The sequence below is a fragment of the Rhipicephalus microplus genome, unplaced genomic scaffold (assembly GCF_043290135.1).
Source record: "Rhipicephalus microplus isolate Deutch F79 unplaced genomic scaffold, USDA_Rmic scaffold_15, whole genome shotgun sequence".
Lineage (NCBI taxonomy): Eukaryota > Metazoa > Arthropoda > Arachnida > Ixodida > Ixodidae > Rhipicephalus > Rhipicephalus microplus.
The window spans coordinates 4,732,327-4,804,415 of NW_027464588.1; the positions used below are offsets into that span (position 1 = coordinate 4,732,327).

General features: G+C 44.6%; 1 protein-coding gene across 1 annotated transcript; it reads right to left on the minus strand.

Annotated features, from left to right (window-relative positions):
• Positions 1 to 25,528: 25,528 nt before the first annotated feature.
• Positions 25,529 to 56,688, minus strand: LOC142761730 (glutamate receptor ionotropic, kainate 2-like). Its single transcript, XM_075883141.1, has 11 exons — positions 56,300 to 56,688; positions 55,737 to 55,790; positions 54,676 to 54,852; positions 49,520 to 49,684; positions 38,958 to 39,062; positions 36,887 to 37,000; positions 33,878 to 34,081; positions 32,260 to 32,786; positions 30,867 to 31,065; positions 28,628 to 28,841; positions 25,529 to 26,106 (listed from the first exon to the last, which is right to left on the minus strand). Exons 1-11 carry the CDS (start codon positions 56,576 to 56,578, stop codon positions 26,042 to 26,044), a joined length of 2,103 nt encoding a protein of 700 aa, XP_075739256.1. The 5' UTR covers positions 56,579 to 56,688; the 3' UTR covers positions 25,529 to 26,041.
• Positions 56,689 to 72,089: the final 15,401 nt, after the last annotated feature.

The following is a 72,089-nucleotide window of genomic DNA, read 5'->3' on the forward strand; positions in this document are numbered from 1 at the left end:
CAAATACTGCTGGCCAGGGGCCAAAGCAGGAAGGGCAAGATAATACAGTTGTCATACACATTTCAAAACAACATCAATAAAGAGAGTGAAAAGTGGAAAGCGTGACATATTTACACAAAAGCAACAAAAGAAAACAGTGGGGAGGGAAAAGAGGAAATAGTTGGAATAGTTAGAAAAACAACTTCAAATTTCAGCGTAAATAAGATCGGGAGAGTGTAAACTGCTTGCAGGCAAATCGTTCCACTCTTCAATGGTACGAGGAAAGAAGGAAAATTTGAACAAATTAGTATGAGCAAAATATGGTGTTAAAGAAAGTGCGTGTGAATGCCGAGTCTGGCGTGTTCTTAGTGGTGTGAGGTAGGGGTCAGGGTTCAGAGCAAATTTGCGGTTAGAAAGTTGGTACAAAAATTTGAGACGTAAGAATCTGCGTCTCGACTGCAAAGATGTGATACCATTTGAAAGCATTACACTAGTTACAGAACTACCAGGCTTGTAAAGAGAATAAATGAAACAAACTGCCCTCCGCTGAATTTTTTCTAATGCATCAATGTTAGTTTTAGTATAAGGATCCCAGGCAACGCATGCATATTCTAATTCAGGGAGAATCAAGGATTGGTAAGCTAAAAATTTCACTTTCGTAGGAGCATCCTTAAGTTTGTGCCTTAGCATGCATAGTTTGCGGAAAGCTGCGGAAAAAAACTTGTTTGATGTGGAAATTCCAACTAAACTTATTCGTTAGAGTGACACCAAGATACTTGTATTCCTTGACACCAAGATACTTGACACTAAGATACTTGTAAGAGGTTGGTTAGAGAGCGTGTAGTCCGTTAGTACTGGCTTTTTCTTGTTAGTGACACGGAGCAGAACTGACTAATTCAAGTTTAGCTTCATCCCCCATTGATTGCACCATAGACATATATTGTTTAGAGTGGACTGGAGTGCTGCTTGGTCATTAGAACTAGTTATCGAGTTAAACAGAATACAATCATCTGCAAAAAGTCGAACGTTAACAGGTGGGTTTCCACAATTTACTACATCGTTACAGTATATCAAAAATAGTAGGGGACCGAGTACACTGCCCTGTGGGACACCTGAAGTAACCGGCAGAAGAATTGAGTTCTGATTAATAATACACACAAACTGGGAGCGATCAGACAGGTAGTTACAAATCCAGGCTAATAGAAAATTTGGAAGTCCAATAAGCTGTAATTTAACCATAGGTTTATCATGGGGGATGCAGTCGAAAGCTTTGCAGAAATCTAGGAATATGACGTCTACTTGGCCGCCCTTATTAATCACAGATGCAAGAGAATGAATGACTGTACATAACTGAGTTGTTGTCGACAAGCCCTTTCGAAAACCATGCTGTACAGAGATAAAAAGTTATGCTCATCTAGGTGTTTTGATATGAATGTTGTGACAATGTGTTCTAACATTTTGCTACAAGACGATATAATAGAAATTGGTCGATAATTGAAGACAAGAAGAGGGTCTCCCTTTTTGGGAATTGGCTTGACACGAGCCATTTTCAATTCTTTAGGTAACGTTGCAGTACAGATTGAAGCTTCAAAATTGTAACAAGGTATTTACAAGGGCTCGGCATACCGTCGAAAAAATTCGTTCGGTATTCCTTCTGGCCCACCGGAGGATTTTACTTTTATTCTAAGAACCATGATTAAAACTCCCGCATATTAAATAAAATTTCCTGGTGGAGTATCTGCGGAATCATGCAAAAAAGCCACAGGCTGAGAAGACTGACAGAAAACACTATGAAAAAAAGAGTTGAAATGATCAGCAATCGCTTTCGCATCCGTTACCAGAGAACCGTTCACAGAAATTTGTTCGACGTTCTTTTTGCGATCGCTAATGTAGGCCCAAAACTTCTGCGGGTCATCTTTAATAAAACTAGCCAGTGTGGTATTGAAATAAAAGCTTTTCTTGCGTTGAATCGCTTCGTGTAAAGCAGACCGGACTTCACCTAGGCGCTGGGAAGCTGCCCTCTTTTTCCTGAGACGTTCAGCCTTTCGTTTTAGATGCAGTATACGTCTCGTGACCCACGGAGTGAACTTAGTGCGTTTTTTTAGCTTATTGGGAATGAATTTATCTAAACAAAACGTACAGATGTTCTTGAATTTCTCCCAAAGGTGTTCCACATTGTCACCACAAAACTCAGCCCCGTGATCATCCAAAAACTCAAAAATACGCGAATCTTGAGCGTGCGCAAAGTTTTTAACAGCTTTTGTGGTATTCACATCCCCAGAACAGTTTATATTCAAGGGGAACGAATCACTAATCAAACTGTGGTCCGATATGCCAGGGATTAGGGACACGTCGCACTGAGCAATTGATCGGTGTAAAAATACCAAATCAAGCAATGAAGATGTAGACTCTGTAACACGCGTGGGTTCAACCACAACTTGCACAAGATTGGGGTCAATCATAATATCAAACATACAAGAAATATTGACAGAGTCAGAGCCTGCTTCTAATCTTTCCCAGTCAATACCTGGAAGATTGAAGTATGGAATGGAATGGAAAAACTTTATTTCGGTCCTGCAGGACGCGCTTAGCGCGTAGCGGGCGTCTCCCACGTAGGGACCGACAGGGAGTACCTGGCGGCCGCTTCGTGGGCCTGCTGGACGGACCATCGCTGGTCGGCGAGAAGTGAGCTCCTGAGGGACCTCTCCCACTTGCTTGAGGTAGAGTCGGGAGGAGTTGTTCTACACTCCCAGAGCATATGTTCGAGTGTCGCTGTGTGTCCACATGATGGGCATGTGTCGCTGGGGTATGCATCGGGATAATAAACGTGAAGCGTGGCAAGGTTTGGGTACGTGTGTGTCTGTAATAGGCGTAGGGTTAATGCCTGCGGTCGGTTAAGTTTCGGATGTGGGGGTGGAAAAATGCGGCGTTCCAAGTAAAAGTGCTTTGTAATTTCATTGTACGTAATTGGTGCATCCCGATTGGTATCCAACCCAGCAAGATGAGGTTGCCCTGTGGCAGTGCGGTCGGTAAGTGCGCGCGCTGCATCATGGGCGATCTCGTTGAGGTTGGGTAGGGCACCCGGCACCTGGCCGAGATGGGCGGGGAACCAGATGACAGTGTGGTGCTTCAGGGCACTCGGGTCCCCATTGCGCAGGATACGTAACGCCTGGTCGGAGATGACTCCGCGTTCGAAGGCTTTGATGGCCGGCCTGGAGTCGCTGTAGATGAATTCCCGTTTGCTGTCGAGCATAGCTATAGCTATAGCTACTTGCTCCGCTACTTCGGGGTTTCGGGCGAAGATTGTGGCTGAGGTAAGAGTCTGCTGCGCGGATGATACCGCGACCGCAGCGAAGGCTTGGTTGTTGCGATAGGCAGCGGCGTCCACGAACGAGACGTTGTCCGCTTCCATGTCTATGCGCTTGAGAATGGCGGTCGCCCGCGCAAGGCGCCTGCCTCTGTTGTATTCGGGGTGTACATTTCGTGGTATGGGAGCGATCGTAGTAAGGTCGCGGATTTCACGGGGAATTAGAGTCAACTCTGGGGGGTCCCTGGCCCTCGAGGAGAAGAAGCCGAGCTCGCGCAGAATATGGCGGCCCGCCTTGGTTGTAGTGAGTCGGGTCAATTGCACACGTTCCTGAGCTTCGGCGATCTCTTCTAGCGTGTTATGTACGCCAAGCTCGAGGAGTTTGTACGTTGGAGTGGTGATAGGGAGGCCAAGGGCTCGTTTGACCACCTTGCGAATAAGCGCATTGAGTTGATCGCGCTCAGCACGTAGCCACTTGTGTATAGCGGCAACGTACGTAAAATGGCACAAAACAAACGCGTGTACGAGACGCAGCAGGTTGTCTTCTTTGAGGCCATGGTGCCTGTTGGCTACTCTACGTACGAGTCGTATGGCATTCTCGGTCTTAGTCCTGAGCTTGTGTACTGTTTGGGTGTTGGTTCCGCGGGACTCGATGATCATGCCGAGGACCTTGATGGTGTCTACCCTGGGTATAGTACGACCATCTCTGGTGTGGAGGGTGATATTGCGTTCCGCCGGAGGTTTCCACCCTTTGGGCTTGGCACCCCGGCGTTTGGGCAAATATATCAACAGCTCCGACTTCGCAGGTGAGCACCTGAGACCGGTGTGGTCGAGGTAAGACTCGGTGGTGTCGATAGCCTCTTGCAGGGCGGACTCAATGAAGCCATCCGACCCTGTGGAGCACCATATGGTTACATCATCCGCATAGATAGTGTGATTTAGCCCGTCTATTTTTGAAAGTCGTTCGGAAAGCCCGATCATCACGAGGTTGAAGAGCGTGGGTGAGAGGACGGATCCCTGAGGAGTGCCCCGCTGTCCGAGCTCCACTTCTTCCGACACTAGGTCTCCTACGCGGAGGACGGCTCTGCGCCGAATGAGAAAAGAGCGGATAAAGTAGTAAAATCGATGACCTAGGCCGAGGGCTGCGATCGCTTTCAAGATTGACGAGTGCGTTATGGTATCGAAGGCCTTTTCTAAATCGAGACCGAGTATTGCACGAGTGTCCCGAGTGTTTCCGCCATCTAGAATTTGATGCTTTAGGAGTAACATGGCGTCTTGAGTGGATAACCCTGGTCGGAAGCCAATCATGTGGTGCGGGATGTAGTCGTTATCTTCGAGGTACCGACCAACCCTGTTGAGGACGACGTGCTCAGCCACTTTGCCCACGCACGACGTGAGAGATATGGGGCGTAGGTTATCTAGGCTCGGCGCCTTTCCCGGTTTGGGTATCAGAACCGTGTGAGCTAGTTTCCAAGCATCGGGTATCTCACCCTTTTTCCATATCTCGTTGATAGTGTCAGTGAGGTAAGTGACGGAAGAATCGTCCAGGTTGCGTAGGAGCTTGTTGGTGATGCCATCGGGGCCAGGGGCTGAGCGGCCATTGAGCTCATGGAGAGCTCGGCGTACATCTTCAATAGAAAACTCGGCGTCTAAGTTAGTGTTGTTGCTGCCAGAGTAATCAGGGTGAGGGGTCACAGGGCCCGTGGGGAGCGGGAGATATTTTTCCACGAGGTTCTTGACAACATCTTCCGGTGACACTGTTTTTTTAGCCTGATGAATTATCTTCACGATCGAATGACGCTGATTTGTGCGGGTGTTGGTTTCATTGAGGAGGTGTTTGAGTAAGTTCCACGTTTTGCCATTTCGAACCTGACCATCAATCGAATTACAAATTTCGTCCCACTGCTGTTTTGAAAGGATGCGGCAGTGATCCATCATGGTCTTGTTCAGCTGAGATATGCGTTTGCGTAACCTCCGATTAAGGCGCTGGCCCTTCCACCGGGCCAATAGAGACTGTTTGGCCTCTAGTAGGTGGGCGAGACGACTGTCCATCCTTTCGGTTGGAAGGTCTGTGGTGATAGTTTTCGTTGCCTTGTTTACATCAGCTTTGAGCTGGGCCGTCCACGTCTCGAGGCTCGGTGGGGTATCGGGAGGAGGTCGTTCTGCGCGGGTCTTACGAAGGAGGTCCCAGTCGACCCACGTGTACGACTTGGTCTTCCTGCTTACTGTGAGGAGGTGTGCAGCCAATATGAAGTGGTCACTACCGAGATCTACCGCGAGGTTGGACCAGTGGGCGTCGGAGATATTCTTGACGAAGCATAGATCCGGCGTAGTATCTCTTTGCGTGGACGTACCAGTGCGAGTGGGGAAGGCCTTGTCCGTAATGAGAATAAGGCCCATGTCATTCGCACTTTTCCAAAGCTCGTTACCTTTGGGTGTGTCGTACGTGTAGCCCCAGGCGCTATGCGCAGCGTTAAAATCGCCTGCAATCACTAGCGGGTTAGGCCCCGCGAGGCGGACAGCTTTCTGGAACAAGCGTGTGAATCTTTGTCTATGGTGGCTGGGACTACTGTATACATTGAGCATGTATACGCTTTGTTGTGATATGTTTCCAGGGAGGATTTCGACCATAACGTGCTCAATTTCGGGCACATTGAGACTGTGCGCTGTGCAGGTAATCTTGTTAGCGACCAAGGTGGCGATACCGCGTCCTCCCGAGGGGCCGGGCAACCACTGGTATCCGGAAAACGTGGCGGTTGGTACTACAGTCTCTTGTAATAGCATGATGTGAGGTTTGGCTTCGTGGCTACGGAGGTATTGCTGCAGGAAAGCTTTCTTGTGGGTGAAGCTCCTGCAGTTCCATTGCCAGATTCGCAACTCGTCAATTGGCCTGGCCATCTTGAAGCATTAAGAGTTGGCCTGAGCACCCGGCGGGTGCATAAGGGCCGCGTGATGCGGTGGACTGGGCACGGCTGTACGTTGCGACAACGGCTTATCCGCGGCAACGGCAGGGGCGACGACGTGATCAAGATATTGCTCCACTTGGCCCAAACGATTACCGTGTACCGCGAGAGTAGACTGCACGAGAGCCATGCTTTCGCCAAGAAAGCGAAGGCTTTCCTTAATCGCCGATAGCGTGCTCTTAATGTCGTCTAACTCTTTCTTATAGCTGGCTGGTCGTGGGCGACCGCGCGTTTCTTGGGTGCGCTCTCGCCGTCGTCGTTACCAACGCCTACGGGTTGCGGCTGCAACGGAGTGACTGCATTGTCGTCGTTGTCGGTTGGGGGCATAGCAGCGCGTGCGTTTCTGTCAGTTTTTAGTTCGGCAATTGCGACTGTGAGTTTGCGTATTGTTTCTTTCATCATCGCATTTTCCTGCTTTAAGATCGCTATCTCAGAGGTGTTGTGTGTATCATGCTCTGGGAGTGATCCCGACCCTACCTGTGATGTAGTGTTTCCTTTTCTCCGGACGGCGTCCGCCCAAGTGAGAGGTCCCCGCTTATTCTTGCTGACGTTGCCTGGCGATGGTGGTGCCGATGGGCTAGGCGATCGTTGACGCGAGACCCCGGTGAGACTGGGGTGAGGCCTGGAACTGGCATGAGGCCCGGAACCTGAGTTGGAGCCGGAGCGTGATCCGTGTCGGGAACCTGAACGGGAACCGTGACGTGAACCAGAACGAGACCTGGAGTAGCCTCGCGATATAGATCTGGTTGGGGTCCCACTTCGCGCGCTGTGGGAGTGGGTCCGAGGGCGGCTCCGGGACCTCGATACACGCATTGTGCGGTTCCTGGGACGACTCCGGGATCGGGACCGGGATCGGCTGCCATTGGGTCGACCATCTGTAAAAAGCTTCGAGGCCTGGTCGTCGTCAGTGGTTGCATTGAACTCGTTCATTGCATCGTAACTGTTGTGTCGCATCGAGTGTGCTCGCTCCCATCGTCGTCGGCGCACCACGTATGGAATGTGGTAGCGTTCTTTACATTCCCTGTCGGCAGTGAGGTGGGTTCCTCCGCAAAGCTTGCATGTTGGTGTGCAGCGGTGTTCCTTTTCGGGGTTCGGCACGCTGCAGCCTCTGCAGATAACGTCTCCAGGGTTCGGGCACACGTCCGCTCGATGGCCGAGCCGACCACAGGTGTAGCAAATATCTATCTGTCTACGGTATAGTGTACATTGAAGTAGCACCGATCCGTATCGCACAAAATTGGGCACACGATGTCCATCGAAGGCCACGATCACTGCAGTGGTACTTCCGATGCGCTTCGCAGCCAAAGCTAGTGGATTGCGGTCGTTGACAATCTTCGCATCAATGTCCGCCGAACCGTCTTGCACGGGAATCCCTCGAATGACACCTTTGCATGTAGAATGTGGTGCCGCTTCGTAGGCACTAACTTCATAGGTCTTGTCAGCGATGCGAATTTCTTTAACGCGCACGTAGCGATTAGCATTTTCTCTCTTCGGCGTGCTTGCTACTAAGATATTCTGTTTAATATTGGGGCAGAGCGTGTCTGCTTGCTGCTCCGATGGGCTGATACCTGCCGAAGTCGAAATGGCTTCAGCGATTGTCGTTGGGCCAACCCTAGCGATGTTAAGACCCCCTCTGGGTCTAATGATAATGCGGATGTCATTCTTTGGTAGGTGAGGCATTCGGCTTTCTCGAATAATCTTGTTCTTCACATGTTCTCTGTTGCGGGGCTTGTGCTCGTTGCGTTTCAGAGCGCTATATGACGGCACACGTTTGGAGCCTTCATTTTTTGCTCGGCGACACGAGGCGGTCTGCCAGCCTTGGTCTGGCGTGATTTCTTCAGGGTCAATGTCTTCCCCTGTCACTTGGTACTCCATCGCTCAGGGAAACAGTGCGGCTACGGGGCGCGCGAGCAAGCACGCGCCACGTTAGAGCAAAGAAGATACTCGTCAGGGCTAGCTGGCGGCGGGCGAGCGACAATGGCGGAGGCGAAATAAAATGCAAGAAGCAAGCACTCACTGCGCGCAAATTGTGTCGGCAGAGTCCCTGTGTCTTCTGGAAGTCGTTGCACTAATATGACGCTGAAATCACAAAGTGGCGTCGCAAAAACGTTGAAAAAAGCAGGAGCCGTAGTGGAAGCGTTCGCACACTTCGGCTTCTTCTTCTTCCTCCCGAAGATTGAAGTCTCCTGCCAATATTACTTTTCTCTCGATGAATTGTAGCATGTGCGCATGCAGCTTTGTCAGATAATCGCTTGTTGCATCAGGAGCCCGGTAGGCTGCGTACAACACGACATTCTGGCAGCCAAGTGTCACATTTAAACACAAACACTCGAGATCAGGCACATCAAATAGCAACGTAGCTGTTATGCAGTCTTTCAGAATAACTGCCACCCCCCCCCCCTAGTTGCCCTGTCCTTCCGAAAATTTTTGAAACCCAGCGGCACCACATCATCATCACTGACGGAAGTATGAAGCCACGTCTCGGTAAGGACAACTAGGTGAGGATCATTTGCCAGAAGTATAGCTTCAAGATGCTCAGTCTTGCTTGTAATACTACGAGCGTTTATATTTAGTAGTCCTGCACGTTGGTTGTTCATGTGTCATGCGCTTCCATTATCACTACCTTCATGAGCATTGCTCAGAACACCTTCTGCGTTCACTGCATGCGTATGCCGTTTCTTTTGAGTGATTTTTCTACGTTCGTTCGCCGTTTCGTTCCAAACAAAAACTTCTTTGTCAACATGCAGTTTATCGAGAACTAGATAAAAGCAGTTTTCTTTTTTAAGGTTTGCTTGGAATAGTTGTTTTGAACGAATATTTTAGATCCCTTGAGTTTTTTTGCATTCTTTAGTACATCAGATTTTTCGTTGAAATCTTGAAAGAACAAGATGACGGGTCTTTTCGTACCGGGTTTTCCAATTCTATGAATACTCCCTACCGATTTGCACGTGACACGAAGCTTATCTTTAAACGTCGTGTCAATTACTTTCTGCTTTAATTTCGCTTCAGTCTCTTTGGGGCTTTCAGAGATATCAAAAACCACTAAATTCGAGCGCCTACTTCTATCCTCAAGGTCCGTAAGTTTATGCGTCTGAAAGCTAACTGATTTTTGCTTTGTTGAAACAAGATTGTCAATAACGTCTAGTTTGGATGATTCGGTCTTGAGTTCAGTGATATGTTTTTCAATACCATAGAACCGCTGCTTGATATCCACAAACAGGCCCTTAAGGCCACAGATTTCATTGCGCAATTCGTTTTGACCTTCTAAAACCTTAAGAAGTGATTCTTCGATAGTAGGTCCGGGATTAGATTCAATGTCACCCCTCAATAACAACCGCATGGCACAAAAGCATTCGTAAGCAATCACAGAGCACTGGTTGGGGCACGGCAGGACTATAAGAAAGCGCGAATTGTTCTTAAAGAAACCAAAACAAGGACCAACCTGCACAAGGCAGAAGAACGGCTTGGTTAGCGACATGCCGCTGCCATGCCCGCCGTGCCCAATGAAGTTGAAGTTCAGGAGGGGTTCATATATAAGCGTTGTATCTGCTGACGTCACGGTTTGGACAGTGATAGCTGAGGAAGGACGAAGGGTGATGTCGCTTGATGTTGCATCATTTTGCAGCAAATGCGTTGCCGCATAACCTGGTTGTTGAAACGTCGGCGAGGTCGAGTTTGGAAAGTAGCAGCACTGCATAGCCAATCCTGCGCACAAGAGCCCCTGCACAATGCAGAAGAACGGCTTGGTTAGCGACATGCTGCTGCCATGCCTGCCGTGCCCAATCGTGCGCTTTTATCTTGAAGTTATAAATGAATGGTTACACATATAAAGCCATCCTCCTCACTCAAGTCACAATACAAATGACGGTAAATATCTTGAAAACTGAGATTTTTTTCTGGTATTTGGCATTTAGTTGTGGTAGCTTACACCGTCGTTGTAGTATTCAGAACTGAACGTAGCCGGTAACCGCAACATTTGCAGCGGCATTACGGGAGATAGTAATGGTCAGTTTGATTTATTTACGTGATAATCTTGACGTGACCTAGGGTGTGCAATGATTTCACTCTTAAACTTGTGATTTTCTTAACTTACATTACTTTTGAACATACATCCATTCACGACACAGCGGCGTTGTCCCAATGCAGAAAACCAAGATGCGGGAATATTCGCTTGATTTTCTTAGGCAACACTCTACGTTTAACAAATGAATGCCTTGGAAACCATATGTATTTCTGCCATCTACCTTTTATCTTGAAGTTATAAAAAGTGAACAACTTCAAAGTTCGGCTGTGAAGAGAAGTCGTAGGGATAGGCTTAAGTATACGTGAGTGTACTGGGGCCTCATCATGTGGTGTCCCGGACAGAGGACGCCAACCATGTAGCGGTGCAATGCTTTGGCCCCCAAACTCTGCTTTTTTTTCGACAATAAATATTTGCAACTCTCTATCTCTTCTACGTTCAACGCCTGCGTTCTGTCACGCCTGATCCACGTTGTGCTTACACAGCGCAGAAATATTCCCAATCTTTGCCTGTGGTGGTAGCTTCCCAATATTTACAGCTTTCTAGCAACTTACTGCCATTCCTGTTTACCGCGGAAGTTACGTAAATCATCTTTGTGATCCTTTAGTCATTCCATCATGGGAAACATCAAGCCAGGAGTCAGGTAACACGTAAAAACATCAAGCACCACACCGGACGCGGCATTCTAGTTGGATCGGCGCGCTGCGTGTTCACAAGCCTGAAGCATTTGGAAGCGTACTATTTTGGCCCACGCCATACTCGGTTTAGAGCAAAAAGTGTTAAAGCGTAGAAAGTTCGACGTTAAATTAAACGCCACTTCCTACTTTTTAGTGCAAAACAAGGGCTGATATTACTCGCTCTTCTCTCATACATTGTCCTTTCGAAGTTTTAAGCGCTCCTTCAAATGAGCCCGAAACGTAAGCACTGCGTCGAGTGTTTTGCCTAAAGTTACTTCTAAAGTGTGTTAAGTATGCCAGTACTTCGCAGAACTCCGGCAGAGGGCTTGGCCTCAAAATTATTTACGAGCTAAAAAAAACTTGAAAACGGGTCGAGGCAGGAATGTTTACTAGAAAATATAATTTGTTTTCTTTTGTTCGTAACAATAAAAAGCAGTGCTCGAAAACTACGCCACGCAAGGATCACGCTTGCCTCTGCATACCTATCTATAAACTTTTATATCTGATTCGCTGTAAAATGTTTGGATGGCTTTGAAAAAAAGGGCGGGGAAAGTGGTTCATTACTAATTTAACTCTAAACAAAATAGATGCATGGAACAGCCCTAGCTTCGATGACGTAAATTTTGTTATAGGCTCGCGCCAATAGAACAGTTTTGTTGCGCTTCATTGAGGGCGCCAAGGTGTTGTTATTACATATGGGTTTTTTACCAGTTTTAAAAAGCGTACTTTATTTTTAAACCATTCTGGTACTACGGGCAAACTTATAAATTTTTCACTGAACCATATTGAATAGAAAAATCCACCGAGATTAGCTGTTCTCCAGAATTACATTGAACCGACAACTGCAACGCCATTCTACCTGAAATACAACTGCCAGGGGCAAAAAAAGAAGGTGCAGCGTAGGTTTCATTCTTAGACTGTATTCTGGAGTGAAATGGTATCTAATAAGAAGTACTATACTAGAAGCACGTGTTTGGGTAACAATTATGAATGCTTAAACCTTATAGCTGGTTTTGGCCCCAGTGTGGTGCTCTAGTAGCTAAGGTATGCTATGCGGAGGTAAAGAGTGGCTCAGGTACTCCGCCGCTAACCTGCACTTTGCAGGATTGAATCTCGGTTGTGGCGGCTGCACTTTCAATGGAGGCGAGAATGCTTGAGGCCTGTGTGCACAGATTTAGGTGCACGTTAAGGGGACACTGATGTCAAATAAGAATTTAAGTTAGAGTGAAAGCTAAATGTATGACAACATTTAAAACGACAATATTATCAACAACAGTGTCCAAATTACCGAGAAATTGAAATAAATACACAAAAAATAGGGCCTGTAGTAGGACATTATCGAAATAATCTTGATGACATCAGATGAACCACCTACAAATAACTACTAGTAATTGATCTAGCTGCACGAAATAAAGAAGCCTTCGCGCGTCCAGAGACCCAATAAAATGTTGCCTGTTCATTTCTGTTGGATTCATGGAAAAAAGAAACACCGGACTTTACTATGGGGAATGGCGACAGTGGTTAAAAATACAATTTTTACGTAGTTACGCTTGATAGGCAATGTCACCTAGTGCGGTGCAGTTGAATTAAAAAACCTCTGCGATCTCGGAGCCAATGATGGGAAATTCATCAATGGCTGTTGTTGCTGCTGTGGCTCCTGCTGTTTTCGTCTGCTGCTACTAGCGCAGCAAAGCCGGGAACGTTGTGCACGGCAACACTGACGTGAGTCGGCCCTGTCGATCCGCTTCTTGACGCGGGTAATTTGAAGTGTGCTAACGCGATGGAGACCACTAAAAGGTGATTTCATTTCAAAATAGGCCTTTTTTGGCACAAAAAAAACACTACGAGGTTCCTGGACCACTATTTTCAAGCATCAACGTCAATTTCATAGTTGCCTTTATTGTCCTCTTGAAGAACTTTTGGTAGTCCAAATTTCCGGAGCCCTCCAGTACGACGACTCTCATAATCGAATGGTAATTTTGGGATGTTAAACCCTACAAATCAATCAATTATACCTGATCGTGTGGTACTACTTTTGATATAATACCATTCACACGCGTTCGTGTGTGTGTATTTGTGTGTGTGTATAAAACACACACATACACTGCGGTCAGGTACGTGTGTTGTAACACACACAAACACACACACACAGGCACACAGAGAAGTTTTTCCGACCACCGTGCTCCTAGTGAAGAAATGGGCTTGTGCCTCTGAGAGGTCGAAGCCAATATTCATATAGGGGTTTTGGCACTTCAAACCTCACATACCAATCGATCAATCAACCAATCATTCAACCAATCAGTCATTTATTGAAGCAATCATGTAATCAATTTTTCCGAGTTCAACAGCAACGCATTTTAAATACACACACCAACACGTAGACGCACGCACGCACGCACACATGTGCACAAACTTCAATCATTGATCTAGAAAAATACACCGCTGATGCATGTCGACCTGCTTCTTTCTGAAAACCTAATCGGTTTATTGCTTGTACCCCCATGCCACGCTCATTGACTTTTACCCTTGTGTTTTTTTACAGATTGGCTTTTTTCAAAAATTTCCCTGAAACATTTCGCTCATTTATGTTAGATTAGCTTGAGCCCGTTATGCCTCAAGGTAGTGCGGGCCACCCACAATTTTTCTAGTTATTTTTATATATAGCAGGTCAAAGAAGCACACGCACACATGCTTCCCAAGCGGTCCAGTAACGTTTTCCGCATTGTTGGTGTGTGTGTTACACACATGCACGTTCACAGACACAGTGGTCCAATACGTGTTTGGTGTAGTACCATCCGTGTGTGTTCATGAAACGTTTTGGGGGCTCAGTCCCCTTCAGATTAATTCTAAAAGCCAATATTTCACTTGGCTGATTACAGACCCAATGGGCGCCCCGCCGCGGTGGTCTAGTGGCTAAGGTACTCGGCTGCTGACCCGCAGGGCGCGGGATCAAATCCCGGCTGCGGCGGCTGCATTTCCGATGGAGGCGGAAATGTTGTAGGCCCGTGTGCTCAGATTTGGGTGCAGGTTAAAGAACCCCAGGTGGTCGAAATTTCCGGAGCCCTCCACTACGGCGTCTCTCATATTCATATGGTGGTTTTGGGACGTTACACCCCAAATATTAATTAATTAATTGACCCACTGGGCGCGTAACGGCAATGCTTCAAACAATCAGTCCTCTCTTTTTATATCGATTAATGCATGTGAACTGCGGATAACATATGAGACGAGTGACTGAGGCTGAAACCTCTAATTTCACACTTTTCTCGCCAGTAAAAAACGAGCAAACACTTTTTGTTTTACGGCTATATTGTTACGCCAACTATAAGTACTGATTTTTCTCAATAATGTTTGTGTGTTAGAATAAATATTATGCGCACGTACGGTGTTCGACGTGCCTACATAATTCACTTTCGAGAATGACCATAGTATAAAAGGTAAATAGAGATAACTCACTGATGTGAGGCAGTCTTCTCTATTGCTAAATCCTGAATAAGCTTTAGAACCGGTATATATTAATAAAACGCTATCCCACTATATTGGCTGGATCTAATATCCATGGCTTATAGGTCTGTTTTATTTATTTTTGTAAGTAAATGATTTAGAACAATATTTTTTAGGAATTGGAATAAGCTGTGAGTTTTGTAGCAGCTAAGTGATGCATAAGTGCGTTGTTTTAACTGCTAGGATTATATTTAGGCTTGGGCAAACACTATGTAAACTTTACAAAATCATTCCCGACTAACGTGCGAAATGTATTTTCAAATAAAGCGTTAATAAAGAAACCAGCTGTACTACGCACTAGTATCAGTAATTTTTTGTTTTTTTTTATAAAAAGGGGAAGTACAAGAGAGACTGCCATAAATTACAGTGGACGGGCATGTATCTGCAACAATGTAACAGTGGCTCTGACATATGAGCCTTCACACAAGGTATTGCTCACCGTAAACCATGGAAAAAGAAGGTTCTCGCACGAAGGACGGCCACTGTGCCTTTCAGCATTGTTGATCGCGGCAACTTGGAACGCCAGTTTTGCTGCTTTTACTGTCGAAGCAGACGTACGTGGCGCTCTGAGACTGGAACATGTTCTCTCGTCTGACTGTGTCACCTTTCCTCTAGTGCGAATCATATTTTCGTGGCTCTACAAGAAGGCTTACAATCTTGACATAAGAAAGTGTAGTTCTCCTAAGCGGGCTACACGCGCCGTTATTCAAGTGACACCGCGACGCTAGAACAAAGGAAAATTCCTCGAAGAGAGCGTGTCCTCTCTGACCTGCTGTTCTTTGTGTGCAAACGATAAGTGTGTAGCAAGCAAAAAAGGCCCACAAGAGACGACAAGACAACCTGATCAACTTAAAACTTCTAAAGTACATAGTGACAAGTAACGCACAATTTTTAAAATCTTGGAGTGTGATTAGGCGTCAAACCGTCCTGTTTTCTTCGATGGCATTGAGAGTCATTGAACATCCAAAGTTGCTAGAGTCAGTGTTTCGACGAGTAAACTCGTCATCGCTAAGAGATCAAGGCAGCTTGCTCCGATGAACACGAGTGCAAATGTCAAAACATAAGCTTCAGAACCACCCAATTTTTGAGTATTTCCCATGTTTTCAAGTTTACCTCTTCTCTGAAGCTTTGCGCCTTTAATTCAAAGACGAAAGTCTTTCTTGGGGAACCCCGACGCAAAACTTTTCGTCTGTCTGTCTGTCTGTACATTTGTCTGTTTGTCCAAACCTAACAGCACCAGGTACTTGAAATGGTCGACCCCAACCGCAGCGCCCGCCAATGTTGCTAGCATTCAGGCTTGTGCAATTGTCAATTATTAAGCAATTATTGCTCATGTCTGGGGCACTATAACAACCCATATATATTCTCCATGTGCATCTTCTACTAGAAAAGAAATGCACAAGTAATTTTAAGGACCGTAGCGCTTATCACGCGGCGCTGACCATGCAACGCTTGCACGAAAAAGCGAGTGTTTCCAACGCTTTGCTAAGACGAGACGGTGGTGGCACCTACCCGTAGCTTTGCGTTCTACACCTTATAACCTCTGAGACGGGCGCGCACACCCATCTCAGAGCCACACGCTTCGTTTTCCAAGAAAACTACCAGATGGCGCTCATGTCTCACGTGTAACATGACTTTACGCACTCGCTCACCTCCGCTGTTCGCTCGAGGCACTCTAACGAAGCGCCTCCAGAATACAATTCACCGGTTTTCTTGCACAGAACATCAAATTCTCTCTACACGCAAGATTATCATTTTTCGACGACATTTGTAGATTACATGCAGATACGGGACCAATTTTTTTGACTGAATGTGGCACGCACACAAACGCTTCTTAGAAAAAGACAGAAGCAGCACATTGTCTGAAGAAACAAAGAAGGCCTGCCACACAATTCTAGAAATAACCAACATTTTTTTACATTTCACTCTTTCAGCGTCAAGTAACTTTGTCATAACAAGAACTATTTTTAGTTATTTAATCATATTCGGAAAGTGTGAATGTGCTTCTATTAAGGTTGCAACATAATGATGACATTCATTACTTTCCTGTATTAGAGGTTATACCTAAGTTGTAAATGCGATTGCCGGTCAGAAGTATCGTTATCTTTTCTCTTTACCGTACCATGTTAACGGAGAAACGGAGTTTCTTATGTCTAGGTGGCCTACACTAAGGAAGGTTGAGTGCGCGAATACATACGATGATTTATAACCGCTAACATTGGGTACAGAGTCCTATACGGGACAGCTTACGCCTTGGAAAAAAATTGTGTGCGTGAGAATTCGGCTCTATATATTTCATTATATTTGCTTCATTTTACCTGCGGTCACTTTTCCATTCATTGTTGTTATGGCGTATTAAATCAAGCATAACGTGGTTAACGTCTCTGCTTTTCCACTACCTCATGCACTTTTAGGGGCAAAGCTCCTCAATCCATGGATTTGTCAGTGTATGTCTGTGACCCGTTCATAACCACCTATTTGTATGACTCACTCAGCAGGTGGCGTGAGTGACAGACAGACAGACGGATGGATGAATGGACAGATGAATAGACAGACAGATAGACTGACATACAGAAGGACAGATTGACGGACGGGCGGACGGATGGACAGAGAGATAGACGGACGAATGAACAGACAGACGGGCAGACAGACGACAGACAGGCAGGTGGACACTCGTACAGACAGACAGACAGACAGACAGACAGACAGACAGACAGACAGACAGACAGACAGACAGGCAGGCAGGCAGGCAGGCAGGCAGACAGACAGACAGGCAGGCAGGCAGGCAGGCAGGCAGGCAGTCAGGCAGACAGACAGACAGACACATGAACAGACAAACAGGCAGAAGACCGCATGCACGGACGTAGCACGGACGGGTGGACGGAACACTAAGGCTTGGACAGACGGATGAACGCTTCACCCCATTGATCATTCAGGCCGTGGATATGCTGTGATTTTTTTCTTTTTCACTGATTGCTCTCAGGGAAAAAATATCTTGAGTTTACATCATCTTTCATTCAAGAGTTACATGCAACTGCTTGTGCAATAACGTTCCGCAACATAAAAATGTGCAAAGAAAACTACCTGCAACCATGCAGGCGGCTTCACCCAACCACCAGCATCGTTATATGAACCGCGCTAGGCGGAATTCTCAGCAGTTCAAGTTTCGGTTGGTGAAGGGTTTCTTCTTTAGAATTTTTTTTCACTTTTTGCATCGCTTCCTGTTTTCTACTGTGCGACCTCAATAATGACCTCTAATGAGTTTAGTCGGAGGCCATCGCCTAACTTCCGTAACATGGGGCAATTTGGCACCACTTGATTGCTTCAGCGCCAGAAATATGGTAAATTTTAGGTTTTCTTCACTGCACATGAAGGTTTGTAAGCTTACGTGAGCTTAATACCATTTAATGATACAATGAGACGTAATACACAAAAGTACCAAGAACATTCGAAGTATAATAAATGAGTGATGATGTTCCACACTTCAATACTTTCTACGCTGTGGAAATGGCGGTCTAGCGACAAATGAATGAGAAGCAATCATGTCGTGCTGCTTCCATGACGTTCACCTACAAATTATGATTGCGTACTTTAATTAACAAAAAAATCTCTGTGGGACTGCTCGGCTGACGTTGACTTGGAATTAACATTGGTTTCAACAGCATACATGGCGAAATCAGCAGCAGGCAATGTTTAGTTGACCTTATTGCCAAAGCACACGTAGCATTAGCTTGAATAACAAGAAAAAAGGGGCTGTATATTGAAATGTTAACTTCAGGATGAAGCAAGAAAAAGATGAAACCTAAAGACTTCTAAATACAGCTGCAAGAAGCAGGACCGTACTACAGCGCGTGAATGATACGTGACATGCTTGTACAATAAACAATCACCAACTAAAATTTACAAAGAATTACTTGCCCTTTTATATGTATTCAGTATTGTTTTTTTTCTCGGAAAGGCACAAAGTTTGGGCGAAATTTCGGTAAAAGTACACTAGCGGTCATATTGCCAGTCTGATAAGCCCAGCTGCGCTGGTGCTTTGACAGCTACCTCATTTCCTTTCGTTTAGTTCTTTTGCGGCAACAAATAGCACCCAAGAGATAACACACTGGTTCATTCTCATTGCGCTAACGATGTAATCGCACAAAATGCGTGCTGAGACGGCTATCAACATGGCTATCGCCATAGCCAGGCTAAAAGCTTAGATGGCAACACAACCGATTGGTTGGCTTTGTCCACTTAGAACATACGTAAAACTGGCGAATACATTCATAATATTAGTTCACGTAATCAGGCTATTTATTTCTTCGGCTATGAGCACGACAGACACATCAGAAACAGCAGAAGCTAAGTGCCGACGTATAAGAAACATCAGAAACACCAGCGCCGAATCTTCTGAAAAGATCTTAGTTGCAAATTCTATTATAGTTTGGTATTGCTGGACAGACAATATGTTTCCTTGAGGGAACATCTGAATACGTAATTGAACTCGCCGTTTTTATTACTCGGGCACATTTGAGCACCAGGTGCTTTGAATAATCATACGGTCAAGCAGCCGAAAATCTGTGATTCTTGCAAATTACTCTTTCACAGTTCGCTTGTGTCTCAACAGCTTTGACAAACTTTCTCGGAAAGGAAATGCTTTCGAGTCATTACAAATCCTTGTGAGCCTGAAAGTATTCGCATTTGTGATGAGAAATAAAGAGTACTGATTCTCTAACAACGCACAATTAATCAACGAGAAACATGTGTATATGTGCGGTGCACCAAATCAACAGCAACCTTTCTTCTTCTAGTAGTCCTTTGTTGCACCGTAAGCACTCGTATTACATATAATACATGCCAAGTTTTTTTGCTATTTGCTCCATTTCTCGTTTTGTTTGTAAAGTTGGCGTTGTAGCGTTATTCTAAAATGCCAATGCTCGTCAAATTGCAAATCTGTATAAAGCTCAAAGGAATCCCAGAAACGAACAATGTCGAGTTTTCATTTCCTCCTCACTGTACTCACATCTATTACGCATTCGTTTTTCTATAACCATCTGCGCTCATCCACCACAGTTAGAAAAAGTGACGTACGCAATTAAGGAAAGAGGTGCGCTGAGAGTCAGCGTGCCTGCTCAATGCAGCGAAAATTGCCTCACTGCTGGATCGATTCCGTCTTTCCATGCGTTGCACCACGATGTTCACTCATCCCCAGCCAAACATGTCTGTTCCTCTTTTATCTTCTTCGCATTTTTTTACGAACTATCGACGCGTTCCCGAGAGGGTAACGCTGTGTTTAGGTGCTGTATCAAAGGCGCAATGATCTCCAGGAACAAAAAAAGGCTATCTTAAAGAATGAGGTGCTTGTGGCATGGTCACAGCTGTTCAGGCACACACTAATACAAGAGCTTGTAGTGGATTTCTGTTTTTCTTTTTTCTATTTTTATGGGGCCTCCTGAAGTCAAGAACTTTCAGCAAAGAAAAAAAATTCATACTCTGCCGCTTGGCATGTGCGCTTGGTATGTCCATTTTCACACCGAGCAGTAAAACAGCAGCAAAAAAATAACAAAAAAAAAACCGTGTATTACAAACTACCGGTAACTAAGGCCTTCGAAATAGAATCATGCGGGTAAAAAGCAGGATATGCTGAATTGCTAGTGACTGAACTGCTTGAACTCTTCACTCTAGCCCCTTCCTGGTTTCGGCGATAGTTGTGACCTTTCAGCACATATGTGAAACTTCATTGAGGTTTTTTATTCTTCTCGATAGCTTAAAGAAACATCCAGAAAGAGCAAATATCAGTTGTTTGGAAGGAGAGAGAGAAACAGAGAGGCAACAAATGTTGGTGTCATTTTCGCACGACGTGCTTTGCTGTGTTTGTAAGTTTTCGGCAGATTAACGTTACTGTTCAGCAATTTCCTACTGGATCACAGCCTGTGAGAATGCACAAATTCCGGAAAATATTTAACCCATGGTATCGCAGTACACATAGGCACAATAACCAACAAAGATTTGAGAGCAATCACGTATGGTAGGAACAATTACAAAGCAAAATCACTAGAAGACCGACACACGTCGACGAAGTTAAGTGAAAACAAACGCACGAGGAGGTGGATTTAGGTAGCTTAAAAAGAAAAATCTGCGGATGTCCTCATTTCTTCGGCTGCGCCACCACTTCAAGAGCAAGCAGCAAATAATGAAGACACGAACGAAATTGCATTTTCTTGTTTCTAAAGAAGGGAAAGATTAAAGACCTGGCAGCCGTTCATGACATTCAGTAAGTGTGAGCGTTGGTTTGTTTTTAACAGAATGTCTCTGAGATCAAGATATGTGCTGCTGGCGAGATTCAGCGTTTTGTGTACTATAACTAATTGTGTGTATGGGATGATTTTGTGCTTTTGTATTGTGTGCTTCGGATGATTATACGCAACATTTATATATGTTCAATGTACAGTTTCATATATTTAGTGTTGCTTACAACTTTCACCTTACTGTAGCAGAACCCTTCCACATATATCTTTATATACATGAATCGGGGGAGGGGGGCACCAAGGAAATCGCTGAAGCTTGCTTCGAGAAAGTAGAAAACTGGGGATTTTGTAGAATTTTAGGATTCTATATTGTTTCGCTTCTACATGTAAATGTTTGTTTCTGTATTGTGCATAAATTAGGTAGAATAGTCATTCTTCCTCCAAGTGGAGCAATGTAAGCTTATTGGTGCATATTTGAATAGGTGGTATTTCAGCGCTGGCGAAGACGAGGCCAACAAAGAAGAGACACTGGGTACTATGGTAAAATATGCAAGATTTTCCGTCTTGAGGCTTTGACAAAAGTTATTGTGAGACGAAACAACAATTCACTCACGTAATTTTTGTTTTCACATCGCACAATGAAGGTATTATTTTCAGGGTCAGTTCAGAGTGAAGCACGTGGCAAACCCAAGTTTAAATGGCATGCTGAGGCAACTGAAAGTCGACAATTATATTCACCAAGGTAATCCGATTGAAGCGCGAGATTTCGTAAAGTCAAACTAACGTCATCTCAATGTTTCTTCTGTATGTGTGACAGAGTAAAATTATTCTTGTTAAGACTGATTTGTTAATATGCTTTCAGTAATACACTGATTAGTATGGACGTGTTTGAGTGTCCTGTGAATCTGGCGTCTCCACCGGTGTCTTTTTACTTTTTTATTTTTTTATTTCCAAATACTGCAGGCCAACTTGGCCATAGCAGGAGGGGCAGTACACATATAAGAACACAATATAAGGATGGCTTAATACTTAAGATGGTACAATTTGGAACTAGATTGATGAAGTAACAATTGAATCATAAAATTAAAAACGCTCATACATAGAGAATATAAAACAGCATCAGCACTGAGAAAAGAAATAATCTAACAAATTACATGTCCTTCCAGAGCTTTGAGGAAGTTAGGCGACGTAATTACTGAATTTGAAAGTCTGTTCTGATCCTCTATTGTTTTGGGAAAGAAGCTATTTTGGTGTGACAGCATTAGCAAAAATTGGTTTCAGTGCATGAGGTCTTGTGTTTCTTGTTCTTCTTGTGTTAAAAGGAAGAGATAGCCATCAAACTTTCGCTACATTATAAATGGCACTGCTCTGAGCACAGCACATAAACACAAATACCTAGGCTTAACAATTACGTGCAACTTAAGGTGGGACGAGCCCATTAGAAAAATTACTTCATCTGCCATGCAAAAATAATTTATTCTTGGCAGATCACTTCAAATGGCAATATTACCAACAAAGCTCCAAGCCTACAAAACATTAGTCAGGCCTATCCTCAATGGTGTCTACGATAGTGTCTACGGGGCTACGTCGGGAACTACGACGTAGTCCCTGATAGGGCCGTCTAGCCACGGTGTCGAAGGCACTCCTCGGAGATTGTGCACGTAGTGCGACTGAAGCCGTACTTCACGCGGAAATGCAACTGCGCATGAGCCTAAGACGTAATGGCATCGTCTTGCCACACACACACACACACACACACACACACACACACGCGCGCACGCACACACACACACGCACACACACACACACACACGCACGCACACGCACACACACACGCACACGCACACGCACACGCCCACGCACACATACTTACATACATACATGAAAAGAATATCGGCGTGTTCACTCCATCATTAAGAGCTCTCGCAAGACCACAATTGCCATAGAGCAACCGTTGTGACATACATTCATTGCCATAAAATAGAGGCCAGCAACACTGCGTACACCCATTTCATAAATATGCTTTTGATTGCGAAAGAAGCAGCCATGCACGAAGGCCATTATGTGTTCCTGTTAGATCAACACATGAAAGAAAGTCTTGCTCTTCCTATCGCAAATAAATAAATGCTGTCTGACTCACACACACACAAAAACAAATCTTTGACAACAACCTAAAATTATATAGAAGGTTTATGCTCAGCCGTAAGTACTCAGTCGACCATGTCCTTATAGATGTCCACCCAGGCTGTCATTTAGAGATTATACAGGGTCTAGTGCTTGCGGAACGATAATTTATGCAGACAGCACAGCGCTCCTCTATTTAACTGAAGAGCTAAACAAAACTACGGCAGCCCATCTCGGACAAAATATTATACCGCAGTGCGGAAACAAACCTGTGGTAGTGAATAAAGGAAGAATAAAGTGAACTGTAGAACAGAGGTAATGACGGGAGAAATCTAAGAAATATTAGGAATGCTGTGTCAAATTTATATACGAATTCTCGCCAGCAGTGCGCACACCATCTCCCCTCACAAGAAATAAAGACAGAGACCCACGATAACACTTTGCAAATGACGCTACTAAATCTTCATCGCCGTTAAAATGATTACGGCATATCTTTTTCCATGCCAGAAGTGAAATTGCAATATTGTCGGGCTTTATTCTGCTCCTAAATCTGCATTTCTAAGCCGCAATCTTCCGGCATTCATCATAGTGCAGGAGAGGCGGGATGTATAAAGCATTCAATAGTGCGAACGACACCACCACTCAAATAAAGAGATTAGGTGCGAGATATAAATCGTAATTTTCCTTTTAGCGAATATCGAGCCGCATTTAGTATCTGCGACAGCCAAAGAAAAAATCCTCATCCTCAGGATCCCACACCAACAAGATGACCAGCAAGTGTAGCCTAGGTTATCAAAAGATCCGTAGCTCAGTCAGACTCACTAATAGAATAGGATTTGCTTTAGCATTTTTGTTATCAACCATGCAGGCAACATAAATCCAAAACGATCAGAAAAAACAAAACATGCATTTATAAGTGTTCATGGTGAACTAAGTTTTTTATAAAAGCATCAAAAGAAATAGTCCCGTTTTCATGAGCAGACGACGCTAGTGTTGCTCAAGCGTGTTTACTTGAAACACGCGTGTAGTCATTCGATACACGTAATTTCGTTTTAATGAAAAGATAACAGCAAATATGACTGTAAATTACGACTTCCGTTGTCCACATCAGGATCACGACTTTACGTCTTATGTGCACTGCAGGATGAAAACCTATTCGAATTATTTTTAATTCTCTCTGCCCTGTTAGGGCCTAGTAATTTCTTTAGTATGCACTTGCTTTTTAGACATCACTGCCCACGGCCAGGTTTTTAATATCTTGGTATGCATTTCATATCTTGGTATGCATTTCGGCACTCCAATAACCATAGTCTGTACTTGGCCTTACATGACCTATCCCGGTCATCTATTGATATACAAATCCCATTAGAAGCTTTAGTGACGAACACAAAGAATTTGTTAGCATGTGCGTGCCTTTTCTTTCGTTGTCATTAAAAGTGTTTCATGCCGGCCAGGCACTTATCTACCAACTTGTACAAAGCGAAGTACAAACACGGCTCAAGCGAAGAACAGCAGAAATTTTTTTGACAAATACTAGCGCTGAATACAAACAATACTGATTTGTTCTACATTGAACTATTATATTACATATCGTAGGAACTGCATTTCAATTGTACTGCCGTTTTATCGCCCCCTATTTAGCTTTTTGTGCAGGGATTAAACTGACTGAAACCTGAACTAAAGCCCTTGGCAATTGGCATAAACAAGGTAGCACTTAGATTAAACTCACTGGCACGTGGCCTAACTGAGTTGGGGCTTGGAATTAATGTTTGGCACATGGATTAATTGGCTTGGCGCTCACATTATTTCAATGGCATGCGCATTATTGAAGCTGGCACTTGGAATAAAGTGAGTGGGAAAACCTGTAGACTGTTGCAGGTACTCGATGCAGCGTGGTTTTGTCTAATGGTACACAATATAATGCAGCATGCATAAAGCAAGCAGAAATGAATGAATTGCGTCGAAGGAGTGAGGAGAAAGTGGAGTTCTAGTGGTTATATCGGAAGTGGGTGGATGATACTTTTGTACTTAGGTTTTGTGGTGCTTGCCGCAAAACCGTCAAGAAGCAAGGTGTTCGTATATACGCTTTCGTAGGACCAAGAAAGGCGCACGATATCCAAGCGCATTTGTGAATGGTGACAATGGTCAAGATACATTCTTGCTGGAAGAACTGTTCATCGCAGTTCATAAACAGCGGCGTCTGAGCAAGTTTGTATCATGTGGATGGTCTTCCAATAAATGAATAGTAACCATGCTTCTTCACCATTGTGTTCACACAAAAAGGTGCCAACTTTCTGTGCTTTTCTTTGAATATACCACAAAGGCCTTAGTGGCGTTAATGTTGTACAAGAGCGTAGATGGCATATAAAGGCTAAATAACAACGTTTTTTCAACGAAAATCTCAACCACACAGTCCGTTTTGTTGACTATATGGCTGCCGATAGAACATGCTCTTTTAAAGCTGTAAACATTTGATAGTTTGATGAGGGCTACTTGCTTCGTTACTGAAATAATAAACCCCCATAAAGATGTTCTTAAAATATCATAAACGTTTAAATTTTGAAAACAAGGAGCCATTACAAAATTCAAAGGGGGACGTAAAAAATGATGCTGGTGTTGAGTATTCCTTTAATCGTTTACACAGCCACGTGTGACCCATTTTCACAAAACGCACTACCGGTCACATGGACGAGATGGGCAGTTATACTGCAAAATATTGGTAGTCTTAATGAAAATGCACTTTATTAGGCTAATTATCTGTGCTCAAACAGAAAAAAACCGCACAATCTTGCAGAAGTTCTGAGCATTTCTAAGCATATTTTATTCCCCTCTCTCTCTCTCTTCGTTCAACATACAGCAAACAAGGTTTCAAACCGTCTCAAGTCGAACACAAAATTCCACGCAAGAATCAATAGCAATTTTTTGTGTATCCCGCATGAACTTCGTTGCGCCGGTCATTGTTCAAAATGAACACAAGCTAAATAGTCCACTTCATGCGCTGAGATTTAAAAGGTTCAGGCACTCCTTCAACTGTGTCCTAATCTCGCTTTACATAACAACTCGGCGAAAGCGATGAGGCAGGCCAGACCAAGACCAGCAAGGAGAACGAGGAACACGCCACCGACTGTTCGCAGGCCCAGCTCGCTAGCTGCGTCAGACCTAGATTTGCCGGCTTCGGTAGTAGGACATCGTTTGAGCGGATCCCGTACTTTCCACCAGCGATCCTTGAATTTTTACAGGGTGCCGCGCTCTTGCAGCCGTAGTAATGTTGACGACAGGGAGTTGCGGTACGGAGATCCTGCAAGAATAAACCATTATATGACATGGTTTGTTAAAAATAAAGTTCTATTTCGGGACGCACGAAGACTGCTGTGACGTATTTCCGTCCCGAAAATGGCGTAGAAAAGTGAACGCAAATAAATGGCAGTGCTATTTATGGTCGCGTTGACGGGCTTATTGTTCACGGAATCGAATTCAGTCTTTTTTTTGCTTGAGAACATTTCTAAATAGCACTTCCTATTAAAAACAAGTGAAACATTTATCAATTGTCTCATGGTTTCGGAACAATCTTCAGTTTACGTGCAAAAGAAAAAAAATATAGTCCTTTGCCTTGTCCTCACAGGCAGTGTACCTGCATGCATCTTAAAAGTGAGTCTTCATTTGCAGAGACACGTATACATTGTTTTGCGGTCGCATTCTCTGATGGCGTTACCACCCGTCTTATATATTGTACCGTTTCATGTCGCAGTTATCTGGGCGGGCAGGATGATGTCACCATCTGCAAGCAGCAAAATTAAGCAATGCATCGTGACCGGGGCCTCCGCTATTAGTTCCTGCAGGGCATTGTTCTTATGCTTCCGTTTCATTCGATGCCTTTACAATGATAGATGCGCAATTTTGTCAACGTCGTGGCCCACCCCAAGTTGGCGACGTTAGCCCAAGCCTCTACTTGCCTCATACGATCTATTCATACGAATGATAGCTGTACGATGCACACCTGACTTACCTGGCTAAAACATGATTAAGTGAAGCTTTGGGTTAGTTGATTTAGCATTACGAAGTACTAACAGCATAAATTCAACATGGGTACACAAGGAAAAACACTGACAAGCGCTCTACAGTCTCTTCTCGTCAGGGTCTCTTCTTGTGTCCCCATGTTGAATTCGCATTGTTCCTAATTTACACTGGCAACAACACCGCTAACATAACGCTGTGCTTCGCACTTAACGTTCACCCTCAGAAAGATCGCTGCCAGGCTAGAGGGTGCTATCAACGCTCCTTGCATTTCGCTTCAAAATGCCACGGGATGGCGTCCTTAGTTCAAGATGTGAGTCCAGTCAGCAAAGCTCTTCTGGCTTTCGCACGACTTTGGCTGCTTGCGCTCTCAGCGGTAACTACTACTGTTACCACAAAGCTTTGTTTATTCTTTGATGATGCTGTTAGGTTGTCGGCATAGAGATGTGCAACCAGGCGCCAACGTGCGTTGATCTACTTTGAACAGTGCTATAGGTACGAAAAAACAACAGACACTGAGCAAGCTGGCTTATATCAACGTACAGTAAGCATTTAACTACTTCAGGAACAACACATTTTGCTTTCGTGTTATGCGATTTGCTGTGACGTCGGAATTAACCGTTCATTTTTGCTTTACAGACATGAACCCAGCTTCATTTTGACACAAACTGTGTGCTGGCGACATGTAACATGGGGTAATTGGCACAATATTGCATTACTCACTATATCTTAAAGTACAACCAGATCTGCTTATAGAAAACAATACAACACGATCTTAAAAAAATTGCCGTCAAAGACAAACGCAAATTTAAATTTTTCCATTACGCGCTCAATGGCAAATAAGACATTCTAGAGAAAAGAGAGGACAATGTCAAAAAACTTTAGGCAGAGCAGATTTACCTGCATACATAACTTTCATGGAATGATAGTACAGTAACTTGAATTGACTAAACACTCAATAAATGCGTCACTTTTAAGATTTCTGGCCTCTTTATGCACTAAATTTTAATAAAGTTGCGTGAAAGAAACGTGCCTTTGAAATTCTTTAAATATTGTCAGAAGAGGAAGTATCATGAAACATAGATCTTAGTAATTACGTATTAACTTGAATTGAACTAGTGCCAATTTTGGTTTCTTGTGTGCATTACGTTTTGAGTGCCAGTTGTTTTGGTTTTCTGTTTGTACTTACTATTGTACTCCCTCCCTGTTATGACCCTCAAGTAAAGGCTGACAGTATTATTAAATAAATGAAATAATATAAAAACGTCGTGCGATTATGAAATTCCAGTTTCATAGATAAAAAACTATCCACAAAAAGACACGCTGACATCAACTACATTACAGGATTATTACATGGAGCTCCAAATCACATGGTTGTGTATGAGCAATGTGTCGTTCAATAAAGTGTGGTTAGCGTACAATTCTGAACGATGTAGCGAGGCAATGCAAGAAATATCATAGGTGTAACGATTAATGACAAGAATAGAGTACAGTGGAGAGAGAAAAAAATGTTCATTATTAACATCACAATCAATAACACGATGAAATGAGCATGGGAGGGGCATGCACCACGAGGTCAGGCCCTTGAAGAGGACGCAGCAAGTTAGTTGGACAAATGACATTACCGGTAGTCTACAGGAATAACGTGGCTTTGGCAAACACGATGTCGGATCAATTGGTGAAAACTGGAGCACAAAAGAGACACCTGTCCTCTTGTGGTGAGTGGAGTCAGCCTCATTATAGGGAAGATGACAATATTTATGATGAATATGAAAATGAGACACGTTGTACAAGTTAAGGCTCACCATGTGGCGTTGCAATGCCGTAACCCTTGGAGTCTAGAAGACCCCCGATCTGCTTGAGCTGGCACCGTCTTCGTACCACGTACTCAATGCTCGTAGATTCCATGAGGAAGGCGTAGCCACCGCGTTCCACACGCTCAATGCCTTCGGTGATGGAAGACACCGTGTCCTCTTTCATGGCGTGCCACATCATCTCGTACATCTCATGCCTCCACTCCTGTGAGCCAGTGATTCCGTTAATATAAACGAAATTATTTATGTAACTGAAGCATGAGCAGGTTGCAAATGCTTTGTGACTTTTTCAAATAAACTTGGACAGTCTCAAAGCGCACCACAAGCGAAGTTTCACTTTAAAAGGTGAGCTTCTTTCGTTGTCCTTGTTTTTATAAATACCGATATGTTTACCCTTCTGAATATTGTGAGAAGTAGAGATTACAAAAGGAAGTGACGCTCACGACAAGATATAGTTATAAACGAACACACAAGAAGAGTGTGTCTTTTCACGACACTAGCTCTTAGTGACATTAGGTTTTTCGAAGGGCACTACGGAATAGGTCCCCAGCCAAGTCCAAGTTGCTCATCCGGCTCGAATGTTGCGATATTCGAGTAAATAACCAAATATAAAGTGAGGCAATGGTCGAAGGTAAGAATTGTACAGAATACGTATGATATCCGAGCATAGGTATGGATCAAGTAAGAGCCCGCCAGCTGTATTATTATTTACTGAAATTTGATTTATTCCATTACTTGGAAGTGCAGACTTTTCTTACGAACCACTAGAATTGCAGCTTTACCTAAACGACACGCTTTTCTCTATGTGGCCTCTCATATGCCCGTCTACAGCGCAACAATACGCTGGCAGTGTCGATATAGAAGGCAACGCAGAAAGAACCACAGCTGGTTCCCGCCTATATAGGATCCATCAGGGGAAGTCCCACAAACCTGAACGAGCTAGTTCACTCCAAGGCGCGAGGTCTCACTTTCCGCGACCTCGGAGAACTTCCTGCCGGCTCGGAGTTGTGGAGGACAGAGATCAAAGGACCACCTATAATGAAATTACCTAGCACTTTTATCCCGTCAGGAGAGACTTTCGTCTTTCTAACAAAAGGAGTAAATTGAGCGCAGGCATTGACTCTCGGGCTCATATCTCAGCTCGGCTTTATTGCACAATATTTATTGCGACAAATATTGTAATAGCTCTTGCAGGTACTGCAACTAATTCGCTAGCCTAGACCACATCCTCTGGCATTGTCCCTCGTTGCGGGACACGGACCAATCGAATGAAGAAAAGTGGTTATCCGCTAGGAAGAGCCCCGATGTCGGGGATCACTGTGGGCTGTCCAGTGGGCCCACGATGTGATGGTCGGGCTTGCCTGACTGTCCCAACGTAACAACGGCCTACCTAAACCGCCGCACCCCAACTTCAAACGTAACGTTAACATTTGGCCCAAAAAGCTAGAACTACTTTTCAGACCCTTCGGGTTTGAGTAAAGTTTATCATGCCAGGTATTTTTATGCCGCGATGACTTTCAAAGCACCTGATACGTAATTAGGTCTCGTCGATAAAGTTCAGCCACACAGGCTTCTAAGCCTTTGTTTAAAACTAGTGTCTGGGTAGAATTTGGCTGTACAAAAATAATCAGCTCACAAATATATCAGCACAAATGCTTCTCTCTTTCGGAACTTTCATTAGGGCTACGTGACTAGGCGACTTCATCTGTCTTTTCCTAAACGTACGTAGTACTCACGCCTTTGTGTTTTCGAATACGTCAATTGATTCACAAGACATAAAGGCCATCACCGAAATAGACATTCGCTTTGATGTAAAATGTGCCCCAGCTTCAAAAGGTTTGATCCCCGCTGCAGTGGCTTCAGTTTCGATAGACTCAAAAACGCTTGCAACTCGTGTACTTAGAGTTGGGCGCACGTTACATAATCTCATGTGCTCTTGAGGTCAACATTTTCGGAGCCTTCTACTGCGGCGTCTCTGCTAATTGTATTGTAGTTTTGAGACGTAACCCCATCAAATGGTAAATTCAGTTTTCGGGAAATTATGACTTCACTAACAGCACGAAAATTGAATAATTATTGCTATTGTGATAACAATGCTGTTCAACACGAAATATAATATTTTAACGAGACCACTTGCTTTATGTTTGGTGCATAATGCCTTTAGAAGCAATACTGCATGCATTTATCAGGAGCCGATCATAATACTTGTCGCTGATAGATGGTGCCATACCTTGAACAAGGCGTGAGTCGATCCTGAGCGAACGCATCCGTAGCGCACGGCTGACTGCTTCGCCAAGTCTTCGGCACTCTCGATGGGTGACAGGAGTCTCTCTTTAGTCAGGAAAGCTGTCGGGTTAGCCGTGTAAGAGGAAACCAGCACGAAGGAGAAGATCCACCAAGTTGCAGCAATGATGCGTGCTGAAGCTGCCCTGCACAATATGCCGTGTTATGTAAAATTATCTTTAACAAAGGACGGCGCTCAAGCAGGCTACAGGGTGGAACTTTGTCGACACAATGCCATCCTATAGGGAGTATGCTACCCTATATGTTTTTATATGGTATTTAGATGCATGACGTCTGATTTCTGACGGAAATAGGTAATCATTCAAAACTGCACTAGCAGATTATGTTACGCGCCCTAAATAACTTTTTGTTATTAAACATGCAATTTCACTGACTTGAATTTTTATGTTCTACTTTTACTGCATTTTTGTTGTATTACTCACCCCCTTTATAACGCCTTTATGTGCCCTGAGGATAATCGAAATAAATAACAAAGGAAGCTATGCAAAACGAGTTAAATGTAAGTAATGCGAAAATTGCAAACTATCTTTAAAGTTGCGTTAAAAAAACATGTAAAAAATAGGCAACTAACAGTCGGGATATGCAGAAAAAATTGTTACTCACTAAACAACGGAAACACCAAATAAGTACTTTTCTGTAATTTTTGGCTGTAAAAAATCACCACGCCTCAACAAACAACTTTGAAACATCATAATTGTAAAAGTATGTTCTTCCAGTTTCGTTTTGAATATTTATGTTGGATTCACGCCACTGTTAAATACTTTGTTGCTGTCTATCATGAGGCAGCGTCACCTCATCAATAGCACTTGAACACGTGACGTGGATCATTTCAACCGAGATAGCCAAAGTCTAAGGTGTGTCACAAGAACTACCAGTTCTTACAAGCGGGACTGGGGGACATCTTTCCGAGCGAGAACAATTCACTAAGGCTATTAGCCACATATCTCCTCAATCTGTCAGCTGAGTTTCGATATCTGCGCAACGTAACATTACTTTTTTTTAGGCTCAAGGTGTAACATACAACCTCGTGATTAATCATTTTGGAAAGCTATACGCACTTTCAAAATTTGGTGTTGTTTTTATTATTCAGCGTAGTCTTATCTCACGCAAAAGAATGAAGCAATCTCTTAAGCGCTATCCCTTGTCTTTTTAACAATCCCTTTTATCAGCATAAGGTCGAAAACCCGACATTTGCTTAGTTGTAGTTTTCTATTTGATATGCAAACATAAAAGGTAGAGAACGAGAATTGCAATATCTGGTCCTAAACAAAGTCTATGCAATGAGGAAATGGATGAAAGAAAGACAATTTTCAACCTACCTAGGAAATATACCACATCCCTGCCTCATGATGGCGCTAACTATGAACCAACAACTGTTAGGGAGAGTGAAGTCACTTTGCACCGTTGGCAGAGTTCTATTTCTCCGGCTGTCAGAATATGACGTCTCTCGTTGGAGGTCGGAGGAACCGACTGCTTCCTGACCCTTGATGATGTCGAGCCTGGCACGGCCACTGTCCGTTTCAGTGTACCAATCTCCATCACTGCGCGCTAAACTGTTTCCGCAGCAGCAGCATCCATAACGTCGCGATACGACACTATTTCTGCGGCACACTGCCCTCTGAGCACGAGCGACGCAGCACAGAATCACGCTCACAGCGACGCACGCCCCAGCCACACAAATCCACACATCCCCCGAAAGCGGAGACAGGAAGAATAGAAGGGAACACTTCTGGTCGGTCTTCTTGTAGAGTATGCTGACTCCCGACGTCATGAAAGGCATAGTGAAGTCGACAGATTGCTCGCGCTCTGAGGTGATGGTCAGGTCACCAATCGCCAGGTCTGCCTCCTGCAGCGAAGACGTAGGAATCGTCGAACAGTTGAGCCGGTTAAAATAAAGAGCATTTGCTAGAGATGAGGTGGGTTATAACTACGCTTGTACACTTAAAAACGTATGACACTACAATTGACCTAAAGAAATTTTCAGATAATTTTGGTGGTTGGCACATTCAAATAAAAGCTGTAGAGGAAATGGTGCGGAGTATTTGCAAATGAAAAGTAGCCAGTATTTGCCCTGAAATATTTATGATTGAAATGTCTCAGTAACTTCACTAAGCTTAGATAATCAGTCTGAATCAAGCCACTTGAGGCTTACAAGCCTCACTTTCATTCCAGGAGATGGTATCATTTCACTTATTACTCACTTGTCCTCGGTAACGTCATCCCTAACCATAGGGTTAAATAGAACAAAGCTTTAGAGCACGGCGTTCTGTTCACAGTGAAAAGAAGATGACAGCACGCGTTAATATTTATTCCTACGAAATGAAAGTGGTGAGGACTTCGGTGTCTATAGCTTAAAAACGATATCTTGACTCCTAATATTAATATCAACCATTAAGCACTGCGGCTGTTTCACCCTTAGCCAGAGTTAAACAACTAGCTACGGTCTTTTTCATTATGCTGGCGTGTAAATGCGCTGAACAAAGAGCGAGGGGGAACACGTATGATGCATGCCATATTAGCCATACTGAGCTTTTACGCATATGACACAAGCAGGTGAAAGCTGTCTATGTATGTGAACCGATTATACAGTATGGTGATGTTTTTTTTACAGAGAATAACGATACCCTAAGCTGATTGCAATTCTGTTATAAGTTATTGTTTCTATTACAAGCGGCAGAAGCTAGACGATATTCTTGAGTTTAAAATACCATTTAGTCTGAAGACACCAAAGCTCTAAATCACAAGGTATTTCATAACAGTTGTATCTTAAGAACCGGAACGCCGCCAAACTTTTTAAAGCACTGCGTGGACAGCATATGGAGGATGCAGAGTATAATCAGAATCTGCACAAGCAAGTACGACAGTTGTCCTAAGAAGCTGGCTTCTGTTACACTCATTTGTTGGAGTACGCAGTGAATTTTCTCAATCAAAGCTTACCATGTCTACAAGTTCGCGCATTATGCCGTTCCACCTGCCCTGTGAATCACGGGTTCCGTAGGCACCATCTCTGACGAGCTTCAACCGGTAGTGGAAGCCCAGCGTGGCGGATATTTCACGGAGCAAATCCACGCAGTAACCTTCGAAGCGGTCGTTTTCCTCGAGCTTGTGCGCGGATTTCTTGAGCATGACGTATGGTGCATTCTGCAGTAAGCATCGTGTAAGACATACGCGAGAGCTTCATTCTGAAGTTTGGACGATATCACCTGCATGTTTTCTGCTTCAAGATTGATTGATGATTGATTGATATGTGGGGTTTAACGTCCCGAAACCACCATATGATTATTAGAGACGCCGTAGTGGAGGGCTCCGAAATTCTGCTTCAAGAAGCGTTTACCTTGTATCTATGTATTTTTACGTTAACGTGCTACCGGAAGACAGGAACGCAAGATTTTAAAATGTTTCAGCTCTCCATGCGTAAACAATCATGTACGTACGTAAACATGTACCTTCTAGTTTGTGCAAGCCACTAAATGGTGATGAAAAATGCATTGAAACTATACTTGATTTGGTTAAAATTGAATTATAACTGAGGCAAAACAGTAATAGATGTTTTTATTGTTTTAGCGTTTACTATTGTATAAACACATTGGATTACCGGATGATGGTGTTGACACCTCGTGATGACATGGACACGTTTGTTAGCGTTCAGTATTTATTTATTTATTGTATACCTGCATCGCCCCATCGGGCATTACAGCAGGGGGCTTACAAAAAAAATATACAAAGTAAACGCACTCACAAAGCGTGGTAAAATACATCGTTGTCGAAACTGTCAGGAAGGAAAAATTAGTGAAAAAGGAACTCTTTCGCCATTGTCCCGCTACAAAGCATTTATTCAAGAAGTGAAATGCATGACATTTCGACAAGAAAAAGTTTGTGCTCTCCTGGTTTTGCTTGACCGCCTCGGATTGCGCCACCTATCCAGCTTTAGGTCTCTTACATTTGCGTTTGCGGCATTCCAGGTCCTCCAGCTTCAGTAAGCTGGGTGAAACAAGCAGATCACATATCGCACTCGCATTTTTTACTTGAGTCTCCGCAAGGCCAAAACCGTGCTTGGACTTGCTCCTTGGATTTCGTGCCAACCGGTTTTGACCCCGCAATCTCCAACGACAGCGCACCTATGGCTGACCGGCTTGCTCTCCGCCACGGAGGAAGGCCCGCCGCCATATTCTGACGCCGTGAAGCTCTCGCTGAGGGGGGCCTCTCCTCGGACTCTTGCGACCGTGTCCTTCTTTTCTATCTTCTTAACTCTGCAAGTGTGTATATCTGTACCTGTCTTTATCTCTACACTCTCCCTTTTAATCCTCCCTAACCTTTTTAATCCCTCCTTACCCCCATCCCTCGTGAGCCACTGTTATGGTGTCGCACTATGATGCAGTCAGTTACGGGGCTTACTTTTATTTTCTTTTTGCTCTTTCAAGAATCACCTACTAACCGTGCTTAGCCACTAACAAAGGTGAATTTGCGGGATGGGGCCGGAAACGTAAGACCTTTCGAGAGAGTAGTACACGGCTCGTAAAAGTTCTACGTTTCGTTCAAGCTCATGCATGCGCAGATTAATTCTGGTGTCTGATAACGCGGAAACCTAAAGAATATACGTACAAGCTAAAAGCCCTTCATAACTGCATTCAAACGATGTTTCCTTCGATAACACGCAGTCACCATTGCGTAAAAATAATATTACACGTATTTAGCGTGTACTGTATCCCAGTCTACGCATAGGGGCATCGGAATATCGTGTTACCGACCGATGGTGCCTAAATCTTGCAACACTTGTGAAACCATAGTCATGGACACATTTTTTTCTCTTGAGTACGGAGGACACTCATTCTTAACTACGCTGCTGGAACGCGTTTCTACAAGAACAATTTGGTACTTGCCCGGTTCTTGTCTTCCTCTTTAAGAAGCTTTGTGCCACTCACGTTTACGGCTTCCATTTTCTAGATCGCACAAATTATTAATATTTGTTGGAGTTTAACGTAATAAATATGATTAACGCCGTAGTGGAAGGCTGTGGTAACTTCGACCTCTTGGGGTTTCTTAACATGGACGTAAATCTAAGCACATCCACTTCAAGCATTTTCACCTCCACCGATAATGAGACCGCCGCTGCCGGGTTTTGGTATGGCGGCCTGCGGGTCAGCAGCCAAGTGCCTTAGCCATTGGATCATCCAGGTGAATAGGTGACTCATATTGGGTAATTTAGATCAAACAGCGTGTTCGTAAATGGCGCTCGGACATCAGCTTCAATTGATTCGGTGGCTTGAGTCTGTGGAGAGTGGATATAGAAAGTAGCCGTGAACGAACGCGAATTCAAGATCTATGTATGGTTGTGGACTTGAAACATACTTGGAGAGTAGTTTGTCTTCCTTGGAAGCAGGTATAAGTTTCATAAACGCATGCACAAGCGCTGATTCAATGCGGTATTCAGTAACACGTTGACGTAAAAAAATATACGTATACGCTAAGAGCCCCTATTACTGTTTACCATACTCCATAATTTCGTTTTCAAATAATCTAGCACGTGACCGTTAATGATCTTGCAGAGCAAAATATAGAGGGCAGCAAACCAGATGTTTGATTTGCAATGATCTTACCATCTTTCTCCTTATTTATCTCTTTTTGTCTCTAGAAACCTAATAACGCTTTTCATGTAATACATTTTGCTGGCTTTTGACAGTATCTAACATGCATCCAGATACACATTTTCTACAATCGGCTGAAATCTCTCATTTTCTACTCTTGTTTTGGCGATGAATTTTCCACAGATTTTCACGCTTGCATCTTTCAGCGAATTTACCCTTTTACATCCAACAAGACAAACGTGTATGTATATTACCGTGATCCCATGATATGTAGCTTTACCAGTCCGACCACCTAATTAACACAAAACTTTGTCGGGCGCCGCAACTTCCACCATGTTCTAAGAGTGAACAATGGTCTCACCAATATCGTCGTTATCCTCAAAGTCTTGTTCTTCAATACGCTGAGTATTTCGTCTTCAAACAACTTTTCTGCTTGAGTAATGTTTAGCCCTGATGACGTACTCCAAGTTCCAACCTGAGAATAAACATACAAACATGAAAAGTACCAAGATTAGGAAAGAAATGCCATTGCAAAAATACAATTTTTTGCAGTCTTCCAAGGGAGGCACTTGAAGTTTGTTCTCACGATAGGAAAACGCAAAAGAAGATACTTCGAGCACGCTTAAAGTTCACCTTCTGAAGTATGACTGGATGGCGCATTGTGTCCTTCAGTTTGTCATGATCAAGCATGCCATAGGCAAGGAGTGTTTATGCACGTGACATCGGCCATTATAGCTAATATAGCATGCGTTATAACTACTATAGCATGCCTACTGCAAGAGAAGTTGCGAAATGCCCACTAAGCCATACATATTCGATTCGAAAATTGGCGAAGTACCCGCCCACAAGATGCCACGCGCCTCTACGAAGCAACCCACTTTGTAATGAGGGGGCAGCTGACTCTTTGCGCAATTCGCACGTTTTGACGCCTGGTGCAATGGTAAGATTGTGCAACGTAATGCTTCTTTCATCTAGATGGCTTCTTGGTAGATAATAATAATATAACGTTTTATTAAGCAGCCTAAAAGGCGGAAGTGGCTCTGTGGTAGAACACCGACTAGCCGCAAGAGGTACAGTTCATCTCTCACTTAGACCAACGTTTTATAAATATTTTCGTTCTCATGTATGTCGAATTTCATCTCTATACCACTTCACTGTCTACCAAGAATGCCACTGCCAACACCGATGCCGAAATTTTAGCTAAATTAATCGTTTAATGCTATAACAATATATTATTATTACAGTGAAAAAATTCGGCGAGCTATAAAAGCATCACATGTTAACGAAGGAACACAAGTGTGCTGTGCTACAGTTGCACAGCAAAAAAATATATTACTTAACTGAGCAAACATTCGTTATCTACTAAATTCAATCACCACGTTAAAATCACAGTTTTATATGTACTGCATGACAAGGCAATGTCATACTTACTTCAAGGCAACGCATTATTTGTTCATTCACCATTCATGCTGAAGTTATACTTAACAAGGTTAATAATGTGGAATAGTAAACAAGTGGCATAAACCTAACCAAGGCGCCAGAAAAATCTGATGACAACGGCTAAATAAAGTTCCCTCTTCAATAATAACAAGAGTTGTGACATAAGTTGTGCAGTCTTTGTTGTCACATGTTACATGTATCTCACACCCTGTCCTACGATTAACCACAGTGGCGTCTGAGTGGCATGGCTATACTTGGTAGGTGACAAGTGAACAATTGTTTACTGATGTAAGCTCATGTGAAACCTGTTCAATGTCTCGCAATTTAAGTCCTCGAGAGACGCGTATAAAGTTGTTACCGTCCAAAACATAGTTCACCCATCTAAAAGGAGGCACGACTGCATGTAATTTTAACTATCCGTGGCGTCCCTCTCTATAGAAAATCAAGCGCACATGTTGTCCAACACTATGGTGAAAAAAATACATATTTTCATGGTAATATCGTTCGTGAACATGTGAACTAAATGTCACTTGCAAACCACGTCAATGATAAAAACTAAGTATTCAATGTTGAATTCCAATGACAGAGTTAGATCACGGTTTTCTGCTCTAAGCGTAGCAATCACATTCCAATGGCGGACCGGGAGTGTGCGTTGTGTGTTCAAATGGCAGATTGAGAGCAACCGCAGATCAGGGATCGCTCTTTGGAGCATGAATTCTTGCTCCGCCAAAACTGGTGGATTTGGCCGGAAGTTCACGTGACTTATTCTGTGCGCCTGCCTTTCATCCAATCAACACTGAATGTCCTTAAAACGCTTCGCACTCCCTCACGCCCTGACATGCTCATCTGCTTGATTTCCGCTCACAAACTGCTTCAGTCGAGATGCGTGCGTTCCAATCGCAGATTCGTGAGATACCCGGCTTGAATCTGCGCGCTCTCTTTGCTGTCTGCGCCAGCATTTGTGTCTGCTATTGGAATACGACATCACTTACCGAAGTCAGTCCCGTACGCTTGAGTTTTGCCACGTACAAAGACACGTTTCTCCGTTGGCCCGAAGAATCCAGCCAAAGTGGTCCACTCAAGCCCGAGAAACGTATCTGCCAGAAACAAGATTAAGTGAAATGAAATTTTAAACAGCTTTCAAGCAGTTCCTCACTGGGAACAAGGACCACCGGGTAATTTATGAGAGGAGAGGAAAGGAAGTCGCAACTTTGCCCACTATGGACGCCAATTAGGACCGTCAATAAAGGTATATTCGCCTTGTCTAAAATGGTTAACGTTTATCTGAGTTCAGGAATTTTGAATGCAAAACAATAATTCAAGTTGTGCTTTGCTAGGCTGACAGAAGCTTGCTATCATTTACCAAAACGTACTACGCTCGCAGTGTCCTCCAGCGAACATTTTCACAGATAACATTTCCACGCTTGTCACTTTTCAAAGCCGGTCGGCTAGTTGCAAAACGCACTTACCCAAGGCCGCTTTTTAAATAAATTCAACGCTTAAATTGTCAGATTTGGCTGCTTCCTTTAGTAAATAATGTGATATTGCAAGGGCGAAACAAAGACGAGTGTTTTTCATTGAGTGTCTCTCTTTGTTTATTCTTCCCAGATAGATAAATTTTCATAACCTATTTTCATAAACAATGCTTAAGGCAAGAGTACACACAAAACTTCTGCTCATCGGTAGGGTGTTGAAAAACACGTGTCTTGGATAAGATGACTTGCGTGCTTGAACGTCGTCGTCGTCGCGAAAGCGAAGCCGCCTTATCGATGTCTTCTTGATTTTTTTATGTAGAATAACGTAAACTGATCATTTCGCCTAATTGCCTTCACATCTACAAGAAATATTCGTGTCCCTGAAAACATCCTCGATATTCTCCTAAATGCCAATAAAAAACCACTATCTTGTGAAAAGTAAGTATGAACCCCTAATACAGATGTACTTTGAACAAACGTGAAAAGCACACTGCGTTGATGACGAAATAACAGCACGCCTTGTTCGAGATAAACACCTCCCCAATTTCCGCATAAATACGTAGCGCCGGTAATTGGTTGTGCTTGTTCGCGACTAGTGCACAGCTAAAAGCTCCTCATTTGTCAGCTTCTGCTGAATATAATTACATCGTCTGTAACTCTGTTTATCCAGCGTTTTAAACGCTTTCACAGTGGAGAGCCTTGTGAGGTGCCTTATCAAAACGAAATCATGATCAGGTATTATTCAGAACAGCCCTTCAGGCAGTGACTTCTCTGGTGCCCAATTGTTAGACTAAGTATAGTGGACCATGTATATTCTTTGTGTTCTTATTGTAAAAAGCTTGCCTAGCGCGCTTACAGCCTCATATACTTATCCTGTTCGTTATCACTAGAAGTGGAAGATAACTTTACAAACGTTGATCGCTGCTCCCGTTATTTGTCGTTCTAGCATATTTTGCTTCCACTTCTATAATGCAGCTGCTAGCTACGTTTCTGAATAAACTTAATTATTATCTAGTGGCCTGCACAGTGAAACGCTGTGACGGCCCTTTTATTTCTCTGACAGAGAAAAGCTCCGGTGTCAGATACAAAAAGAAGGGCAAATCCCACGTACAGAAGGAATTGATGATAGGCGAAGTACGAATGAGATATATTGATATGTCACTTCAAAATCAGCAAAACATCACGAGGTTGGGGTAAATGATGCCTTACATGACTTCCGTGTCATGATTATCATATTTGGATGTGTCGTTTGCCTTCATCATCAATTCACGTCACTTGATACCCAATTTAGTATATGAGAGCTAGCTAAACGACCGCGAGCACATTATGAGAGTGGCCTGTTGTCATGATCTTACATGACACGCATGTCAGAATTATCATGTTTGCACCACTAATATATTTTGTCATCCATTGGCGTCACGTAATCCCAAATTTGCTGTATGTGGAGCTAGCAAAACGGCAGCGAGCGCATCGTGAAGGGCTCAATATACTTCAATGTAGCGTTGACGCGCGCGCACGCTGGGCACAGCGACGCTACGGCCGCAAAACGCGAGCACTCTATAGTCTGACGCCAGGCGTGACCAGCGTCCATCGGCACGGCCCGACGGCAGCCGGCTCTGAATTTCGCACTGATGCGTTACCCAGAAAACACTGCGTCTCTCTCTTTTCGTGACGGAGGGGCGCCGGACGCCCTGTAACGCGCATGCATCAAGGCAACGCAGCGCGGCGTGCGCCTGTGAGTATATGGCAGGCCCGGCGCCTGGTGTTGCAAAGCCGGCATGACGCGACGAAATAAACGCCAGCGAGCACGTGCACCACTTTACGTCAAAATGTGTTGGTGCCTTGACTGTGGCATGTAGTCATGTTTTCACACGACACGCATCTCATGATTATAATTTTTGCACTAGTCACATACCTTCGTCATACATTGGCGTCACGTAATACCAAATTTGGCATATGTGAAGCTGGTGAAATGGCCGCGAGCGCGTTATCAATGTGGCATGTGGTCATGTTTTGACATGACACGCATGTCATGATTATCAAGTTTTGATGTGTCATTTACCTTTGTTGTCCGTTCGCGTCGCGTAACACCGAATTTGGTACATGTGAAGCTAAATAAACGGCCGCGAGCGCATCATGAGCGTAGCATGCAGTCATGTTGTTACATGACACGCATCTCCTGTTTATCATGTTTGGATGAGTATCATACGTTTGTCATCCATTCACGTCCCGTAATATCAAATTTAGTATCTAAGTGAAGCTAGTGAAAGGGCTGCCAGCGCACCATGAGCGTGGCATGTAGCCATGTTGTAGATGACACGCATCTCATGATTATCATGTTTGCACCCGTCACATACCTTCATATCATTTATTGACGTACTGAAATACCAAATTTTCTATATGTGACGCTAGCGAAACGGCCGTGAGCGCATCATGAGCGTGGCATGAATTCATGTTGTTACATAACACACATATCATGATTTTCACGCTAGGGTCTGTCGCTTGTGATCGTCATGGAATCATGTCATACCATACCAGTTTCGCAACGTGCCATGTAAACGAAACACTGGAAGAGCTGCAGAACCATGACATGTAACTCATGACATTCATGACATACATGTCATGATTTTCATGTTATCACTAGTCAAATATATTCTTCTTACAGTCATGTTTTCTCAAGCCATGTTTGGTATTGATACCATTATCGAAACGGCCTGGAGAGCTGAATGTTCTAGGCGGCTAGATAGATAGATAGATAGATAGATAGATATGTAGGCTTATGCCACAGGAGCGAAAGAAAGAGACGCCTGAACGATAACCGATGCCAGCCAGAAACGCGAGCCGTGGCTTCACGTGCCACGGCCTAGCGCCTTCTTTATTTTCTTCTCTCGCCATCGCGCGCTCTCCGGTTTGCGCGCCGCCCGAACGAGGGCGCTACAGGGCCCCCCGTGTAGACTGGAAGTCGGAATGTGACATGCCGTTTGTGGTGTTGCAACGGAAGATCAGTCGTAGATGAGAGGCTTTCTAGGGCGGTCTCCAGGTACGCCGGCTTGAGTCGGTCCAAGTTGACTGTCTCTTCACGGCCGTTCTGAAGTAGAGTGGCAGTTTTGGGGTTGCGGTGAAGGACGCGGAATGGTCCGTCGTAGGCTGGTGTCAAAGGTGGTCTGACCGCGTCGTGGCGCACGAAAACATGTGTTGCAGTGGCCAGATCAGGGTGGACGAATATGGTCTTGTGTTCGGAAGGTCTGGGTGGAGTGGGCCGGAGGTCTTGAACGCAGTCGAGGAGGCGTTGTAGGAATTGCTGTGGCTGGTCTGGTAGCTTCGTTGACGTGAAGAAGTCTCCCAGAAGCCGTAGAGAAGTGCCATACACCAGCTCTGCTGTTGAGCACTGCAGGTCTGCCCGGATGACAGCTCGTAAACCTAAGAGCACCAGTGGCAAGGCATCAACCCAGGTGGCTCTATTGAGGCAGGTAGTCAAGGCGGTCTTCAGTTGTCGGTGAAGGCGTTCCACCATGCCGTTGGCGCAGGGATGATAAGCCGTGGTACGGCAATGTCTGGCTCCGAGGATGCGATTAAAGCAAGTAAACAGCGAGGACTCAAACTGACGTCCACGGTCTGTTGTCACGGTGCCAGGACAGCCAAAACGGGATACCCACGTAGAAATGAAAACGCGGGCAACTGTCTCGGCTGTGATATCTTGAATTGGAACAGCCTCTGGCCAGCGTGTGAAGCGATCGACCATGGTCAATATATAACGGTACCCCTCAGACACTGGTAGAGGGCCCACAATGTCTAGATGAACATGGTCGAAACGACGGCCGGGTGGAAGGAAAGGTTGGGGCGGCGTCTTAGTATGACGGGAGACCTTTGTCATCTGGCAGGGCAGGCACATGCGCGTCCAAGCGCGCACATCCCCGTTGATTCCGGGCCAGACATAGCGCTGGGTGAGAAGACGCTGAGTAGCCCGAATGCCAGGGTGACAGATGTCGTGTAAGGAATGGAAAACGGTGCGTCGTAATGAAGCGGGAACGAAAGGGCGGGGAAGGTCAGCTGAGACATCGCACCACAAGCGCTCAGATGATAATGGATGAGGCACCAGGCGTAGTCGGAGAGAACGGGGGTTCTCCCGAAAAGCGGCAAGTTCTCTATCATCCTGCTGTGCCGAGGAGAATGAGGCCCAGTCGATGGTTGGCGGTGGAGAGTCAACCGCGGCTATACGAGAAAGGGCATCTGCGGTGGTGTTGTCAGCTCCCTTCACGTGGCGGATGTCAGTCGTGAACTCCGATATATAAGCCAGATGGCGGAGTTCACGGGGCACGTACTTGGATGAGTTAGTGCGGAAAACATACGCCAGTGGCTTATGGTCAGTCAGCACGTAAAACGAGCATCCTTCCAGGAAATGCCGAAAGTGCTGTATTGCAGCGTTGATGGCTAGTAGTTCCCGGCCAAAAACGCTGTAGCGGGTCTCAGCAGGAAGTAGCTTCCGAGAGTAAAACGACAAGGGTCTCCACTCGGAGTTAATGCACTGCTGTAAGACGGCTCCGACGGCCACGCTGGATGCGTCCACCATCAACCGAGTAGGGGCGTTGCTGCGTGGATGAATAAGAAGCACGGCGTTAGCGACCGCTTGCTTAGCAGCAGCAAAGGCGGCCTGGGCCTCTGACGACCAAGGAATGGCGGAGGACGGGCCGGCGGTCGACCGAAGGAGGTCGGTGAGCGGTCGTAGCAGTTCGGCACAGTGTGGTATGAAGCGCCTGGAAAAATTCACAAGCCCCAGGAATTGGCGTAATTGGCGCAGTGTTGTAGGCTGAGGATAATCCTGAATTGCTTTGACGTGGGACCGGAGAGGGCGTATTCCTTTGGATGATATGTGATGGCCCAAGAACTCGAGCTCAGATGCACCGAAAGTACACTTAGAGGCGTTCACAACGAGGCCGTACTGCTGAAGACGTTGGAACAGAGCGCGTAGATGGTGCTCATGATCTTCAGGTGTGCGGCTAGCGATGAGGACATCGTCAAGGTACGCAAACACAGTAGGAAGACCCCGTGTGACCTCAGAAATGATCCGCTGGAAAGTTTGAGCCGAATTTCGGAGTCCAAAAGGCATCCGCACGTACTCAAACAACCCAAAGGGCGTCGTGATGGCGGTCTTAGGTATGTCGGCGGGCTCGACAGGAATCTGGTGGTACGCCTTAACAAGGTCCACTTTGCTGAAAATTGTGCAGCCATCGAGGCGCGATGTAAAATCCTGGATGTGAGGTAGAGGATAGCTGTCGTGGACAGTCTTGGCGTTCAACGCTCGATAGTCCCCACAAGGACGCCAGTCACCAGGATCACGCTTTGGCACCAAATGCAGCGGGGAAGCCCAAGCGCTTGACGACGGGCGGATAATGCCGAGCTGCAGCATGTGGTCAAACTCCCGTTTAGCAATAGCTAGGCGGTCTCCGCACAGGCGGCGTGGTCGAGCAGCTGCCGGTGGACCCCGGGTGACGATGTGGTGGGTCGCCGTATGTTTAGGCGGCTGAGTGAGGTTGCACGGTTTAGTTAACTCCGGGAAACTCGCCAAGATTTTTTCGAACGGTGAGGAAGGTATCAACATGCGGATGGCCATTGGAGCGATGTCGGACAGGACTCCCGAGATGGAGAGACGAGTCTTACCATCTATGAGGCGGCGCCGCCGCACGCTGACGTCCAAATCGAAGTATGAGAGGAAGTCCGAGCCGATGATCGGTTGAACCACGTCTGCGATGACGAAAACCCACCGGAAAATGCAGCGAAGGCCGAAGTCGAGGGTGAGAGATCGGAGCCCATACGTTGCTATAGACGAGGCGTTGGCAGCACGAAGCACTTGCCCCTGTGACTTTGAACGATCAGCCTTAGTCGGGGGCACAACGCTAATTTCCGCGCCCGTATCTATAAGGAACCTGGCGCCCGATAGCTGGTCCGTGACCATGAAAAGGTGGCTGGGACGAGAAGGGAGATCACATGCCGCCGTCAGTGATCCCGGCAGGCGTTTCCCTGCCACGAACATGGGGGTGTACACTTCGTGGCTCGGTGACGGAAACGCCGATGGTACCAGCAGAGGGGTGGAGGGCTGGGACTCCGAGCATCTCGTGTGCGTGGAAGAGCTCGACGACCGGAACGAGGCGAACGAGTCTCCTGCAGGGGGCTCCGGAGTGCGGCAATGGAGGCGGCGAGTTCGTCGATGCGGGCCTCAAGGCGCGAAATCGCTGTGTCTGCTGGTGGTAAGACAGCGTTGACAGATGGGGAGGTCGCTTCATGAACCTGATCAGCGAGCTCCACCAGGCGGTCGAGATCGACGTCGCCGGCCACCGCGAGGACGAGGCGGATTGGCTGAGAAAGGCGTTGGAGGAAGAGCTCGCGAAGCAACGCTGAGTGGGCAGAGACGTCGTGTGTCCCAAGAAGCTGTCGCATTCGGCGCAGTAGTTGGGAGGGGCGCCTGTCGCCAAGGTCCCCCTCTGCAAGGAGCTGCTGTAGGCGGACGCGTTCCGAAGGCATGAATCGTTCCAGCACCTTGGTTTTAAGGTGCTGATATGGCGTAGTGTCCGAGGGGTTGGAGAGGACGTCGGAGAGCTCGGTGGCAACGTCAGGAGGAAGGACGGAGGCTACGCGGTAGTAGCGTGTCGTTTCCGAGGCGATGCGGTAGAGGGAGAATTGCGCCTCGACCTGATGAAACCAAACTTGCGGGTCCTGTGGCCAGAAAGATGGGAGACGCAGTTGCACGGCCGAGACGTCCTGCGGACGTGAGGCTTGTTCGGTTGAGGATGCATTCGAGTCAGTCATTGTCTTCGTCCGAGGTCACCACTTGTAGGCTTATGCCACAGGAGCGAAAGAAAGAGACGCCTGAACGATAACCGATGCCAGCCAGAAACGCGAGCCGTGGCTTCACGTGCCACGGCCTAGCGCCTTCTTTATTTTCTTCTCTCGCCATCGCGCGCTCTCCGGTTTGCGCGCCGCCCGAACGAGGGCGCTACAGATAGATAGATAGATAGATAGATAGATAGATAGATAGATAGATAGATAGATAGATAGATACGCTCAATGTCGGCAAAATTTGCCAAGAAATGCTTCGCATTTAAAAAGTCGCGCACACATCCTGTGCACACCCAAGAAGTGACCGGCAAGGCATCGACACGTCGTAGGAGCCGGCAATTATCCCAAAAATGAGAGAGCGATACCATTTAGCAAGCCGCACGATCGACATCTCTGTCTCCCGAAATTGTGTGTTCAGCCGAAAAGTCGTCATGGACCACCAACTCGCAGAGTAACTCTAAGCCTGGTGGCTCAAGTAGTGGAAGTAACGTCACCTCCCGCGGAACCTTCAGAAAGCCACGAGCGAACTCACCAAACTGACATTGATCACCTGTTGTGGGTGAGGACTGATTGCTAGTTTTATTTGTGGGGCCCACATCTATCCCTTGCACTTCCTGTTGCCTGTATTGTTGCAATGCTTGCTTCCCCACTTTACGACTACTATGCTTCTGTCGTTTCTGATGCACGCAAACTATCTAGTATCCCATATGATACTGTCATTCATGATAAAACTGTCACGCGCCAATACGTGGGCTCTCTGAGAACCTTGCTATGCCCTGTTATATTATTTCCATCCTATGTTTTTAGTTGCATGTTGCATGTGCTATTCCTGGTGTTACGGCCATTGCTTAATGTGTCTGTTATATAAGCTATATAAGGGCGCGTGGGTGAATCGCAGCGTGAGTTCCTCAAGTATCATTACGCTGATTCATCTACTAGCACTTCTTACAGAAGATGCCGTGGCTTCCCTTGAGTCATTGTTTTGGTGGCAAAAACGATTGCTCTTTTGCCATCATAAGCCCAGCCACATAAGCCCAGCAACCTTTGCGTTACCGCACCACGATACCAATGAGCACGTTCTCTACATATGAGCAGGGCCACTAAGTACAGCGAGTACTAATTACCACGGCCACATCTATAGAAGAATGAGTTGCTGCAAAAGCTAGAGAAAAATATTTCATATACCACAGCTACTACATGTACTACATGCCTTAACAGATATTTCTGCCGAGCATTTCTAGTCTTCTTAAAATCTACACTGTTACAACAAAAGTAGTTGAGATACAAGAGCATCAGTACAAATTAAGGAACAGCGTAATTAAACCCCCCCCGCTTCTTTACTAGCAGCCATCAGGCCTGTGTGGAAATAACACCAGTGCTAAGCCCAGCGATAGCCTTACATTTGTGATAGAAAATTTACCATTGACTCGTCAAAAGAAATGAAATCAAAGACTGCCTGCTTTCGTTATTTTTTGACGACTGCATCTTACAAGGCGGAAACGAGAAAAATGTTTGCTTTTCGTAGCAAGCAGTACTTGGAGAACGTAACGGAGAACGAGGCCTGCAGTAAGTAATCTTGTTACATGCAATGATTGAAGGTACCGTAAAATATGTAGCTGACGAGAGGACGACTTAGCGAGGTTTAATGTTCAAAGGTGTGTAAGTTGGTACTACTCATAGTGTAGACCATCACGAATGACAAGGGGCCATTCCTAGTCTTCCTCGCGGTGTTAGGTGACTCAATGGTTTCAGTTGCAGCAACAACACAGAATGCCATGCCAGCACTCAGAAGTACACCTTGCTATCAAATCGGCATATGAAGTCTCGCGAGGGATTATCAAGGTCAATGTACACGAACGAGCACTACTCACTTAGTTGATTTACGCTCGGAATGTTGGCGTACTCGCGTACAATCTCGCGTACAGTCGGCGTGATATCCTGTAATACTTCCTAACAAGGTTCGCTACCAAATATATTCTATCATGTCCGGGCGTGGTGTAGTGGGTGGCGTACTCGGTTCAAATATATTCTATCAGTTTCACTACTCATACTTAAAGTAAACGCCTCATTTGTGAAGATGTAGACTTTGCTATCAGAATCACTAAATCTTAGTTATTTTCTGTTTTTTCGAAACCACAAAATTAAAGATCTTTGTCTACCTTTCAAACAATGCTCGGTGCCAGACATTTCCTATTAGTTTGACTAATAGCCCCTCATTTGTGAAGAAATAGACCTTGTTACCAAAATCACAAAACTTTAGTAATCTTTGGTTTCTTCGAACCCCCAAATAAAACATATCCTCCTTCCATTTCTTATTTCTCTCTCATACGTCAATAGCGCTCTAATGTGACGGAACTTCCAACATGTTCACAGCCGGCAAATTTACCACTGTGGACAAGAAAATTGCACATTAAGGACACCTGCTTCTGAGATTCAGCTATTAGGTCTATTTGACATATTTGATTTACGATAATTTGTGGTTCTGGCGCTATATACGCAAAATTATGACCGTGGTCTCAAGAGCTTATTCATCCAACAGCGTCAAACCATTTGATAGAGCATGGGCGAATCGTTTCCTTCTATTAGCACCTAAATATGGAACAGATGTTTTTCAACAAACCTTGAAATATATCATCGGCACCAAAAATGATTTTATCTACAATTATAGCTGGTGAATTAACGGGCCTACTCAGTGCAATTTCAAAGAAGCCAGGTTAGTCTTACTACTAGTAAGATCACTATGTAAAAATTTAGTTTGTGTGACAATACATGTCATATGGCCAATGATCTGGTGGTGCTACTATATATAGCTTGGAGTCAAAGTCCGAGACAATGTTTTGTATTCTGCACTGAATACACACGATACTTAACAAATAGTAGCAATCTCGCTGCTGTATTGTACGCGGGTTTCTATGAGGAGCCATTTCGCCAGCACATTCCGCTTGTGTTAGCTCTATATTGCAACAATTACATGGCACATTTCAATGCTACCTTGGCAAGATTGAAAACTTCAGGGAAGTTATTGAGAAGGTTTGATGACGCAACTTCACGACGCATTGTTACGTTCAAAATTACTATTATTCTTCATACTTAAAACAAACCTCTTTTTGTGCGTGTTGCACCCACGGTAACCATCGTATAAAAATTATGCTTGGAATCCTTCAGGACCCCAATAAAAAGTTTTTTATCCATATAACAAGTGTCGCAACTAATCGTATTGAAGAAATTTAAGATATTCAACTTACCTTTCTCACGGCTTCCTTAAGCATGTTCGACTGAGTCAGGTTCCTTTCCGCAGAGCTTGCACGGCAGCTGAATTGTGGTGGTGCCTCCAATGCACGCGCCTTGGCTAGGCTCTGGATGGCTCGCACCAAAACGATCAGAGCCTCTTGAGTGAGAGCCGTGTCTGTCTGGACGCAAACACCAGAACTTTTTGCGATAGTTCATTTGCAACGCTGTGAGTAACGCTGATTCAAAGTGCTCATTTTGAAGCTTCTTACGCGCCTGACTTGGCCAACCATGTTTCGAAATTTGTAGAGAATTTTTTACTGTAAATTTTCGTAAAGAAATAATTTCATAACAAAATCATAATTAAAATGTATCGCAGTCATCTATTGTCATTTCATTCAGTGGAAGGATGAAAAGAATTCGCAGCACATCGGCAACAACATAAAAAGCCAGACAATTATTTATGATAACGACCAATTTCTGCGTCAGGAGGCAACTCTAAAGAATGATTCAATTGTGACTGAGCCCCGCCGCGGTGGTCTAGTGGCTAAGGTACTCGGCTGCTGATCCGCAGGTCGCGGGATCGAATTCCGGCTGCAGTGGCTGCATTTTCGATGGAGGCGGAAATGTTGTAGGCCCGTGTGCTCAGATTTGGGTGCACGCTAAAGAACTTCAGGTGGTCGAAATTTGCGGAGCCCTCCACTACGGCGTCTCTCACAATCATATGGTGGTTTTGGGACGTTAAACCCCACATATTAATCAATCATTGTGACTGAGACCTACACGCAGGGCATATACCACAAGTTTCTTATGCTGAATACTTTGCATGTTGCAATGGTTCCCCATCCTCTTCCCAATATGTGGTGTAGCATACCAGTTGCTCTAAGCTTGTTTACCTCCGTGCCTTTCATTCTTAATTACTCGGTTCGTCTTCACTGAAAGCGGGTAAAAAAAATCCTATTGACACAGGTACGTCATGAGCCCGAGTACACTTGCTGAAACAAGATGACGTGAAGCTAATTGGCTGAAAGCAGATTGCCTGAAAATGATTGTGATTCATTCTAAAAAGCAGTGGCGATGGCTGTACATCAATACGTTGAAAATGCGCTGAGTCTTGCGTCCTGCGTGTTTCTCTACCCAGCGTTCTCGTCCCCGCTATGGTACTTTGTCACCCCGAGTTTCAAGCAACGACGACAGTTTTACATTTTACACCACATACCTAATATAATTTTGCAAAATATTGTATTGTTGGGTCTGTTGGTGCAGGATCTTACGTAGGAGTGTACAGGTCAGTTTGGAAGAAAGTGCACAAGACAAGATACAGGCTCACTTGCAAGTGGGCGCTTTTCCTGTCTTGTGAACTTTTTTCCGAACTGCTCTTGCACTACGGCACACAAGATGATATCTTAACGCCATAGCATTAGAGAGATTGTTTCGCAGAAATTCTGGTGTTGGCGTCTTTGGTGGTGAGCGAAAAATTATCATCCTGTGCATTACTCAAAAATTGAGAATGACACAAATAAAGTAAGTAAATGCCATAAAATCCTGAAAAAAAATATGGAACGCACCAGGGTTGTTTGCGCCAGACTGGTGATCGAACCTGGGTCGTTTGCGTGGCAAGTGGATGTTGTACTACTTCACCAAGCCTCTGCTTGTGAAAACAGCGACAAAAACTTCGTCTGCTTGCAAATTTCATGAAAGTAGTTTTCATGCTTCCCAAACAAAAGCGCCCTGTATACATTCTTCGAAATGCAAGATGAAATATATCAGCAATAATGCGTGGTACAAGCGTCTATTGCCGGAGGGCGTCAGAATATGTGATTAGCATAATAGCTCCATGGTTGAAAACCGGTACCCCCTTACAAAAGGCCCACATAGCACTGCACCTATTCTCTTAACGCCACGTATAGTGAGTGCATAGCAAATTCGAAAATGTTTCACGCACTAAATGTCTGAGATACGCACTAGGAACAAGCTGTCGCTATGGCGTTCAACTTCTAAAGGCGAAGCTTTATGCTCCCCAAAATTTTGATTAGCGTTAAGCAAGTATTAAAAAAACAAGTATCCTCTCTGTTTCTCGAGGTAGTCGAGCTGGGACAATGGATGTGAGAAGAGTATCATAAAACTATTGAGCTAATTGTGTCATGGTAAACGTGGTAGCAGCTGCAGATATGAATTTTCAGTGCACAGCTTTTCACGATTAGTACACTGCTTTTGAGGACTCTGCGTATTTTACAGCATTACTTTACAGTGCGACTATTGTGTTGTGTTAAACTTGCGTATTGAATGCAAATATTTATTTTTCTAAGGAAGCTATAGATGATTTAGGACAAGCAAATTTCTTTTCTCTTTCATGACACAATTTTAACTTAAATTCAGTGCGTCGCTTAGCAGAATCTGCCGAAACATTGCAGTTTCTTTGGGGCCAATATAAACCTCGATGTGCAAAGTTATATCTATTTTTGCGGGAGTAGCGAACACCATGTTATTTTTTACTGATGGAGACACAGTGTCCTCGCTATAACAGATTCTGGGTCGTGCTCCAAATATAAATGAGTAATTTCAATGATGATGCTATGACTGCTAAGTATATAAATTGTACATTATACCTACTTGTGACGAATTGAGGTTTGAGTATGACGTAGTCTTTTCAGTGTCTGTTATGAATGTTCAACACAGGAATTGATCGCTTACAAAAGTAACTACATAATTCAAGCTGCGCAACTGATGCGCTGTTTTTTCTTGAATACAGTCACAAGATATTGCCACGCGCTAGGAGCTCGAAGAAACGTACAAGGATACGTGACTGTCAAAATCTGAGACAGAAAGAAGGACGTCTCCGCTGGCAAAGGTTGCTCGTCTTTGTCTTCTTCGTTCACTGGCACAGAACTGGCTCACTGTTCGCTAGCGCAGAACACCAGGTGGCATTACACTTCCCCCAAAGAGAGTATCGACCCGGTGCTCAAGAAAAGTACGCAACATAAGAAAACAGTAAGCAAAGTAGCGCATGAGAGAAAATGCGTCCTGGGCCCGGCAATGGGAAATAAATGGCATTCACTGTTCACCTATAAAGAGTTCAGTGGCACTTGAAGAAAATTCGCATCACCTAAAATGTCTGCCTGAGTCAAACGCTACGTGAAGGGATGCCGTGAATGCCAGCGTCGCAAAACACCACTCTTAAAGCGTGCAGGCCATCTACAACCAATCGATCCAACCCCTACACCGTTTGATCAAGTGGGAATGGACCTCCTAGGCCTGTTTCCTTTGTCTTCTTCCGGCAACAAATGGATTATTGTCGCAACCGATTACTTGACGCATTACGCTAAGGCGAAGGCATTGCCACGAGGGACCGCAACTGAAGTTGCCAGTTTATTTTTATGCATCAAAGTGTGCTACGGCCTGGCGCGCCGTCATATGTTATCATTCATCGAGGGACATTATTCACAACGAAGCTCTTGGATGATATCTTCAGGTTGAGTTATACAACCCATCGAAAAACCAGAAAGTCTCAGCTCTCGATAAGTGCACTGTCGGTAGATGGGCCCAGGTTCTCCACAGTGACAGCAAAGAGGACGTCGATCAGGGGCCAGCCATACGTCTGATTTTTGCGGAATCGGTCGGCGGTCGCTCAGGTACGGGCCTACTTGGACTGCCTGAAGCATGGATGGGGCCGTCATATGAGGCGGAGTGAAATGCGGTGCAGGCTGGCGCAGAGTTTGGTCTGCCGGAAGCATGGCAGGGGCCGCGATGCGAGGTGGAGCCAAAGGTGGTGCTGGCTGGAGCAGATTTTGCGCACACGACATGCGAAGGAAGTCATTTAGGGGTCGCGGCTCTGTCTGACAGGACGGTTCTCGTAGTTCGGCCCCTGCCATGCTTCCAGCAGACATGCGAGGGAAGTCATTTAGGGGTTGCGGCTCTGTCTGACAGGACGGTTCTTGTAGTGCGTGCTGAACTTCATCTCGGACGATGCCGAACAAAGAACTGATAGTGGAGGCTGAGGGTACTGAAAACGTCTGCAGTTCTTCGCGGATTACAGAGCGTATGAGCTCTCGGAAGAAGTCGACGTGACCCCAAGACCGCCTATCTATTTCATAGCAGAGGCAAAGTTCAGTTGTCGCTCGTACGACTGTGCCTGTTGCCGCCAAGACCGCCTATCTATTCCATAGCAGAGGCAAAGTTCAGTTGTCGCTCGTACGACTGTGCCTGTTGCCGAAGCGTGCTTTCAATTAAGACGAACAAGACCACCAAACAACTGTTCCTTCACACGACGCATCAGGTATCACACCTCCTTCTCTTCCGGCATGTGAGGGTCAGCTCGTCAAAAAAGACGCGTCTTGTCCTCAACATACATTGCTACGCCTTCATATGGCATTTGCATACGGCCCTGTAGCTCACAGTCAGCTCGCTTTGGCCATCGGGACTTGCATACGTTTCGAGAAGCCGAAGTTTGAGGTCCACCCATGACGTCAACAGACTTGCCCGGTTTTCGTACCAAACACGCGCCCCTTCATTCATACTGAAGTAGACATGTAGGAGCTTGTCTGTGTCATTTCACTTGTTATGAGCAGCAACGAAGTCATAGTGGACTAGCCAATCCTCTACATCCTCATGGACAGCACCATGAAAAGGATTCGGCGTTCGTGGTTTGAACAGCGGATAGTGCATTGGCGTTGCGCCTTCCATAGCAGTTAAGTTGAAGCCACTTGGGACGGCGCTGCCTAGGATAGTTGGGGCCGTCATCCTTTCTGAGAGAAGTCCAAACTCAGGGTCCAGTTCACGGATCCTTCAGCTAGCATGATTAATAGGCGTAACCACCGGTATGAAGCTGGAGCTTCTTGTACTGGGAGGGGTTCAGTGCATAGGGTACCCAGCACCTCCACCAGTTGTCACGTGCTAGTAGCTCGAAGTATTGTACAAGGAGACGCGATTGTCAAAATCTGAGACACAGAGAATGACGTCTCCGCTGGCACGGGTTGCTCGTCTTCGTCTTCTTCGTTCACCGGCACAGAACACCAGGTGGCAATATAGAAGGTATCTGAGACACGTAGAACGATGCAAAAAATTGTTATTTCCAATATTATCTAGCCTGCTTGCTAAGCAGTTTGAGTCTTTTAACTATGGTGGCCAAGTCTGCATACAGCGGGGATGAGAATATATTGCTTTAATAACTCACCCTTATTTGCTTCCAGGAGACCCGATGAGTCAAGAAGAGTGGGTATAAGCCAGTTTTTGTGTACTTCTCACGTACAGCTCCAATGTCCTGTTCCCAGACCTCTCTCTTCAGGAGCATGAAGCCAGTCAAATTCGTCCCAGAGTTCTGTAAGGCTGTCAGGTCGACACTGTGGAGGTCCTGCACCATCCAAATACTTGGTTTAAGTAGCAAAACTACGGAACCTCGGTTCATAAAACATCGCCACATTTTTTTGCAATTTACACTTCTATAAGTTGTATCTTCAGACTTAAGTTCACGGTTAAAGCTCATTATGATTTGAGGCTCGATACGCACCAAGTGCAGAACATAATATTTCTTCATCGCTGACAATGGGCGACAATGTATCTCTAATGAATGTTTTCCACAAAAACTGGACTATAACAGTCATGCGTTGATTGCTGCCCTGCTGTGTCGTGTTATGTAATACGAATGCTCATTCTGACTTTAAGTTTCGAATGCTGTAATGTACAAGAAATTCCGCATATCTTGCAAAACAAAGCGAGAACCTTTGATTAAATAAACCTATATCTTGACGTGACAACACACCACACTAATATTCGAAAAGGGCGCATGGCGATCCACACATGCAGACAGACAAGCTAAAGGGACCGAAAATTACATCTCAAGCGATAAAAAGTGAGATGGAGCCACGGGGAGGTAGGTTTTTGTCAACCCGCATCACCAGATTGTCAACCCGCAGAGGAACACTCTGCAGCCTTTAAGTATGATTGCGAGTGCACAATAAAATGACCCTTGTGTAGAATCCACTATTTCTATGTGTGGCATTTCTTCAGTAATGTTTGTACACGCATACTGTAAAGAACACTTTCTTTAGACATCACGCGGGATGTTCGTTCTTTAAGACCAGGGCTGGGTGATGGATGAGCAAGTCCGTAGAGTTAACTTTTGTAACCGAGAATTTTATTGCCCCTGCAGTATAATTTTTTCGTAAACACAACATCCGAAAAAGCCTGACAGAGAGGATAACATTGTCATTGCAAAAACTCGTCAATGACACTTACCAGTGTGGTGACGATGAAGCTGTGATACTCATTCACTATTCCAACTCTTTGTGCCTGTAAATATATTTTCACTATATGTGAGATGCGATGTGTGTTTCAGAAAGTAAGGTTTTTTTGAAAGAACACATGAATATGTATCATCACATCTGGAATTCCCGACCAAGCAATTGTGGAAAATTGCACGCGTGAATACCTCAAGTCGAACATGCATGAATCTCTCAAAAACTGCTCAAATGCCGATAGGATTAAGTGACAAAAATTATTATTCTATTCTCTATTTTGAGCACCGAACACAAACCAAACAACCCAACGTAATTGAGTACGCATCAATTTACCTTTCGCTTAATTAAGGGTGATATACTGAAGAAGGTCGTGGTTCAAAGATTTGTTTACTTTTCTCGTGTGTACGGTAGTTGGAATATAGTGACTGAAAAGTAGTTCACCAGATGGCGGTAAGGCTGAAATATTGAATTCGAAGGCCCAATGGCCCAGAAAACGACAGTAAAGAAAACGTAAGCACACGCATACACTATACTCATATGAAAATATAAATGCTCTCGTACATGTCTGAACAAATCACCCAGCTTGTGAGTCGCCACGTCGAGCACGATGTTGCTTTCGCCGTTCTTGGCGATCTCCCGCAGAACGATCCCGGGGTTCATCTTCTCCGGAAGTAACCGAAGCGACACCGGAATTGGGAGACTGCCAGGCTGAGTCAAGTGTAAGAGGCCACGCAGCCTCACCAACGCTGAGAATTCGATAAAGGAAATAAAAAATGGCCATCGTTCCAACGATTGTGCCAGCCTTAGATAAATGTCACAAAAATATGAACAAGCCTGCATTTCAAGAAGGACTGTTTACTAGTGCATTCAGAACTTGTACTTTCAGCACATCCAGTTGGTATTATTACAGAGCCCTAGAAACGTTGATTTAAGGTTTGAAATACTTCCGGCGTGCTGGAAGCAATGAGCAGAGCGAAAAATCAATGAACACCGCTAGAATACAAAATGATACCTATGGTACAGGTAAAAAAGCATAAACTTGGTGCATCATTTTTCTTTTCATCACTAAAACGCACCAGGTCATGTGATGCGCTGATAAGGTGAACATTGTGCAGTGTGAAATAGTGTTGCCAGTGTTAGGGCAAAGAGCGAGGGTAAACAGGATTTCGGTTGACTGTATTTCGTGATAGGCTTCCACAAAATCCGTGCTGTTGTTTCATGTGCAAATAATCATAAAAATATTACTTGTTGGGGTTTAACGTGCCAAAACCACCTTGAGACTATGAAAGACGCTGTGGTGAAAGGCTGCGGAAACTTGGATCATCTGCGTTTTTTTTAAACGTTGGACGTTTTCAACAGGTTTTTTTTTTAATTACTCTAGCAGATGTCGTCTTCCCACACAAATATCAATAATTATGTGGGTAATGGTCATTGATAATGCTTCGTAAGTATTCCAGTATAATCTTTTTTTCTAAATTTAGGAATGGGAGCCACCGACATTCTTAAAGCCAGAATAATAACGTGCAGCAAAGCTACAAACAAAACAACCAGTTTATTTCAATACACACAGAGTCACGCTATTGACAACGAACATACTAAAAAATTCGTTCTTGATAAATTTTCTTTTTTTTTCTTTCTGGTAGGGAGTTGATGGGAATAGTTTCGTTTAAGTATTTCGCTATAGAATTTGGGCTGGTTTTTCAACAGCGTTCGCCCTGTGTTTATATGAAATACAAGACGGCGTTTCTCTTCTGAGAGAACGACTGATATCGTATCACCAAGAACATCCGCGGAGGAGCGCTAAACATTAATTGAGCAATAACGTTATGACGTAACCAAATTCTTGAAAACAAAACAAAACTTACTTATTGGCTAATCTAGAATGAAGTTCATAAAGTTCAGAAAACAGTTATGAGTACTTGGCTCCCGCACGGGCTCACTAAATGGCACAAGATTTCAAGCCAGGCCACAAGAATTTTCCGGAGGTGCGCAATCTTCAAAGCTTGCGTGCAGGCAATATTTTCTTCTTGGTTGTGCTAGTGTGTAATCAGAGCTTGAACAACAGCGTGTCCTACAATATCATGCAATAAATATTGAGGGTGATATTTTTTAGATAATTCCCTATGTAGTCCAGCTTTATCCTTTTATCCCGTGGCTTCTCTCCGCCATCAGTGAAAGCACACTTCATCCCTGATAGCATAAGGTGAGCCCATGAACACGGGTACAAGAGCAGCAAGTTATGAAACAAGAAACGCTGTTAGCATTTGTTTAATGCCCTTTGTCTGTCCGTGTTTTCACGCACACTCCCTGTAATAAAGAACCTTGAACGAACAGGTCAACTTTCTGCTTTAATTAGGCTCAGCTCCAATTCAGCCGTGTGTCTGCAATCTTGCATAATAAATAAAAGTGGACCAAGTCTCTTTCTAGTGGCGTGACGGAGCTACGCTGACATTCACCACTTACAACATCACTTGGGGCTTAAACGCCATGTGCTCAGGGGATTAACCAAACGTACAATTATGGTATTGCTGACGTATAATTCTGATATCGCGCACGTTTGTAACCTCTGGTAATCTAACTTTTTGTAGCCATCATATCTCAAGAAGATATGATGGTTTTGGGACGTTAAACTTCAACAATCGTTATCTTACCAGGATTTGACTAAGAGTGTACCTGACTTCTGAAACGTCCTGTGCAAGAAACATTTTTCCCCTTTTGGAAATCGTATGTGAAAGCGACATGTTTCAACCCTTCGTTATATTCATTAGCAACAGTGAGTGAAAGTGAGCATTCATAGATAAGCAATTCAGCTGCTCAGACGGAGTGCAATACCTATTTTTGCGACCGGCAGTGTCTCGTCGCACATGTTGACAGTGATTTATCCGGTTACATAAGGGCTAATCGTGGCGAATGCATGAGCGAGCCGATAAATATAGTGAAACACATAACTGCGTTTTCCCGATGAGAGACCGATGAACTCTTACAACCAAGAAAATTAAGTATTGAGATTGCAAGCATACACGATCTTGTTTCATTGAAAACAATGATGCCCTTTATTGTGGGCATTGTACCGGTAAGCATATATGGCAGCATATTTGTTCACAATGATCTGAAAGTGCTGAGATTTTTCGTGGAAACACGTGGGCAGGCTGCCGATGAGTATTCGTAAACAAAAAGAAAAGAAAATAAATTGGCCCCAATCTACACGTTACACTGTAAATGTCATCGAAAAACGATAGTCTTGCGTCTAAAGAAAGTGAACGAAACGTTTGTTTGATGTCCTGCGCAAGAAAATCGGTGAATGGTATTGTGCAGGCACTGCGTTAGAGTGCCTCGAGCGTTTGGCGGAGGCGAACGAGCGCATCTAGGCACGTTAGGCACAAGTGCCAGCTAGCAGTTATTTTCGAAAACGAAGGCGTGCGTGACCGCGGAGAAAGATGCGCTCCGGTCTGGGAGGTGAAAAGGTGTAGAATTCAAAGCGACGGGCAGGTGTCACCACCGTGACGTCGTAGCAAAGCGTTGAAAACACCTTTTTGAGCATCGTGTTGCACTGTGAGCGCAGTGCGATAAACGCTCCATTCCTTAGAGTTACTTTTGTATGCCTCTTCTAGTGTAAAGGCAGAGATACAAAAAGTCGAAGCGTTGTGGTGGTGCCTCAGGTATGCGCAATAATTGTTTTAGATGCGGAGCATCTAATACTCGAGGCTTGTAGTGCGGCGCCGTCCGCAAGCTTCCTCCTCCTTCTTCCACCATCTGTGCACCCTTCCTCCTCTACACACCGCGTGCGCTTCTCCTCTTCACAAACATTCGCTAGCTGTATAATGTAGCGCGCATGCGCCGTCACGCTTCGAGAACATTGGCAGCTGACGCGCGCGCATGCGCCGTCGCGCTTCGAGAACATCGGCAGCTGACGCGCGCACATGCGCCGTTGCGCTTCTCTCCCTTCTCGAACATTCGACAGCTGACAGTGCATGCGCCGTCGCGCTGTATATATACTCAAGGTCGGCGCTCGCTCGCTCAGTTGCCGCTCGTCGGTTGGTTTGTACGGCGCGTCGACGTCCAAGGTCGCGGTGAAATGAATTCCAACGAATCCACAAACACAATGATCGACGTCCCTTCGACCAGCGCCGCCCTTTCGCATACGTGTGTACGTGTTCACTCATTTAACACCCCCTCCTACAACCACGTTAACCAATTTAGCCATCGACCCAAGTAAGTCTCAATTTAACACCCCATTTCACAACCACGTTAACCAATTTAGCCATCGACCCAAGTTAGTCGCACTTTAACACCCCGTTAACCAATTATATGCTCCGCATCGTCCTCAGTGTCTCCCGAGGGAAGCTGCGGGCATTTGTTTTAATTGACAATCGCTCAACTATGAACGCTAAACCTTGAGCAATATTGGTGGGTGCTGTGGATGGGGTTGGTGGTTTGGTGCCGTTTGAAGTATCGTTAGAGTGAACAGACAGACAGACAGACAGACAGACAGATGATTGATTGATTGATTGATTTGTGGGGTTTAACGTCCCAAAACCACCTATGATTGTGAGAGACGCCGTAGTGGAGGGCTCTGGAAATTTAGACCACCTGGGGTTCTTTAACGTGCACCCAAATCTGAGTACACGGGCCTACAACATTTCCGCCTCCATTAAAAACGCAGCCGCCACAGCCGGGACAGACAGATTACAGACAGACAGACAGACAGACAGACAGACAGACAGACAGACAGACAGACAGACAGACAGACAGACAGATCAAAATTTTTTCCGTCGAAGGTCCCCAAGAAGGAATATCATCTTTAAAATTATGCGATGCTGCGCTCACCCTCTGGCTTTTCGTACACAATCGTGAAACTCTTCCAACGTTGAGCTTTCACCAAATCTTCGAGTGCCTTGCCCAACTCGCAGTGAGGAGGTGCCATGCTAACAGACACCGACGCCACGTCGACGCCGGCATTGGGCTGAAATTCCGGAGACAAGAAGATATGTGGCACACGCTGTCCAGCGCAAGCGCTGCCGACCAGTGACGCCGCTTCTGGCTTCCGTGGTCCCAGCACTGCTACAACACTTTTCTCCAGGAGTCTGCACACTGCCCCAAGACAACGAATAAACAGAATTGACAGCGTGCAATGGCTGTATAGGACATTCCTAAACTCAAGTTAACATGTCGTACACTAGTCTATAGAGATGTTGACGAGAGTAGTCTTACGAGATCGTTCCCCTAACCACACTGAGCTGGCATAAGACGGCTCAATGTGATTAAGCTTCAAACGAATGGCAGTTTAGCTGGCATTCACTTGAAGCGCAGCCTTGAAGAAATTGCCTCATTCTAAGTAGTTCGCCATTAGGGGGCGCGCCAAAACTAATCTACATCAAATTTCGCATTAGCGCCCAAAACACGTTAATTCTTTCCCGATTATAGCGTCACATCCGCTGTGTTTCTTGTTCCACCGGAAGGGTTCACTCTTCAAACATGTGGTGCTAAGCCTCAATAGCAGCTCATGAGTCGCCATTTGTATGGTCTTTTTTAGAAGCTTCTCTATCGGTAACATTCACCTTCTATTTTGCTGCGTATTGCAATGTGTCAAAAATTTGAACATGACAATGTTCGTGATTCATTCGAACGCAAGAATGAACGAAACACGACAATGTATGTATCTGTGTGTATATTACGCGAATCTCTCATTCTACTGGCACACTACGAGTGAACCTCTCTTCTCTACGAAGTCGTGGACTGCTCAGAAAATAATCAAAACTCTTTTCCCTCTCTGAAATCAGGACCACACTATGAAAGTCTTTCATATAATTGAACCAGAAGCCAAGAATATTCTTTCAAAGTATAAAATATACCTTAATACGAGGCGCAAGAGGCTGCAAGATGTGCAACTTGTATTTGCTTAAAAATGTTTTTGCCTCAGCAAGTTGCTGCAAGAGTTGGGAAGTTCATCAACATGATAGACGGTACGAAAAAACAAAAGCAACGGGATTTTTTGCAGTAGTTCCTTCATCCCATCGTTTCTTCTGGTAAACTTCGCAGAAGCACAGTGGTAGTAAATATAGCCATCTCAACAAAATATCTCAGCACCGTCGCGAATGGCGCGGCCATAATAAAGCTGCTTTGTGATGCCGCAGTAAACACTGTCGTAAATGGTTAGAAAGTAACCGCTGAAGACCGGCTATGGCAAAAACCAATAATACGATCATACGGCCTCCTGTCTCGCAAAACTTGCGAGACTCAACCAAGGAGCGATTGAAGTGCAGTCGCCCTTATGTGGAGCAGGTCTCAATTACTGGGTCTAGCTCACACGTATCGCATTTGCATGCGCCGACGTCAGGATTGGTCTTTAAAGTGCAACTTACTTCCCATAGACGTTGCCCCTTTTTATATTCTCTTCAAGTTAACCACGTCTATAGAACACCACGGCACTGGGGCCAGCTGTGTGCACCGTAGAACCGTTTTATAGATTTAGCAGCGAAGATATGAAAGGTACTGCAAGAAAAACATTTATTAGAGCTTATGTAAAGGACTTTCACAAGTTGCAGCAATCCACACTTTTTTTACACGAAAAATTGTTTGCCAAGGGCCAACGTGACATAGTTCCGTCACTAAAAACAAGGCTGGGAAATGAGCACACTATCCTATGAAAAAAAATGGCTGCTCCCTCGTACAGTGGGAATCGATGATATGCGAAGCACGAATGAGGAAGGTTGATATGTGACTTTAAAATGCGCACAACGCTTCGAGGCAGACGTAAACTTTGCCATTCATAACTTTCATGCCATGATTATCATCTTTGCGCCTGGCATTTTTTTCTTCGTCCATTCACGTCACATAATACTAATTTTCGCTTATGTGAAGCTAGCGAAACAACTGCGAGCGTGCTAATAGTGTAGCTTGTAGCCATGCTTTACATGATATGCATGTCGTTATTATCATGTTTGGGCATGTCATTTATCTTTATCGCCCATTTACGTCATGTATTGCAATATTTAGTAAATGTCAAGCTAGCCAAACGGCCGCGAGCGCATCAATAGAGTTGTATGTATTCATGCTCTTTAATGACACTCATGCCTTGATATTCATGTTTGCACCAGTCTTATTCCTTCAACATCCATTCAATTCCTGCAATACAACATTTCGTGTATGTGAAGCCAGCGAAAGGACCACCAGCGAGTCATGAGCATGGCATGTAGACATGTTCTTATATAACACGCATATCATGAATATCATGTTCGAACCAGTCATATACCTTCATCAACCATTCACGTCACGTAATACCGAATTTGGTGCATGTTAAAATACTGAAACTATCACTAGCGCATCATGAGCGTGGCATCTAGTCTTGTTCTTACATGACACGAATATCATGTATATCATTTTTGCACTAGTCATATTTATGTATCATTCATTCACATCACGTAATACCAAACTTGGTGTATGTGAAGCTATGAAAACGGCCACGAGCCCATCATGAGCGTGGTATCTAGTCATGCTCTTTCATGACACACATAATGATTATCATGGCTGCACCCGCTTTATACCTTCGACATCTATTCACTTCCCGAAATACCGAATTTGGAGTATGTTAAGCCAGCGAAAGGACCACGAGCGCATTATGAGCGAGGCATGTAGTCATGTTCTTACATGACACGCATGTCACGATTTCAACGTGAAGGCATGTCACTTGTGTTCGCCTTGGGGTCATGTCATACTATACCAGTTTTGCTACATGTCATGTGAACAAAAGCACCGGAAGAGCAGCAAGACCAAGACATGTAAATCATGAAATTCATGATAAACGTTTCCAGACGTTTATGTTTTGACTAGTCACTTATGCACTTTGTATCGTCATGTATTGCCATACCAATTTTGGTATATATCTCATTATCTAAACGGCCAGGAGAGCTAAAAGTAGTATGCGGCTAGATAGATAGACAGATAGATAGATGGATATATAGATAGATACGGACGAACTCGCCGAATTTTGCTAAGAAATGCTTCGCACTTAAAAAAATTTTGTCAATTTCTGTCGAACACATGACCTCGCAATCCGTGACAATATATGCCCGGCACGCTATCCACTGGGCTACGGTAACAAAAACGTGTTTTGTGTTCCACAGCTTCTTGCAGTGCTCTTGGTCGCGGGCCCCGCCGCGGTGGTCTAGTGGTTAAGGAACTCGGCTGCTGACCGGCAACCTGTGGGAGCAATCTCGGTGGCGGCTGCTGCAATATTGATGGAGGCGGAAATGCTGTGGGCCCGTGTGCTCAAATTTGGGTGCATAATTAAGAATCCCAGGTGGTCGAAATTTCCGAAGCCCTTCGCTACGGTGTCTGCCATAATCAGATGGTGGCTTTTGGGCGTTAAACCCCTTATATCAATCAATCAATTACCCTTTCAATCAACCATCAAAGCTCTTCGTTACGGGGTGCTGTCGCCCTTTAGGAGCGATAACATGAACTAGTTCATCATGTCCGGAGCTTCCTAGCTCATGCAACGTGTCGAATCTATGCGTCCCTCTCGTACGGCACATTTCTTAACAGGTAACTGCAATATTTTTCAATGCCTCAAGGAACTACGAGGTGGCGACCTTAGAGCAATCGTTGGCCTCATTTTCACAAAACTGGTTGAGCATTTTTCCGTATTTTTTTCACCCAAAAGGTGAAAGAATAATTGCAACAAATTGTAATGCCAAGCGCAAAACGGCAACTGGGTCGGAACTTCAAGTGTGCTCCGAGACGCGAGACGTGAGCATGCAAAGAGGTGGTGTAGATGGCGCTGCCGACGCTAAACCGCAACATCGTGTTTGTAAATAATGCTCTTCATTAAAAAAATGCGGGCGCTTTTCGTGTAGGCTATTTTAAGTGTCTGTTAGCTTCAAAGGGAAACAGAATGGAACGAGTGAACGAACGAACGCTACGCTGCAAACCACGACTACACCAACCCGCAGGCGACCTTGTGCTTAACGCACTCTTTAAAAAACAGCGTTGTCAGGTGGCACAGCCTGTTTATTCAGTATACCAATCTTTCGTTTTGCTCTGTTTCAGATGCAGAGTGAAACTTTTTCACAAGTCGGCCCACGACAGCCTCTTTCGGTGTCCTTCGTTGTTCCAAGAATCCTGATGCAGGGGCGCTCAGAACTACCACAAATCAACGCAAAAAGACACCGGCGATAATAAACACTGATATAGTAGAAGCAAGTTATAGGCTTCATTTCATCCCTACACATTTTAGATAGGAAGTAGCTTAGGGACGAGCACGTTAAAGAACCCCAGGGGGTCAAAATTTCCGGAGCCCTCCACTACGGCGTCTCTCATAATCAAATGGTGGTTTTGGGACGTTAAACCCCACAAATCAATCAATCAATCAGCTTAGGGACGAGCTCCATCTGGTGTGCTGCGTGACCAACCCACTTGCGCATGTGCGTTCCTCTCTGTTTCTCTGCTCTCCTACGTTTCTTCATCTTCCGCCTCACAATGCCGACGCATGGAAGCATCTGCTAACCAACGCTCACTGTCTTGTCTTCTGCTCTTGGCATTCCTCGCTGCGGCGATTACACTTCCTTGCGCCTGTGCGTCCCCTCCCTCCCCCTCTATGTCCTTTCCTACGCGCCCCTTCTCTCGGGACGCAACGCCGAAGCAGGCAGCGTCTGCTACCGAGATTCTTGATCGAAAAAACTGACTGTTCGCGCTCCACAACAGTTCACGCATCACTCCGTATATATAGGCACTGCATCTTGATCTCCAATGTAGCCCCGCCGTGGTGGTCTAGTGGCTAAGGTACTTGGCTGCTGACCCGCAGGGCGCGGGTTCGAATCACGGCTGCGGCGGCTGCATTTCCGATGGAGGCGGAAATGTTGTAGGCCCGTGTGCTCAGATTTGGGTGCACGTTAAAGAACCCCAGGCGGTCTAAATTTCCGGAGCCCTCCACTACGGCGTCTCTCATAATCATATAGTGGTTTTGGGACGTTAAACCCCACGTATCAATCAATCAATCAATTGATCTCCAATGTACGGTGATAAATTTCTCCTGTGCTATGCTGAACAATAAAAATTTGCAGCATGCGAGTTGAAAATAGTGAACTGCGGGTCTCTGTGACCAATCCGAGTCTTCTGTCTCTCATAGCACAATGTCAGCGATTGGAATGTTTCAGTTGGAAACACTGGTTCATCAGTGCGTGTTTTACGCTTCCATAGGTTGCTCTCCTGCGCGACGCTGCAATGATCGCCCGCGTCAACGTCGCTCCCAGTGTAATTCCGCTGGTTCACATCTACTCATGGTTCTATTTAGCGGGAGATAGTGTAGTCTTTTTTCTTTCATTGAACACCTGCCAGAAACTGCCCACAGGCACTCGCCCTGTCTCAGGTGTACGTCCTTCACTGCGCTGTTTTCTTTTTTTCCAGAGACCTAATATTGTTTGTAAACAGCGCTTTGCGCCAGCGACATACTGAGCAGCTTGTAACGTCGTGCTACAAACGCCTCAGAATGCCGCCAAGCTGCAAAGCTGGTTCCAAGTTCAGAGGCAGCTTTGAAGCTACTGTGCCATGCAGTAGTCTCGTGATCATGGCGAGCATCGAGCTGGGCGGAGCCTACGCGTCCAGGCGTCACTACAAATCCCTCAATACCTCGACGTTTCCTACAGCTGTTTACGAACATGGAATAGGTTTATATGAGGTCCAACTTGAATCTCTAAAAAGGAAGTCACAGAATCAGCCCGGTGCTCAGTAATCAATATGAAGGGGAAAGTGTGTCGATAAAGCAGGGGCGGTATTTTGTAAGCGTTCTGCCGCGGGTGGTATGAAACAGAGGGATGAAAGGGAGACACACGGAAATGGTTGAAGCCATCCTGACGGTCAAGGCTTCAGAATAGCCACAGAAAGCGCATAGAACGGGTCGAGGCCCCGTTCTATCACTAGTACGGATAAGAAACGGTCTCTTGGATTACGCGAATTCTATTGAAACGTAAAAGCTCCAACGCAGATAATCAGTTTAGCTCTGTTTTGAGCCTGGCTTACTCCAATCTCGTGCTACCCATGTTGAAAAGCGCCAAACAACTCACCAAATAGTGACATCAACGTGCGCTCAAAACATCACAACAAGTAAATTCTTAAGGCCATCCCGCTCTGTAATCTCAAGCTTTGAAAGAAATGCCTGTCAATATTTATGTTGAGCTGTATAATTTGTATATATCTTCGTGCATTGAAAGCATTTCTGCATTCTTTCGGCTCGCCTGCTGGCTGTTTGCTCTCACGTCATTTTGTTTGATCTCTCTCACTTTCTTCCTAGAACGCTTACGAAACAGTACCCCAGGGAGGTGGTCTTTTGCTGCCCTGAGAAGTGTAAACAAAGGATCCCTTGCGTCATGGTCGCCCTATAGGCTCTGATAGTGCGATGTTGCTTAAAGGGACACTAAAGTCAAATAACAATTTGTCAGAGGGAAATATCAATGCATGACAACAACTAAAACGACAATATTATCAACAACAGTGCCCTACTTACTAAGAAATTAGGCAAATTTAACAGTGCGCAAGTTGACGCACACAATCCATGCATCACGTGGCGTGCAGATATTGACGTGCATGCATGAAGTGTGCGTACAAAACTAATATTTATTCCGTCTTAGTGAAATGTATCTGCACGTAGACAACGTATATGGGACTGTGCTTTCACTACCTTCATCGCTCTTGGTTCATTCGACACGCCACGCCTTTTTTGAGATTGCAATTTATGGTAAGAGTAGTGGCAGGCTATTTATCCTATTATTGCGGTTAACTTAGTGATGCTACGGGCATTCACCTTTCTTTGCCGACCGGAATGTGTCTTCCGGATCTAGTCTCACAATGGCCAGACTAAGGTGTGGTGCTCTGCTAGAAGAGTCAGCCAACTCGTGTGCGCCTGTGTTACCAGGCATTGAAGTTGGCTTCTCTCCATCGTCGCTGGCGTTCAGGTTGACTCGGTCGAGCGTTTGCCACGGGAGCTTCTCTTCTTCAGATGAGCCGGCATGGTCGTACACGACACCTGTGCACAAAACAATCATAATGATTGTTGAGGCTTTGCGTTCAAAGATCACATTGTCATTATGAGGAACACCGTGGTGAAGGAACTCTATGGAATCTGTCCATCTTGAATGTTTTACCATGCATATATATTGAAGTAAAAAGACCTCTACCACTCCGCTCTCAATCTAAACGTGGTCGCCATTACTGGCGTTCTATACCCCAACCTTTGCGTCAGCATTCCAACACCATAAACACAAGACCACCGAGGTGGATGTGAACTGACTAACATTGAAGTTCTTTTCACCGGAAAAAAAAAGAGGGAGGAAGGCTGCAAATAGTTGGTTTAACAACAAATGAAACACATAATTCGCTTGGAATAAAAACTCGACTGCGTAAGCTGCTTCATAAAGTAGACCATCGCATCTAATATAATAAATGCACAGTGCAAAACTCAAAAAAGGAAACGATTTTTTTGTTGTTTCATTTGCATCATGTAATCTCCCGGGCCTTATTCATTTTAATAAAAGCAGAAAAGTTCTTGCAATGAAAATATGCTAGTTGATTCTTACAATATATAGATAGAAATTAAGGGCAGGTTTTTGTCTTATTTGAGGTGTCAGGATAAACTGGTACATCTATTACGCATAATATATTCCAGTGTCTGCAACTCCTGGAGCGGTTTTTTAATAATGAAAACGGAAGGGACTTATATCAACGCTCGCAATTTTTTTAAAGTTCAGCTATTGCTTTGCTAATGTTGGACTCCTATCTGCGTACAGATGAGCTACCTATTCTTTGCAATAATTTAAACTTTCAGTTATATATTTGCGAGCTAGTTGTGTGCTTCCCGGTGAATTTTTACGATGTGTCTCTTCTGTTTTTGTTGTATATACGTTCGAATTGAAGTAAACTATACTGCATGTGTATGTGTCGATATTGAGGTAATTCAGCCAACGACCTCGGAAAAGCCGTTACTTGTGTTAGCTGAACGGCCGTCATGCATTTCACTGCGTTGTACAAAGCTCGAGGCAGGCCACGCTGATTAATAGTAAATGTCCTCATGTAGTGGATAAAGCACATGCGTAAACAAGCAGTTGTGTGTTGATTCCGTCGTTTCGTCAAGGGGGCTTGTGCTCCTCAATGTTGCTCAAGCCTTGAGAAAAAATGGCAACTTGTAGAAACGTCCACACGAGAACACAAGCCCTGTTTACGGATTTTTCAACCATCATTTTTCATTCAAGTGAGAAACGTGGCAGATTGTATAAATAGCTACTAGTATTGCGCGAACTGGAATAAAAATTCAATCAAGAAGCTTCAGTGGGTTACGGCTTCAATGCCCCAACCATTGTTGAAAAAGCAAAAAAAAAACATATCTTTCAGAATTTCGCCGCAAAATTAGAATATGAATGCATATAAAACAGACGACACAAGAATAAACATACCAGAAAGTCGTATCCCATCGGTGAAAATATATCAAAATATCCACAAGAAGACAGTGTTGTTCACGCCTCAAAATGAAGCGATGCAAAATCGAGAGCAATTGACACCTTAAAAACTTTATTGTCATCTCTTTTACTGAAAAAGTGCATTTGACTACCGAAATACGAAGCTCCAAGTCAAAATGTTATAGGTGACTAAAGAGAACACGTTATGGCTGCTTTTTTCACGTCTCAAAAGGCCTGAATCATGGAAATGTTTCCATTAGAGGTATGCACAAGAATGTGTTCTTTGAATGAGATTTTCATCAATGCAGACGTTGAGAGATTATGGCATATTTAAACATTATCTTTTTTTTCGCGCCACAAGATTTTCTTTCTGTTTATGCGTTCCAGGAGCTCAAAACAAAGGTCATTCATTATAAAACGCACGCTTTCTAGGACAGTGTTTCAGTAAACTTTATTTATGTGTTGTTTCTTCGAGTGGCTTGCTAACGGGCAATATTTTTATGCCTACTTTGCGCTTATTTTACTCACTGTACAGTTTACTCTGTGTACGTGATCACATGGTCAGACTTTTCGAAATATGTTACGCCCCTACCGGGATGCCCACGTTAGTCAAGGAGGGGCAGAACGGCTTCGCATAAGGGTCCACATTTCGCCCCCATTGAAATTTATGCCAAAACTACCATCTAGTGTAAGCATAAAAGGGATCTCCACAAAAATGTTGAAAATAGACTTTCCCAGGCAGTGAACCGGCAAATGTAGTGACAATTTATTCTATCGACGTACCAATGTAAGACTTTCTCCATCGGCTTGAATGTTTACATGCCTCAGAGAGCATCGAGGCGTGGGTAGTATATCTGTTTCTCAGTTATATTTCAACACTGGAAACAAGGAGTATTTACTACTTGTTTCCAGGACATTTGACGGCTGCCCAGTCTTCGCTTTAGCTTTCGGACACTCCGCCTAGCGGCAACAGATGCTGCAGACAGCTTGCTAGAGCAAATACACCGCCTCGCCTCAACTCGTTCTAGGAAAGCATACAAGGTAATGTTGAAGTATGACAGCCATCGTCGTGTCTCACGTGTTTCGCTTGAAAGGAGTCAGAAAAAAAATGAACCCATCCGCTCGGATTTCGGACTGTCATTCGTTTGTTATGGCGTGCGTATTATGATTTACAATATGGTACTTTATTCAGTTTATTTTTCGTTTCAGTGTATCACTCAGGAAGCATTGGATAAATTTAGAACACGCTTCCTCCAAAAATACAGCAAATCACCACCAGCTGTCTACACGTAGCCAAAAGAATACAGTCAATCGTGCATGTTTATGTTTCAACATTGCATCTTTTTTCTGAAAGCACCGTGAGTCAGAAGAGTTGAGGTGCGTGGATTTATTATTAGTATCTATAGTAGGTCAACGTTAGTCATATCTCATTGAAAGTATGTTTTTGTTTGTTCCAGCTTCAAGCTATAAACGTGGCATGATCGAGTTTGTTGCTCTGTAGGCGATGAAAAAAGATTTTTTGTGTTTTTCTCCATAAAGAAGCATTCATCGAATAAAATTAGTTAAAAAAATGGTGTTCCCGATACCCCTTAAAATGAAATGGCTGTGCAAGTATTTAGAGATTAATTCGTTTTCAGCAAGAATAGCCTATACAATAGTTAGTCCTTTGAACAGAAAATCAAATATTGGAGAACGCCGCTGAAGTATTCATCGGTTAAAAATATTTAGTTTCGCATTTAAGGCACAGAAGGCGGAGAAAAAACACCAGGATGCTTCTATAAGTCCAAAAGCAATTTTTCTCTTCTTTCTTTTATCGGGATTTTGTCAGTAATATTTTTCCTGACTTCAGTATGTGATATCTTTTTTTTAACTTTTCAGTTTTTATTCGACATATCTCTACATTTCGTATCTAATACGTGACTGTCTCTCCTTTGAATGTGGCCCTCTACATTGACCAATTAGTGTAATTCTTCCACCAAATTTCTTAGACATTTTACCAAACAGACATAGAGGGGTGTCTGTACGAGTCTGTCTCGTTGGTTTTCAAGAATGTTCCCTGCAAGTAGTTGATCATGGAGTACTGACTAGCTCGAACACCCACTTTGTTAGGCACTACACAGAAAATGTTCAACTACCTAAAAACAACAGTATTCCTTACCTATATTTCATTTTACTGTCATTACGGCATGCTAAGCAGTTCAGTGCAGGCGAAAACTTGAGCGTAAACCTTCCCTATGGCTATTTTTTAATAAGAAAAGACTAGTCAATACAGTCAAGACAAAGAGAGAATAGTTAAGACAAATATTAAAAAGTAGCCAGGCTACTTCTTTTCATTGGGTGAAGATGCGATACCGCGTACAAGTACCAATATCAGTGGTAGTGCAATTCTGAAATATCCCCAAATAGATATTTTGTAGCAATATTTCTCATAGTAAATAGTCGGCGCTCGGCTGCTGACCGGAACGTCGTGAGTTCTATGTAGGCCGCAAGTGTCGCGTTTTGATGGAAGTGGAATGATAGAGGACCGCATGCTCTGCGGTGTAGTGGACGTTAAAGAACACCAGATGGTCCAAATTTTCATATTCCTCCACTACAGCGTCTTTCAAATTGATATCATGGTTCTGGGGCGTGATTATACTACATAATATTGTTGTGGGTCTTGTTTATGCCATGATTTTGCAGCTTCATTAGCCCTGAGCCCCCCCCCCCTCTTTTTCGTACATTCACATTTGAACTATAACTTTCGAATTATAAAATGGAGTTTGAAGTTTACAGCAGCGCAGCATGTTTTTAGTAGCTTGCAAAGATATGAAAACGTGCACGTTTTGTGCCACAAAAATGCATAATGGTGTTTTACACCATTACACATTAGACATTCATCAAACACCTTAAAGGTGTTAAAACAA

What these genes read in the sequence shown, in the direction of transcription:
- LOC142761730 (XM_075883141.1), bottom strand. Translation starts at nt 56,578, where the DNA reads ATGCAGGCTTGTTCATATTTTTGTGACATTTATCTAAGGCTGGCACAA. An exon ending in AGCGTACGGGACTGACTTCG is followed by an intron (nt 37,001 to 38,957) that starts GTAAGTGATGTC and finishes GTTTATTCTCAG; the next exon opens with GTTGGAACTTGGAGTACGTC. An exon ending in GGATGTGGTATATTTCCTAG is followed by an intron (nt 31,066 to 32,259) that starts GTAGGTTGAAAA and finishes CATATTGTGCAG; the next exon opens with GGCAGCTTCAGCACGCATCA.